This window comes from Papaver somniferum, chromosome 9 (assembly GCF_003573695.1).
Source record: "Papaver somniferum cultivar HN1 chromosome 9, ASM357369v1, whole genome shotgun sequence".
NCBI classification, from domain to species: Eukaryota; Viridiplantae; Streptophyta; class Magnoliopsida; order Ranunculales; family Papaveraceae; genus Papaver; species Papaver somniferum.
In genome coordinates this window covers 97,565,398-97,637,486 of record NC_039366.1, presented here as the reverse complement: position 1 = coordinate 97,637,486, position 72,089 = coordinate 97,565,398, and the positions used below count along the sequence as shown (strand labels likewise).

At 36.5% G+C, this 72,089-nt stretch overlaps 4 protein-coding genes across 5 annotated transcripts; 3 read left to right on the top strand and 1 right to left on the bottom strand.

The window, feature by feature from the left end:
- The first annotated feature begins 35,210 nt into the window (after positions 1-35,210).
- Positions 35,211-39,234, top strand: LOC113310338 (BTB/POZ and MATH domain-containing protein 4-like). Of its 2 annotated transcripts, none has more exons than XM_026558981.1 (4): positions 35,211-35,956; positions 37,033-37,378; positions 37,493-37,763; positions 38,531-39,234. In XM_026558981.1, the coding sequence occupies exons 1-4, from the start codon at positions 35,562-35,564 to the stop codon at positions 38,590-38,592; spliced, it is 1,074 nt and encodes a 357-aa protein (XP_026414766.1). In that variant the 5' UTR covers positions 35,211-35,561; the 3' UTR covers positions 38,593-39,234. The 2 variants fall into 2 exon arrangements, with proteins under 2 accessions (XP_026414766.1, XP_026414765.1); XM_026558980.1 differs by having other exon boundaries at positions 35,213-35,956; positions 38,665-39,234.
- Positions 39,235-40,475: 1,241 nt separating this feature from the next.
- Positions 40,476-46,328, top strand: LOC113308828 (cationic amino acid transporter 2, vacuolar-like). The gene is made up of 14 exons (XM_026557281.1): positions 40,476-40,941; positions 41,600-41,801; positions 41,956-42,040; positions 42,380-42,520; positions 42,610-42,728; positions 42,817-42,913; positions 43,248-43,420; positions 43,532-43,598; positions 43,811-43,969; positions 44,061-44,322; positions 44,645-44,753; positions 44,940-45,052; positions 45,373-45,448; positions 45,753-46,328. The coding sequence occupies exons 1-14, from the start codon at positions 40,770-40,772 to the stop codon at positions 45,907-45,909; spliced, it is 1,932 nt and encodes a 643-aa protein (XP_026413066.1). The 5' UTR covers positions 40,476-40,769; the 3' UTR covers positions 45,910-46,328.
- A 1,122-nt stretch (positions 46,329-47,450) lies between these two features.
- Positions 47,451-51,658, bottom strand: LOC113308552 (replication factor C subunit 3-like). The gene is made up of 11 exons (XM_026557017.1): positions 51,466-51,658; positions 51,274-51,384; positions 51,141-51,173; positions 50,541-50,709; positions 49,854-50,035; positions 49,569-49,705; positions 49,362-49,460; positions 48,853-48,922; positions 48,697-48,771; positions 48,077-48,122; positions 47,451-47,788 (listed from the first exon to the last, which is right to left on the bottom strand). Exons 1-11 carry the CDS (start codon positions 51,547-51,549, stop codon positions 47,730-47,732), a joined length of 1,065 nt encoding a protein of 354 aa, XP_026412802.1. The 5' UTR covers positions 51,550-51,658; the 3' UTR covers positions 47,451-47,729.
- A 5,643-nt stretch (positions 51,659-57,301) lies between these two features.
- LOC113312321 lies at positions 57,302-57,952 on the top strand. Its single transcript, XM_026561086.1, has one exon. It carries the CDS (start codon positions 57,302-57,304, stop codon positions 57,950-57,952), a length of 651 nt encoding a protein of 216 aa, XP_026416871.1.
- Positions 57,953-72,089: the final 14,137 nt, after the last annotated feature.

The window sequence follows — 72,089 nt, the reverse complement described above, 5'->3', positions numbered from 1 at the left end:
GTAGAATTGATTCCTCCGCTTTTGGTTGTTGAAGAAGGGGACGTAGATTCACTTAATGAAAACCAGGATTTTTCTTTCTCCACGGCAACATTCTAGGTATATTTTGTTTTCACTTTAAACGTGATGATTCTCGCTTGCTATTCGATAGGGGTAAACGTGCTGGTAAAGAGATTTTTCAATTGTTTCTTAGACTTGGGTATGATTCAGAATTGCGGTTTACAAATTAGATTTCTCTTTTATGTTTTGTTTCTGTTGAAATTAATAGTGAAAGGAAGGTATTTGTTCAAAGGTCAGAGAGAGACAAACTTTTGTTGGCTAGAGCAGTTGTTATTGAGATGGCTTGTCAGTTTGCGTTTCAAATGGTTAGGATATGGAGAGCTGAAAATTTTCTTTTGCAGCTGATGGGTGGGTTACTACATGAGATTGTTGTACATTCTCTTGAATCATGGACAGTCACTGAGATTCAGCTAGGTACTTGGTTAGACATCGTTACTAGACAGTGTACATTCGTTAGACAGGGTCATTTATCTTGTTTCCAAGAGTCTGCTTCTCTGATGATGCTCACATCTTCGAGCAGTTTGCAAATTCACCTAGGAATTGGTTTCTCATGGAACTATCCATTGCCTGCTTATGTATTCTCTAGTGGTAGAATTATTGTTACGGCAAAGGGTTGTACAGTTGATATTATATTGAAGTTTCAAAACGGGTTACCTAATGCTACCAAGGTCCCTTATGGTGAATTATTGAAGAATAATGAATTCTTGCAGTTTGTGAGCAGATTGAGCACTCATATCTAGCTCTTCGTACATCAAATTTTTCATGGGAGGCTGTTAGTGGAGCATTTTAAATAGAAGTTTAAATTGGTTCCACCTACATCGTGGAGTCTGAAAAATGCTAGCTGGAATGATGGTGGTTTTTTTTTCTATCCTTGTTTTGTTTACACTTGTTCTGTATTTGATCGTGGCAAGAGAATTGAGCTTATTCGGGGAACTACTCATTCTGTAGATAATTCTGAATTTTGTGTTGGTAGTTCTTGTTCATTGATACTCAGTATATGTTATAATTCATGGGATATAGACAATATTGCTTTCCTCTTTGAGTCAACGCTGGACCGTTGCAAGTTGTGTGAGAAAATGTGGCATCCTGGTAAACCTCCTTGGTCTTGGTCGATACTTCAAGTGACAGGTCATCATGTAGCTGGCACTGCGAGGGAATTATTCGATCAACTACATCATAGTAGTATCTATAGTTTATGTGATCCTCTACTCTTACAGTTGGAGATGGTTTACAAACATCTTTGCAGATTTGTGTTGCTGCTCAGCAATATAATGTTGAGTCACAGATTATTTGCAAGAGACTTACCTGTAAGTTTGTGTTTTCCGCTCTTCGTGCCAGCAAGATAGGTGATGGGTCTTTTCCACAGAAGATCAGATCATGCTTCCTTAATCTCTGTTTGTGGACTATAGCAAGTGATGGTGTTTTCACTTGGTTTTTTACTTCGCTGCTAGAAGAACCTAGCTCTAGATTTTGTGGTAGTAATGAATGTTTTTCTGGATAGAAAAAGTCTCTTATTGAGGGGGTGAAAATCACAGATATGGTGCAGCCTTGTTCCAAGGTTGTTGAGCAGCTTATAGAATCAGTTAATCTCGAGCAACACATTAAGTGGCAGTTACATGTTGTAAACTCCTTGATGAATGCATTTAGCTTCGGCTTTATGATTGCATCTAAATTAGTTGGTATGTTATTCTCTTTTGGTCATGAAGTATCTCTATGAAAATTTCATGAGGATCCCACTAGTTTTCGTACCTTTACCAATTTATATTGACAAAAAGGGGGAGAATTAATGTGTAGTTTCATACTACAAATACATATGGTTTACGGATCATTATGTAAGGGGGAGTGGTTTTCATGTTTATACGAAGTATTGACTAAGGTGGAGTGATACATATTGTTAGAGCACTGCTCGGTCGAACTCGCATGCATTGCTATCTCAAGCATGTTTGTCAATGTTAGTGATCAAAACTATAAATCTTGATTTCTAGCCTATTTATAGATGTCTCGGACTAGGACATAGATTGTGTAGTTGAGCTTAGTTTTCACGGCGTTCATCATTTGAAAAAGAAGAACTACTAAGGGGAGATTGTGGAACTTCATCAACAAAAGGTATGTGGAGACTTGAACTCATCTATCACTTGGAAAGTCTATTTCTACTCTATCTCCTATATTGAGACATAAGTCGTATTACGATATAGTTTTCTACATACACATTTGAGATTTCGAGCTGAGTTTAACTCGCTTACATATTTCTCGGAATATGTGTTGGCAAGCTTTCGCTTCGACCAAGTTCATCTTATATCATGTGAAAATTGCCGAGTAACAACTTGCATGGTTTGTGTGATACAATCATTTGGTGTTGTCTTGGAATGTTTCGTAATGATTATTTCACTAACTTGAAAATTGCTTTGATGTTAATAGTGTGTGAAAAAACGACTATTGTGATTCTCGAAGAAAGTTTCAATGATTGAAATAAGAGTTTAGAACACTTAACCATTATTGGATATTTCATGTTGTGTTGCACATATGTAATCCATGTCCGGGAACCATAGTATGCGCACCCGTTTGTGTACCAGTTGGTTTGAGAAATTCGGGAACCTAAGTATGTGTACCCATTTGCGTACTGGCGTACAGGTTCATGTCCGAGAATTTCTGCTGGGATTTGAAGTTTGCGTACCCGTTTGCGTACTGGCGTAACTCAATCTTAGTTCGGGTATTTCAAGTATGCATACCCGTTTGCATACTTGAAGGTTAAAGTTCTAAAATCGGCTTTAAACATGAACATAAACATTTATATAATAAGGAATGCAATCTTTTCAAATTGTGGCTATAATGTTCATGATTGATTCAAGTAAATCAAACCGATTTTTCTTCAGTTATGTTCTTGTATAATTCTATGAGAATATAGCAATTGAACAACTCATTAACTAGTTTCATTTGATCATTTGAACTAGTTACGGTTAAAATGAATAAGGTTGATATGAGAGTAATCATATGGCTAACCTCGGTTAACTATTTGTGAACAAACATGGTGTACACGTTTAGGTACGATTACATAAACCTAAATGAGGGTACATTTCATTTGTGTGTAACAAGCTAAGTTCGATCTAACGGTTGAAAGATATTAGCTTGGTAGAATATGGTTTTTCATCTAACGGTGCATATTGAATGCTTTGTTACCAAGGTAACTTGGATTGCAAACCATGATTTGAAAACTATATAAAGGAAAACTCTAGAAACTGGGAAACCTAATCCCCACACCTTCTGTGTGTTACTAGTTGCATAACTAAAGTGGATTCTCCTTTAACCTTAGGTTTCTATCGAGACCCTGTAGGTTAACGAATTCATAGACTTCATTGCGATTGTGAAGCCAGACCCAACTATTTTCTTTATAGTTGCGTGTTATGATCTTGCCCGGTTCTATCGTATTGAGTACAATTGAAATAATTAATTTCCCCGATAGGCAAGATAAAAGTAATCACGAACATCTTCATCACATCGTTTGTGATTCCACAATATCTTGTTTCGCTAGTCGATTAAGATTATTGTGAGGTGATTGATAATACTAGGTTGTTCTTCGGGAATATAAGTCCGGTTTATCAATTGGTTCATGTTCACCTTGATTTATCAAAAGACGGAACAAAAACTCTTGGGTATTTCTGTGGGAGACAAATTTATTCAATCTATAGACTTTTCTGTGTGTGATATATTTATTTATCAAGTCTTCGACTTTGGGTCGTAGCAACTCTTGGTTGTGGGTGAGATCAACTAAGGGAATCAAGTGCGTAGTATCCTGCTGGGATCAGAGACGTAAGGAACGCAACTGTACCTTGAATTAGTGTGAGATTGATTAGGGTTCAACTACAGTCCAGTCCGAAGTTAAATGATAGTAGGCTAGAATCTGTAGCGGTTTAATACAGTGTGGTGTTCAATCTGGATTAGGTCCCGGGGTTTTTCTGAATTTGCGGTTTCCTCGTTAACAAAATTCCGGTGTCTGTGTTATTTTTTTTTCGTATTATATTTTGTTATATAATTGAAATATCACAGGTTGTGCGTTAAGATCAACCAATTATAAGATCCAACCTTTGGTTGTTGATTTACATTGATTGACACTTGAATATTGGTCTTTGGTACCATTCAAGTAACTCCTCTTATATTCAATCGGGCTCGCAAATTTCTATTTGCTGATTGCGTATTGAATTAAGAGTTAGAGATATTAAACTCTTTTATATACTTTACTCTATATTGAGTCTGACTGACTAGTTGATTCTCTAGAAATTTTAATGGAGTATGTCAGCTCATATTTCCAAATGAATTGTTGGGTGTGGTTGTTAGACCCCCGCATTTTCAATTGGTATCAGAGCAGGCAAACACATTAAAGACCTCATAAGTCTGTGTTTGTAGTGATCTGATATGGACAGAGTTGCTATCTCTATAAACGTACCACCAGTCTTCGATGACTCAAATCACTTGTGGTGGAAAATATCGATGTGTGCCTTTCTTCAAGCGCGTGATTTTGAATCATGGGTTTATGTAGTTAATGGCTATGATGCTCCCGTTTTGGCAGTAGGGAATGCGAAAGTTCCTAAGGATATTGGTGCATATGACGCTGCTGAGGTAATTGATGCAATGAAAAACTATGACGGTTTGAATGCCATCATACATGCCATTACCCCAGATCTTTTGCACCATGTGACTACGTGCACTCGGTCTAAAGATGCTTGGGATATCTTAGAAACCGTATTCGAATGAAATAACAGTGAAAAGGAATCTAGGCTTCAGAACCTTAATTCTGATTGGGAAAACCTTCGTATGGCAGATGAAGATTCATTTGATGAGTTTAATCACAAAGTGTATGAAATTTTAATGCATCCTTTGCATTGAGTAATACTATTACTAAAAATGACATTGTGATGAAAATACTTAGATCACTGCCATCTAGATACGATTCTAAGAAGCATGCCATCGTTGAAGGGAATAACCTTGATGCTCTCTCCAGAAACACGCTGGTTGGAAAGCTAAAGATCTTTGATCATGAGCATACATCCAAAATCGGAAAGGATGTTGTCATCAAAGCACAAAAGAACACTAAATTACTTGAAAAAAGTAAACGTGTTCATGTCTCTGAGGATGATCTTACTGAGGCTGATTCATCAGATGAAGATCTTGACCAGTCAGTCTCTTTGATCACAAGACAGTTTAGAGATCTCTTACTAAAGAGAAGTAAACGGTTTACCAGAGACAAACCTAGATCACCAGTTAAACCTCACAATTGCATTCCTCTTAAAAACAAGGATGCTGACGTGGATGATGACGAGGATATGCCAAAGTGCTTTAAGTGTAAAGGTTTTGGTCATTTTGCAAATGAGTGTCCAAACCGTAGAAAATACACTGGGAACAAAGGTCTTGCTGCAACTCTTGATGAAATGTCTGATCACTACGATTCTAATGAAGACGAAAAATCAAGTGTTGCACTTCTTAGTGAATATATTGATTTGATAATTGTAGCAATACATACATCAATCTCGATATTCTTCCAGAAGAAGACTCAACCAATTTGGAGGAAAAAATTAACCTTTATATTGGAAACTCTCTGTCTAATTTTTCAGGTTGCACTTTGCGTCTAGCAGCTTGCAAATCTTGGGCGTCTGAATCATCTTATCCATTGACATGCTCTTATTGTTCACTCAAAGATCATGAACTTTAGAAGTGTTTCAAGTACAAACACAAGATGAGATATGTCAATAAATTTCAACAACTAGAAAATCTCCTGGCAAACAAACTTAAACTTGTTCAAAAAACCGCTGAGGTATGTAAGATTTTATCCTCTTCAAAGAAGTTGGTTTCCAAGGATAGCTCAAGACCACTAGACAAAATAGTATGGTCTAAACATTTTGATAGAAAGGGATCTATGAATTCCGATCAAAAAGGATGTGATGGACAGATTAATGTTCATCCCAGCACAACTTAAATTGTGTTGGTTAGTACATCTTGTCTCATGTACCTGACTAAAAGAGACAAGATTCTGCACACCTCAGGCTTTTGAAAAAGAAAAATGGTTTTAAATTTGTTTTCTTTTCTTTTTGAGCTTTGCCTGTGTTGCAAAATTTGAAATTCTTTCACATCTAATTGATATTTAAAGGGATTTCCCTGTTTAATCAATAAAAAAGAGGGTTATTCTCGACAATTCGACTCTCTCTAGGGTTGTGAATTGTGCGTTCATGAATCTGTGCGGTTAAAGGTTCTGTAACCCTACATTCCTTTTCTTTCTTTGAAACTCTTTTTATCTTAAGAATGCTTGTTGAGCATAAATTGTGATTTCCTCTCACAAACCCATACACTCATGGAAACTCCAAGCATCATGTCTTATGATAGAAAAGATGTTAATATGATTGTTAAGCCATCAATCATGAAGGAAAAAGAGAAATCTCCGTTACCTCCAACTTTGAAAAGAAAAAGAAGGAATGTGAGGAAGCCAAGAGTTGTTCCTTCAAATTCTCAGAAGTTTTTTGGTGTTCTTGAAGAGTTGAAGGAAACAAGGAAACAGATTCAGCAAATAAAGGCTTTTGTTTTGAGAACTCTCGAAATTCAGAAAGCCCCGGTTCGACATCATCAGCCTAGAAGGTTTGTTGAAATTGAATCCTTTCTCCATGAACCTTATGTTCCTATGACTATTGACGACAAGGAGTTCGGGAACGCAAAATAATTCTTTAGAGGTCCCAATGTCTAGTAAATCTTCTTATGAGAATTTTATTCTTGTGGTTTTAGGAAGAATAACTAGAGTTTGGAATAGCCATTATTGTGGTTACACATAGCTGTGTCCAACGTTTTCATCTTCAATGTTTTTAGATTTATTTATTTAAACTCTAAGTTTTTTGGAAGATGATTTTTGCAATTTTAATCTTTATGATTTGTTATGGGATATGTTGTTTACGTCTGTGAACCTGTGACCGTCCCATACTTGTTCAAAAGTTTTCTCTATTATGTCGGTATGAAAGTATTGATAAAGGATAGAATGAACTTTTGACTTACAAAAGTTAAAGCCTTTTATGTCATTATTTTATGGAAGAAAGGATAAAACTTTTATTTACGAGGATTATGTCTATTGTATGTCATTGTGCAAATAGTGATGGAAGATAGAATGAATCCTTGTATATTCCGCAGTATTGGTCGATCTCCGATCCACATTCTTGTGCATATACTGTGTTGCTCCGTAAGTTCTCTTGTGTCGAGCATGGCCAATTGAATTAATCACTTTCTTATGGTTAATTTAGTTGTGTATTCCAATTGAACTAACCATGGGTTTTCTTGTGGTTATTTCAATTAAATTTTTGGATAAAAATTCATGTTTTCATGTGATTTGGTTCATCCAAAGAAATCATTCTTTTCTTGTAAAAGCAAGGTCGCCTTTGTTGTTCTTTCGGGAATGACATTTTATGGGGGAGAGTTCTTTTTGAACTTGTGCTTAATTGCCAAATCTTTGTGGGGACTGCGGATGTGGAATATTTTAGGGGTTATCTTGTATCTTTATAAACTCCTTGATGAACGCATTTAGCTTCGGCTTTATGATTGCATCTAAATTAGTTGGTATGTTATTCTCTCTTGGTCATGAAGTATCTCTATGAAAATTTCATGAGGATCCCACTAGTATTTCGTACCTTTACCAATTTATATTGACAAATGGGGGAGAATTAATGTGTAGTTTCATACTACAAATACATATGGTTTACAGATCATTATGTTAGGGGGAGTGGTTTTCATGTTGAGTTGAAGCATTGACTAAGGAGGAGTGATACATATTATTAGAGCACTGCTCGGTCAAACTCGCATGCATTGCTATCTCAAGCATGTTTGTCAATGTTAGTGACCAAAACTATAAGTCTTGATTTCTAGCCTATTTATAGATGTCTCGGACTAGGATATAGATTGTGTAGTTGAGCTTAGTTTTCAGGCGTTCATCATTTGAAGACGAAGAACTACTAAGGGGAGCTTGTGAAACTTCATCGACAAAAGGTATGTGGAGACTTGAACTCATCTATCACTTGGAAAGTCTATTTCTACTCTATCTTCTATATTGAAACATAAGTCGTATTACGATATAGTTTTCTATATACACATTTGAGATTTCGAGCTGAGTTTAACTCGCTTACAAATTTCTCGGAATATGTGTTGGCAACCTTTCGCTTCGACCAAGTTCATCTTATATCATGTGAAAATTGCCGAGTAATATCTTGCATGGTTTGTGTGATACAATCATTTGGTGTTGTCTTGGAATGTTTCGTAATGATTATTTAAATAACTTGAAAATTGCTTTGATGCTAATAGTGTGTGAAAAACGACTATTGTCATCCTCTAAGAAAGCTTCAATGATTGAAATAAGAGTTTATAACACTTAACCATTATTGGATATGTCATGTTGTGTAATCTTGCACATATGTAATCCATGTCCAGGAACCATAGTATGCGCACCCGTTTGCGTACCAGTTGGTTTGAGAAATTGGGGAACCTAAGTATGCGTACCCATTTGCGTACTGGCGTACAGGTTCATGTCCGAGAATTTCTGCTGGGATTTAAAGTTTGCGTACCCGTTTGCGTACTGGCATAACTCAATCTTAGTCCGGGTATTTCAAGTATGCGTACCCGTTTGCTTACTTGAAGGTTAAAATTCTAAAATCGGGTTTAAACATGAACATAAACATTTATATAATAAGGAATGCAATCTTTGCAAACCATGGCTATAATGTTCATGATTTATTCAAGTGAATCAAACAGATTTTTCTTCAATTTTGTTCTTGTATAATTCTATGAGAATATAGCAATTGAACAACTCTTTAACTAGTTTCATTTGAGTCATTTGAACTAGTTATGGTTAAGATGAATAAGGTTGATATGAGAGTAATCATATGGATAACCTCGGTTAACTATTTGTGAACCAACATGGTGTACACGTTTAGGTACCGTTACATAAACCTAAATGAGAGTACATTTCATTTGTGTGTAACAAGCTAAGTTCGATCTAACAGTTGAAAGATATTAGCTTGGTTGAATCATGTTTTTCATCTAACGGTGAATATTGAATGCTTTGTTACCAAGGTAACTTGGATTCCAAACCCTGATTTGAAAAATTATATAAAGGAGAACTTTAGTAACTGGGAAACCTAATCCCCACACCTCTTGTGTGTTACTAGTTGCATAAACTAGAGCCGATTATCCTTTAACCTTAGTTTTCTATCGAGACCCTGTAGGTTAACGACTTCAAAGACTTCATTGGGATTGTGAAACCAGACCCAACTATTTTCTTTGTAGTTGGGTATTCTGATCTTGCCTTATTCCATCGTACTGAGTACAATTGAAATAATTGACTCGAGATTAATTTCTCCGATAGGCAAGATAAAAGTAATCACAAACATCTTTGTCTCATCGTTTGTGATTCCACAATATCTTCTTTCGCTAGTCGGTTAAGATTATTGTGAGGTAATTGATAATACTAGGTTGTTCTTCGGGAATATAAGTCCGGGTTATCAATTGGTTCCCGTTCACCTTGATTTATCAAAAGACAGAACAAAAACTCTTGGGTATTTCTGTGGGAGACAGATTTATTCAATCCATAGACTTTTTTGTGTGAGACAGATTTGTTTATCAAGTTTTCGACTTTGGGTCGTAGCAACTCTTGGTTGTGGGTGAGATCAACTAAGGGAATCAAGTGCGTAGTATCCTGCTGGGATCAGAGACGTAAGAAACGAAACTGTATCTTGAATCAGTGTGAGATTGATTAGGGTTCAACTACAGTCCAGTCCGAAGTTAATTGGTAGTAGGCTAGAGTATGTAGCGGTTTAATACAGTGTGGTGTTCAATCTGGACTAGGTCCCGGGGTTTTTCTGCATTTGCGGTTTCCTCGTTAACAAAGTTCCGGTGTATGTGTTATTTATTTTCCGCATTATATTTTGTTATATAATTGAAATATCACAGGTTGTACGTTAAGATCAATCAATTAGAATATCCAACCTTTGATTGTTTATTTACATTGATTGACACTTGAACATTGGTCTTTGGTACCGTTCAAGTAACTCCTCTTATATTCAATCGGGCTCGTAAATTTCTATTTGTTGATTGCGGATTGAATTAAGAGTTAGAGATATTAAGATCTTGGATATACTTTACTTTAGATTGAGTCTGACTGTCTAGTTGATTCTCTAGAAAGTGTATTGGAGTAAGTACTCTCATATTGCCAAAATAATTGTTGGGTGTGGTTGTTAGACCCCCGCATTTTCACATATCACCATAGTATTGTTGTCAAAGTTGTGATACATTTGTATAACAATAATTGAGAGCATTTGTTTTCTCATTGTTATCGTTACGGATCTTCAACAACTATGATGTTGAGTTGAACACGTTTAGAATCATGGAGTACTTGGAAGTGACGAAGTTTTCGAGTCGTGTTGAAGATGCCCAGGAGATCAAGCATTTGGATGAGAAGTGACAAATTTTTATTTATTTTGTAATCCATATGTATTGATAGTTTTGTCACTAAAATTGACAAAGGGGGAGATTGTTAGAGCACTGCACGGTCGAACTCGCATGCATTGCTATCTCAAGCATGTTTTTCAATGTTAGTGATCAAAACTATAAGTCTTGATTTCTAACCTATTTATATATGTCTCGGACTAGGACATAGATTGTGTAGTTGAGCTTAGTTTTCACGACGTTCATCATTTGAATACGAAGAACTACTAAGGGGAGCTTGTGGAACTTCATCGTCAAAAGGTATGTGGAGACTTAAACTCATCTATCACTTGGAAAGTCTATTTCTACTCTATCTCCTACATTGAAACATAAGTCGTATTACGATATAGTTTTCTATATACACATTTGAGATTTTGAGCTGAGTGTAACTCGCTTACATATATCTCGAAATATGTGTTGGAAAGCTTTCGCTTCGGCCAAGTTCATCTTATATTATGTGAAAATTGCCGAGTAACATCTTACATGGTTTGTGTGAGAATGTTTCGTAATGATTATTTCAATAACTTTAAAATTGCTTTGATGCTAATAGTGTGTGAAAAAAACGACTATTGTCATCCTCTAAAAAAGCTTCAATGATTGAAATAAGAGTTTATAACACTTAACCATTATTGGATATGTCATGTTGTGTACTCTTGCACATATGTAATCCATGTCCGGGAACCATAGTATGTGCACCCGTTTGCGTACCGGTTGGTTTGAGAAATCCGGGAACCTAAGTATGCGTACCCGTTTGCGTACTGGCGTACAGGTTCATGTCTGAGAATTTCTACTGGGATTTGAAGTTTGCGTACCCGTTTGCGTACTGGCGTAACTCAATCTTAGTCCGGGTATTTCAAGTATGCGTACCTGTTTGCATACTTGAAGGTTAAAATTCTAAAATCAGTTTTAAACATGAACATAAACATTTGTATAATAAGGAACGCAATGTTTGCAAACCGTGGCTATAATGTTCATGATTGATTTGAGTGAATCAAACCGATTTTTCTTCAATTGTGTTCTTGTATAATTCTATGAGAATATAGCAATTGAACAACTCTTTAACTAGTTTCATTTGAGTCATTTGAACTAGTTATGGTTAAGATGAATAAAGTTGATATGAGAGTAATCATATGGCCAATCTTGGTTAACTATTTGTGAACCAACATGGTGTACACGTTTAGGTACGGTTACATAAACCTAAATGAGGGTACATTTCATTTGTGTGTAACAAGCTAAGTTCGATCTAACGGTTGAAAGATATTAGCTTGGTTGAATCAGGTTTTTCATCTAACGGTGAATAATGAATGCTTTGTTACCAAGGTAACTTGGATTGCAAACCCTGATTTGAAAAACTATATAAAGGAGAAATTTAGCAACTGGGAAACCTAATCCCCACACCTCATGTGTGTTACTAGTTTCATAACTAGAGTCGATTCTCCTTTAACCTTAGGTTTCTATCGAGACCCTGTAGGTTAACGACTTCAAAGACTTCATTGGGATTGTGAATTCAGACCCAACTATTTTCTTTATAGTTGCGTGTTCTGATCTTGCCCGATTCTATCGTATTGAGTACAATTGAAATAATCGACTCGAGATTAATTTCTCCGATAGGCAAGATAAAACTAATCACAAACATCTATGTCTCATCGTTTGTGATTCCACAATATCTTGTTTCGCTAGTCGATTAAGATTATTGTGAGATGATTGATAATACTAGGTTTTTCTTCGGGAATATAAGTCTGGTTTATCAATTGGTTCTTGTTCACCTTGATTTATCAAAAGACGGAACAAAAACTCTTGGGTACTTCTGTGGGAAACAGATCTATTCAATCTATATACTTTTTTGTGTGAGACATATTTGTTTATCAAGTCTTCGACTTTGGGTCGTAGCAACTCTTGGTTGTGGGTGAGATCAACTAAGGGAATCAAGTGCGTAGTATCCTGCTGGGATCAGAGACATAAGGAACGTAATGTACCTTGAATCAGTGTGAGATTGATTAGAGTTCAACTACAGTCAAGTCCAAAGTTAATTGGTAGTAGGCTAGAATTTGTAGCGGCTTAATACAGTGTGGTGTTCAACCTGGACTTGGTCCCGGGGTTTTTTTGCATTTGCGGTTTCCTCGTTAACAAAATTCCGGTGTATGTGTTATTTCTTTTCCGCATTATATTTTGTTATATAATTGAAACATCACAGGTTGTGCGTTAAGATCAATCAATTAGAATATCCAACCTTTGGTTGTTGATTTACATTGATTGACACTTAAACATTGGTCTTTGGTACCGTTCAAGTAACTCCTCTTATATTCAATCGGGCTCACAGATTTCTATTTGCTGATTGTGGATTGAATTAAGAGTTAGAGATATTAAGCTCTTTGATATAATTTACTCTAGATTGAGTCTGACTGACTAGTTGATTCTCTAGAAAGTGTATTGGAGTATGTCCTCAAAGATTTCCAAACGAATTGTTAGGTGTGGTTGTTAGACCCTCGCATTTTCAGTTCCTCCAACCTCTCCTCAGTAGATCTTCGTCTTCAATCGATGAACGTCATGAAGTCTAAAGCTCAACTACACATTTTATCCTAATCCGAGACATAGTTATAAGTATAATAAAAATCAAGATTTATAGTTTTGATCACCTAAACTTGACAAACAAGCTTTAGATAGCAACGATTGCGAGTTTTCCCTTATATAGTCTTCAAATCACAGTTTGATAGCTTTGAAACAAAGCAATCAATATTCACCGTTAAATGAAATCCTGATTTAAGATTCAAGCTAAGTTTGCTTAAAACCAAAGCAATATCTCTCCACTGTTAGGTGGTCTTATCTTGTTACACACAAATGAAATATACCTTCATTTAGATATGGGTAACCGTACCTAAACGTGTATATTAAGTTGGCTCAACAATAGTTAACCGAAGTTAGCCATATGAACACTTTTGTATTAACCACATTCATCTAACACTTCTGGATCAAATGATAATCAAATGAATCTAATTATGTTACTCATAAAGTTGTTCAATTGTTTATATTCTCATAAAAGTATACCAGACCCAATTGAAACAAAATCGGATTGATTCCAGAGAATCAATTCGTGAACATTTAGCCACGGTCTGCAAAGATTGCATTCCTTAATTTATAAATGTATTTTTGCATGAGTATGGAATCATACTTAATCGATTTTTGAACTTAAACCAACTCAGTTTGCAAACGGGTACGCAAACTTAAGTTCGGGACTTTGGTCTTGTCCGACGGTTCGCAAACCGGTATGCAAGCTGTCGTTCCGGACCTAACTCAGGTAGAACCGTTCGCATATTGGTATGCATACTTGGTTCCCGGACTTTAACAGTTAAAGTCGTTCGCATACTGGTATGCAAACTTGGTTTCCGGACCTGAATCATACCACAACATATTGCATACTGGTATGCATACCGTCCTATATCCAGACAATGGTTAATTGTTCTAAACTCCCATTTCAGTCATTGAAACATCCTTAGAAGACAACAATAGCTGTCACACACAAACTATTGGTATAGATTTTAGATAACCAAAATGAATGATTAAATGAAACCCAGTTATATCCGCAAGCACACAGGTCAATAGTAATATAGATAGCAAATGCGGTTCGTTCCCACATGGAGTGTGAAATACTCAACCAACTAATATCAAGAATCAACTAATTAACAAAGATGATTTTTTTGAGAGGTTTCAGAAATTCGGACAAAATTGAAATAATAAATAATTTTAACGAAAAAACAAAATGATAGAAGGTTTTTAGGATTTTCGGTTTCCACCAATTAATTATGCAAACTATACTAATTTTTAAAAATCTATTCCATGCATTTTCAAATATTGTTTCTCCGTCTAGTTTTCTTCGCTTCATGAGTAGTGATTCTAAAGCATTACCTATCTATCCTTGCATACCACGTCTAGGGATTTCACCGAAGCACGAAATATCAATTCAAAAGCATAAATAATCAAGAAAATCACATGAACAATAAAATACCAAGCTATATGAAGAAAAACTACTAATCATTTAAATCATTATTGAGCATATAAATGTAGAGTTTACACAATTAAATTGGTTTCTACCCAAACCCTAACATAACTCTAGCTAGCCATGGCTTTCTCAAAAACCATAAACATATTAAAATCAAACTTTAGCTAAAGATAAACGAAGAATCGAAAACAAAAATCCAAAATCCTTCTCCTGTTTCACTTCCAGCTCTGTGGCCGGGCGCCCCCTAGTATATTTTGAAACAACACATAAATATAGCTCACAAATGAATTCACGTTTTTCTTCTTCGTGGCCAAATCACCTCCCAATAGAAGTCTGCCACATGTAATGAAATATAAATTCACCCAATGATGTTGTGCCGCGTGTCATAATATGACGAGACATTGTAAAGTATCACCGAATCTCCACTTTCCATAGTATATGAATTTCATTTAGAAAGCATGATATTTTCTTGCATGTGCTGGGTCCCACCTTAACTGTATTTGCAAAATGACGTCAGTTGGCTTCAACTATTCCTTCAGATTCTTTATATAAATATAGCAAGAGAACTTATGTAAGGACAAGATATATTAATCTTTCCTTTTTCTTCATTTGCACGTGGTCATGGAGGTGATATTCTTCCATTCTTATGCTAACAATAATAAAGTCACTCTTGACCAATCTTAGGTGGCATTAGTGTGCTGACATCGACTCGCTTCACCATTAAGTCTCACATTTTGATGTTTATTCGCTGGATGATCGAATTCACTTGTACTGTCTGCAAAAGCACTAAAATAGTGTCATTAGTCAAAATATTGAGTCCTAGCTAATATAAATATGGGTATAAAATGTAGCACTTTCGTGCTTATCAACTATTAGCTTATAAGTAATTTTCAAGTGATCGAATGATCAATACAAAATATTTCGAGTCGACATCAAATGACTGTCTCACACAAATCATGTAAGATATTTCAAGGAAATTTTCACATGATCATCTTTTGACTAATTATTTAGTTTCCAACAAAATAAATTGTTCCCAACTAAACTCATCAAGAATAATGATGAACGTAGCTAAAGCAAAAAGCTTCAAACACACATTTCGAGAAAGATATAAGCGAGTTAAAGTCAACTCGAAATATCAAATGTGTATAATGTAAAAGTATATATATCTATACGACTTAGTCTCAATCGGAGATAGAATAAAATAGACTTCTGAATGATAGATAAGTTTTAGTCTCTACATACCTTTTGTTAATGAAGTTCTTCCAACCTTTCCTCAGTAGATCTTCGTCTTCAATCGATGAATGTCGTGAAGTCTAAAGCTCAACTACACATTCTATCCTAATCCGAGACATATCTATAAGTAGACTAGAAATCAAGACTTATAGTTTTGATCACCTAAACTTGACAAAGAAGCTTGAGATAGCAACGCTTGTGAGTTCGACCGAGCAGTGCTCTAACATTTCCAAATTCTGCATTACTTTTTGTTTGTTTGAATGTAATGGATTGAATTTCATGGATGCTTATGATGGAAAATTTGCTTATGGACTGAATTTGGAACTGGGGTACCATTTAATTCTTTTATTTTGGATTTCAAATGTGTTGAAGTTTGTTCAAAGTGGAGACGAGCGAGTTGCCAACAAGATGATTGAGGAAATACAACCGCATGATAAGGCTCTCTGCATTATTGCGAGATCCAACAAATTCAGGAGATTTTGGTTCCAATCTGGTGAACTATCTCCCAATTGAACTAAGTAATCAAATCGAAGGTTAGTTACTTCAAACCTAGCACTCAACTCTCCATCAACACTACATGACCCTGAAATGTACCATATTAACTTTAACTGAATCTCTGATACGAGGTCATATTCCTTCATCACAACACTGACATAAGACGGACATGAACCCATAATTAAAATTCCCATATTAATAAAAACAACATCACTTGGTTGCCATATCAGCTTATTCACAACTTCATCAAGCCGTTGGTCGAAGCACTCATTAAATTCGCCTTTACCAAGTACAATACCACCAATGACTCCATTAGATTTAATCACCATATGTCCACTCCTCTATAATGTGTCATGTCTCGTAATAGAAAACCCAACACTTTGATTATGATGTCGAGTAATAACCAAGGTGAGAGTACCACTCACGGTACAATTTAAGGATGTTTTAGTCTCCTTATCCTCAACCTCAACATGAAGAGTTCCAATGGGAAGAGAACTTGGTGCAAACCCATTTGAAGACCCTTTCTGACCAAAAATACCAATAAGGAGATGAACTCCCACACTCCATAGCCCTGTAAATAGCCACTTGGATTCCCATCTCAAGGAAATCAACAACTTAGATGTTTCATGAATTCCCACTATCCTTGCAAGGGATTCCTGACCAGGTAAACTCCATTCATTACCAGACTTGTTGTGCCTTGTCAACTGGAGTACCAATTTATCCCTAGGAGCACACTCTAGTTGCATCATTTTACCAACCAACATACTAGCCTTATGGCTATCACCATTTATACCAAACAAAAACACATATAAATACACAAATAACGCTTCAAAATAATATCCAACTCCTAGAATTAGCTCATATACATAATTCCTACTTCTTAGTACATCAATTTCTTTAGCACAATTAAACAATCTTCGTCCACAACTATAACTGGTGATACCACCTCTCAATGACATTCTCACTAACAGTTTCTTACAATAACAACTACCACCATCTTTAACAATTAAAAAGGTATTCGAATTCACCAGTAAAAATTCTAAATCATACCTGAAGTCTGTAATCAGCATATAAAGAATATTTGCATTGAGTTTATTCACGAAAATTGACCCATTAAGAACCATCAAACCAAAATTAAGTATATCAAAACTGATTTTAGAACTATTTTTAATGTAATAAAAGTACCTATTAATCAATTCTCGCAACCTTCCTATATCATCCCAGCAACATCCAGGCTACAACAGAAACATTTTGCACTACTCAGAAGTCTCATTAAACAATCAAGAGTTTTGAGTAAACCATATCCCAACTGTAACTTTATAAAACCGTTACTAGCCCAGGAACTCCAGCTACTATCTGGATGAATATGAAAAATTAGTTCACCTGCATTGCGAAACTCACATTTTTTCGTCACCTGAAGTATCGCAACATTGGAACTCTTTATGTTGAGGTTGAGGATAAGGAGACTAAAACATCCATAAAGTGTACTGTGGGTGGTACTCTTACCTTGGTTATTACTCGACATCACTGTCGAATATTGGGTTTGCTATTACGAGACATAAGGCATTATCACTGTTTAAAGCTAATGGAGTCATTGGTGGTATTGTACTTGGTAAAGGCGAATCTGATGAGTGCTTCGACCAAAGGCATGATGAAGTTGTACATAAGCTGATATAAAAACTAAATGATGTTGTTTCTATTAATATGGGAACTTTAATTATGGGTTCATGTCATGTCCGTCATAATGGTAGCAAAGTCCTACCTCAAACCAGTAAAATGGTCTTAAACAAGTCAATTCTAGCTAGTATGACATTGATGTAATTTTAGATAGTGGTAAGAAAGGTTGTCGTTCACTCGGACTATGTTGAGATTGATTTTAGATTTAATAAATGAAAATAGTAAAAATAAAGAAAATATATATACAAAAGTTGGCAAGATGAAGAGATGATCGGGACTCAGGATTCCAACAGACTTCAATTTCATGCAGTTCAAATACTAATTCTAAACAATAATAACTCATAATATAAAGTTCCATTGACTCTAATTCATTGCGTAAAGTAGATTTCGAAAGTAATGGTTGTAAATCTAAAGTATGGGATATCAAAACATTTAAGCATGCATAAGCCATCAATTGAAATGACAACTATTCAATGATAATCATAATTAAATTAAATAATTGTGCAATTAGTCATAAAAAGAATTAATATAATTATCGCATTCGTGAAATTTGGCTTCCTCCGTTGTCCCGGTGATGGGGTTTAACTCAATATCCTCATAACACTCTCAAAAGAATTTTTTTTATTGCTCAAAAAGTGATTTTATTGGTGAAAATATAATCAACAGATATTTGCAACGATTTTTAGCCGTTAGAAACCTACTATTACAATCCCTGACTGTTATAAATAAAACTTTAGCTCTTACCTTTTGCAGAACAACAATCGCATAAAGAAGAAAAGATGACAGTTGATAAACGACTGTCTTTTGGCGTTGTCTGTGTTCTTCTCCTTCTTTTCTGCCGAAGGTAGAAACAGTCACTGCAATGCTCTAAACTATCCCCTATCGCTCCATCCCCCTCTCTGACCGTCCAACACCCTTTAAATACATAGCAGCACCACCAAATCTCTGCCATAATTCGAGATAATCCTCTCTTTATTTCTCTACAATATTTCGGGAATAATTTCCCTATTTAACTTCTTCACGTGTCTGCATGCAATCTACATGCTCCAACTCGTTACAAAAAGATCCCAGATGGAGTAAAACTCGTGCAGTGAGGATAATTACGCGTAATTTCCACAAACAAACCCCACAAAATCTCGAGTATATCTCATTCCCATGTTTTGTTTCAAACCGACGATCCAGCGCAATATCATCGAATGTAGGAGACATACGAAACCTGTTTTCCCTTAACATGCCCATACCAAACCAAATCCACGAAAAGGTTGCGTGAATTATCGTCCAAAATCATCCCTGAAAATATGCAGGTTACCGGAATTTCAAACTCACTGTTTTCCTCCAATATCGAATCCTAACCAAATTTGATCCAAACCAGCGACCATACCAGGCTTGTTTAAGCCTAAGGATTAAACCCAGATAAAATCAACCCTTTAATCTCGTTCAATCTCCTCCAAAATGTTAACCCTAATTTCTGCCCAATATTCCCGTCAAAAACCAGATTCAAATGAGGAAGATGATGGTTGCCCCTTAACAGAGATAGGGGTGCGAATAGATGTGTGGTGTAAATAGCGAAGAAGGTGCCCCTTAGTAATTGAGTGCCCCTTATCCAAAACTGGGTCCATTTAGTAGTTGTCCTCCGGGGGTGCCTTTAGTAGTTTTTCGAGCCCATTCTTCCAAAAAAAATTATTTCCCAAAAATACCTACAAACACATAAAACACCAAAATAAGTACAAAATCGAACACCAACAATATATACAATCGAGATCAAATTAGACACAAAAATGTGTCTATCAGGCATCATATCAGATGGGATGCTTTATTCTGCCTTAAAAAAATAGCAAATAAGATTAATGTCATCCAAAGAGAATTCTGGTGGGGAATTGAACCAAATGCAAAAGGATATTACCCCAAAGCCTGACCAAGTATGTGTAAACCAATGAGTAAGGGAGGTTTAGGATTCAGAGATGCACATAAGCTCAACCTAACCATGATAGCAAAGGTAACCTGTAGACAATTAAAAGAACCAAACTCTTTTTGGGACAAAGCTTTGAAGCCTAGATACTTTAGAAATAAATCACCCTTTAGAGCAAAACCCCCATATGGATTTTCATGGACTTGGAGATGCATCTGCATAGGTTTGAAATTAGTGGCTCAAAATAGCATTTAGGAAGTGGGAAATGGTACAATATCAATATTTGGGAGGATCATTGGATAGAGGGTTTAAACGTTAACCGGATGAATTACAAATTGAGTAATAACTCTAACCTATCTTTAATTAGTAGCAGACTTAATAGATTCGTCTACTAATAAATGAAACACAACTTTGGTATATTCTATCTTCCCAAACTTTATTGCTGAAAAAATATGTAAAATCAATCTTTTCTTAGATAGAGAACACAACCTTAAAAAAGATAATCTAATATGGAAACTTACTAAAACAAGAACTTTCTATGTTAAGTCAATATATAATAAACTAAATGAGCATAGTATGAATTCTTCTAATCTAGGTCTAGATGATGATTTCTGGGAATCTCTGTGGATATTAGGAGTCTCACCTAGAATTAAACTGTTTCTGTGGAAATGTTTATATAATGTTCTATCAAAAATTGCAAAACTGAAAGGCATCATTAAAGACATTAACCCAGATACAATACTACAACAAAGTGTTCACTTGATAACTGAAACCTTATAAGATAAATATCAAGTGCCTAGTTAACATACAAGTGTAATTACTTTACTTATAATATAAAAACAATTATAATGCGAAAATAAAGTAAAGCACACACCAGGATTTTGTAGAAAAACCCCGGGACCTAGTCCAGATTTGAATACTCAATGAATTAAGACGTTACAAAAAAGTAAACCTGCAACTTCGTGTAGACACTACTAAGTAAACTTAAATCCTAGTTACTCAGCTTCAGCAGTATTCTTGTTTTGACAATATCCAGCAGAACCGAAGTTCTCCATAGATATTTGTTTTGATAATATCTAGCAGAACCGAAGTTCTCAATAGATATTTGATATTAGATATCCTAGCAGAACAAGCATTCTCTTTAGGACTTAAATATAATATATCTTCTTGATGGTTCATAACAACTTCTTCTTCAACTCTTCAAAATCTTCAATCTTCGATTTGATCTTCAAAGTAACAATCTGCAAAAACAAACTTAATTCCTAATTGATTTGTCACACAGAACGGAGTCTGTTAACAATGGAAAATCAATGAATCTATCGTACGGATCTAGAAAAAACTTAGATCCGTAGAAACGTTAAATCTTTGGTCTAGTTTGAGTGAGTCTTATATCAGAAGAGAAGGTTCTCAAGAATAAACAAACTAGGTGCAAACAAAGATTCAACAACCGTTAGTCAATCAAATCAATCGAAAACAAAATATAAACTGCAAATATCTAGTTTCCCACCAACGGTACTAATAGAGCTTCTCAATCCCAAAGAAGACTTTAAACTGAGCGGCCGTAAGAGATTTCGCCTAATTAGGTTACTCTCCTCTCCGAATAGGCGGCTACACCAGTAACAACACAACCGAGGAAGTTTGCTGTCACAAAGGATTAGTTTGCTAGAGATGCAAACTTCAAGTATTTATATACTAGGAAGTTTGCACACCAAGGAATTTCCAAAACCGAAAATATACTCAAGATATTCATTAAAGCACAAATTCGGTTTCCATAATTCCTGGAAATGCTCTGTCCAAAAATAATGATCGAAATCTCTTAGAAAATCTTTAATTAGTAAATGCACATTACTAATTCTTATTTTCCTAAAAATAAAATTAAAAACCTTAAATAAAATATTCTTAACTTATTTAATCTTTCAATCCTGGGATTTTCTTCCTTTAGCTATTAAGGAATAACTTTGAACAATAAAAGATAAACATTGTTGTACGTGTTCAAAGTATGTCGACATCTTTACACATTAACCAAATATATTTTCGGTATCTCTAATTTTTCTAGAATAATAGAAAATTCGAAAAGATATTTTTGGATAATTGTTTTGTGTTAAAAACACAAAACGTGCTCGGATTTGATTGGGACCTTTTGTGGACGATTGCACATGTTCATAGGTTCAGTTCCCCCTTGTTGCACATGTCCATAGGATCGGTTCCCATACATATTTATGGTATCTAACTTGTATGTGTTGCACATGTCCATAGGATCGGTTCCCCTTTGCCTAAAAACGTGTTGCACATGTCCATAGGATCGGTTCCCCTTTGATGCACCTCATACAAGGATCGATTCCCCTTTGTGAAAGATTGCACCTCTTACTAGGATCGGTTCCCCTTTACCCAGATTCGGTCATACACAATCACAAACTCGATCATACTATCTCAGGTGATTACTTAAGATCGGTTTCACTAATAAAAGTCAGGCCTTTGTGAATAGTTTTACCAAGAACACAAACAAGTCATGAGCGTTTATACTAAATCATACATATTGGTTGTTCACAAGATATGCAATGAATAACAATCCCAATAACGCATGGTGATTTCCTTTTCGATTCATAAACAAGTTTATGAACTTACTTCCTTAAAACATATGTAAAACATTGTTTCCTAAGATGAAATTCTCACCTTATACCCATATATAATCACAATAGCATTCAACCGATTATGTCGATGTCTTATCTACAAAGTTTAATGGTAAAGCAATAAACCTCGTATTATATTCCTTAATACTATGTCTAACTAGAGTGTAATCATGCTTCGCAGTTTTGTTTTCAATATACACGACTTGAAAGACACAAGATCGATATGGAACAAGTCAAGTCATAGTTACTAACCTCAAGCTGAAGGATGATGTCTTTGTTGTCTTCAATCCATCTTCAGATCTTTGTGAGTAACTGGAGCACAATACTTCTATCATTTCTAGTCTAACCTATCGAAGTTGACTGTGGTTTACATAATAGTGACTCGAGTTTTGGAACTAAATATGACAACCAATCTTGACATACCAACGCTTGGTGGGTTCAACCGAGCAGTGCTCTAACAGTACCTTATGCTCCCTGTATCCCTAGTAAATACCTTAAATGCTATATGAAACAATAATCAATCTTACATATGAAAGGTACGGGCGGGTATGGGGCGGGGACCTTAAATCCCATCCCCACCCCATCCCCGCATCACTAATTTCGGGGATTACCCATACCCCGCGTCGTTCGCCGTTTGTTCGGGTAAAATCCTATCCAATAGGGACGGGTCCCCATGGGGGTGGGTTTGGGTGGGCAAATTTCCATCCCTATATCAGAGCAGGCAAACACGATAAACTTAAATTCATCTTTTTTTGATCCTAAGGACTTCTCCTGCGGGAAATCTCTTTGGGAAACTTGTTATGTGCATCTGTAACTCACACCAGAAATCCTCAAAGATTATTCAAAGTTTGTTTTTTTCAAGACCTCTGGTCTCTCAAAATAATCTCACATCATCTAAGATACTAGAAATCTTAGATGATGGAAAACAATCTAAAGGAAAAAATAAATATTCCTTTAAAAAAAGGTTCGTTGCAGGAAACGTGTGAACAAAATCTCAAGGATATGGAACCTCTTTAGATTGCTTATCAATCTTTTTGAGGACTACTATCGTGATGGATCAATTGACAAAGATATATTATGGCTTTTAAAAACGGTTTTAAATCTCTGGAACGACTAATTTTGATTAAGGAAAAAGTTTGTACGGTAAAAGTTCTGATTCTGTCATTCGTAACGTACATGCGGGTATTGGCAACAACTCGGTCAAAATCGATAAAAATATTTTTACTGGTAGTGTTGCAAGTTCCAGTTGTCAGAAAAATCCTTTCTTTAATCATAATAAAAAGGAGTCAAAAATTTCAATTAACCCTGAGTATCATCATTACTATGATTATACTTCTGGTACATTTCACAAATATCGACCGGAGAAGGTGCATGAGGGTCCCTCTGCCCATCTAACCTCTTGGTAACGAGATTGGCTCCACCCCATTTGTATATAACTTGAAATGGGGCAAGTAAGGGTCTGATTAGTTTTTGTGTCTTTGTATTATGGGTTAGTTTTATTTTTGAAATTTATTTTTCCTTGAAAAAAAAAACTCGTTTAACAGAATTTTTCTGTCCACCTGAGGTTAAATGATGTTACGTAGTTTTATACTACTTTATTCATCACATTGTTAAATTCTCCTCAGTGTGCGAACCTCTTTGCTCGGAATTTGGAATTGGAGTCTATTCCCTTTGAGTTATCGAACCAGTACGGGTCCAATCCCACTACCAGTTTTTTAAGGATTTCAGTACGCGTACCCTTCTTCTTCATCATCTCTTTGTCCACGTTCGTGGACAAGTGCCTTTCTAGGGTTCACGGGTTTACTCCATTCAATCTCGTTTTGGAGGTCAAAAAGGGACAAAGGCTTGTCATCATCTTCAAAGAGCATATCAAGTAAAATTTTCTCCTTCTTATTACTCTCAATTTTAGGGTTCATGGGAAAAATCAATAATGATGACAAGAATTCTAAGAAGATGTCAAAAAATTATATTTCTCCCTTTCTTATGAGTATGAACATACCAAGTGACCAAGATTCTATTAGAATTGGATTCATCAATGATTCTAGTAGTAAGACCTTTGAAAAGATTTCTTCTAGTGGTTTCATTCCAGAAAAGAAATTGGTAGAGAAAAGTGGTCATAAAGAAGATTTGGTATGTTTTGAGAAATATAAACTTGGTAACATCTTTAATGGTCTTGGTGAAGGTTTGATCTTGGTGAAGGTTTTGACACTCTCACAAGAATCTTTTATGCTAACATCCATGATGTTAATCTTGATGAGTTAGAATTCAAGACTATGATAAATAGAAAAAGGATTATTGTTGATAGAGAGTTGATTTCAAAGATTATCAAAATTCCTTTGGGTAACCTTCGCCTTCCTAGGCCAATAGGAGAAAGGCCATCATGTGAAACCATTTCTAATGGTTTTTTCGCAAGAATGTTGATTGGTTTGAAGGGAAATTTCCTACCCATGATCTTAGTCTTGATTTGATGATTTTCGGAAAACTTGGCATTTCTAATCTTTGTACCTCCACAATTGAGAACTCTCGGTGGAGTCGTGAATTGAGTTAGTCTATTTCCTTGAATCGGGTGCTCAAGGTCTTGATATTTGTGGATTTATCATTCTTCAAATGGTCTCGATGACGTCATCCAATAAGAAGTTAGGCTTTCCATGCTTAATTGAGAGAATATGTCGTGCACATTCCATTGTTCCCATTGGCAACTATCAGAACTCCCAAACTTGTTCGTCCTTGTACCTTCAAACGTATGAAGATGAATGCTTGCAAGAGACAAAGATGTGATTCCCTTGACAGTTCTTGTGATCCTACCACCTTGGGTATTCTTCGTCAAATTTGCAAGGGTGTTCCTAAGATCAATTCCAAGGTAAAATGTGTGCAAGAACAATTAGTGTGTTTGCTACAAAGTTTCCCGAAATCAAGGAATAAATGGAAAAGGTTCAAGCCTCTTGGATGGAATCCGATGATGAGGATGATTATTGATTTCTCGAACTCTTATTTTTTTCATCATGTCTAGGAAACTTCTTACGAGAATTTATTCTTATGTTTTAAGAACGATAACTAGAATTTGGAATAGCAAATATTGTGATTACACATAGCTATTTCCGACGATTTACATCTTGCAATGTTTTAGATTTATTTATTTAAATTCTAAGTTATATGGAAGATGATTTTGCAGTATTAATCTTTATTGGTTTTGTATATTGCAAAAATTTTATGGGATATGCGTGTTTATGTTCATGAATTATGATTATCTCATATGTTAAAAGTTAAGTCTATTATGTCTTTATGCAAACATTGATAAAAGATAGAATGAACTTTTGGATATTCCGCAGTATTGATCATTCCCTGATCCACTTCTATGTGAAAGTATTGTATGGCTCCGTAAGTTTTCTTATGTTGAGCGTTTTCGATTAAATTAATCATTAAGGTTCTCTTGTGGTTAATTTATTCGAGTTTTCTGGATACAAATTCATGTTTCATATGATTTGTTAATGTCCAAAGAAATCCTTATTTTCTCGTAAAAGTAAGGTTGCTCTTGTTGTTCTTTCGGGAATGACATTTTATGGGGGAGAGTTCTTATTTAAACTTGTTCTTAATTGCCAAATCTTTGTGGGGAGTGCGAATGTGGAATATTAAAGAAGGTATCTTGTATTTTTATAAACTCCTTGATGAATACACTAAGTTTCGACTATGTGAAATCATCGAAACAAAGTTGATATGTTCTCTTTTAGTCATGAATAATCTCTTTGAGAATTTCATTATGATCCCGTTAGTTTTCGTAGCTTTGTCAATTTATATTGACAAAAGGGCGAGAATTATTTTGTAGTTCACACTACATAAATATGGTTTATGGATCATTTTGTAAGGGGGAGTGGTTTTCATTGTGAGATGAAGTATTGACCAAGGGGGAGTGATACATATCACCGTAGTATTATTGTCAAAATTGTGATACAATTGAACTTTGATGTTGTGTAATATACTATGACACTGTATAACAATAATTGAGAACATTTGTTTTCTTATTATTATGGCTACGGATCTTCAACAACTATGATGCTGAGTTGAACACGTTCAGAATCACTGAAGTACTTGGAGTAACGAAGAATTCAAGGAATGTTGAAGAACCAAGGAAATCAAGCATGATGGATGAGAAGCTACAAAGTTTATTTATTTTGTAATCCATATGTATTGATAGGTTTGTCACTAAAATTTACAAAGGGGAAGATTGTCAGAGCACTGCTCGGTCGAACTCGCAAGCGTTGTTATCTCAAGCTTGTTTGTCAAGTTTAGGTGATAAAAACTATAAGTCTTGATTTCTAGTCTACTTATAGTTATGTCTCAGATTAGGATCGAATGTGTAGTAGAGCTTTAGACTTCACAACGTTCATCGATTGAAGACGAAAATCTATTGAGGAGAACTTGGAGGTGAAAAAGCGGGAGTCTAACAACCACACCCAATATTTCAATTAACAATCTGTATGGACTAGCTCCGAAACACTTACTAGAGAATCAACTAGACAGTCAGACTCAATCTAGATAAAAGTATCTCAAGGAGTTAATATCTCTCTCTTGTTTTGATTCACTCAAGCTAATAGAAATCAACGAGTCTATAATCAAACACAAGGAATAACTTGGACGGTACCAAAGACCAATGTCCAAGGATCAATCAATATCAATCAACAACCAAAGGTCGGGTTTCCAATTGATTGATTCACACGCACAACCTGTATTATTTCAATTATACAAACAAATATAATGCGGAAATAGAAATAACACAGACACCATAATTTTGTTAACGAGGAAACCGCAAATGCAGAAAAATCCCGGGACCTAGTCCAGATTGAATACACATTGTATTAAGCCGCTACAGACACTAGCCTACTCCAAGCTAACTTCGGACTGGACTATAGTTGAACCCAAATCAGTCTCACACTGATCCAAGGTACAGTTGTACTCCCTACGCCTATGTTCCCAGCAGGATACTACGCACTTGATTCACTTAGCTGATCTCACCCACAACTAAGAGTTGTTACGACCCAAAATCGCAGGCTTTAACAATAAACAAATCTTTCTCACACAGACAAGTCTATCAAAGGATCAATCTGTCTCCCATAGAAAAACCCTAAAAGTTTTTGTTCCGTCTTTTGATAATAATCAAGGTGAACATGAACCAATTGATAATCCAGTCTTATATTCCCGAAGAACAGCCTAGATTAATCAATCACCTCACAACAATCTTAATCATATGGTAGCGAAACAAGATGTCGTGGAATCACAAACGATGAGACGAAGGTGTTTGTGATTACTTTGTATATCTTGCCTATCTGAGAACTCTCACGATCTCAAGCCAATCAATATGATTGTACTGTTACGATGGAAGATGCAAGATCAGATCACACAACTACGATAAAAGTAGTATCAGTCTGGCTTCACAATCCCAATGAAGTCTTTAAGTCGTTAACCTGGTTTTAGAAGAAGAAATCCAAAGGTTAAAGGAGAATCGACTCTAGCACGTAAACTAGTATCACACGTAAGGTGTGGGGATTAGTTTTGCACAATACTAGATGTCTCCTTTATATAGCATTTCAAATCAGGGTTTTGCCTTAGTTACAAAGCAATCAATATTCACCGTTAGATGAAAACTTGATTTATATTCAAGCTAATATTTCTCAACCGTTAGATCGAAAACTTAGCTTGTCATGCACAAATGACTGTACGTTTCTAGGTTTGTTAACCGCACCCAAACGTGTACATTGTTGGTTCAACAATAGTCTACCCAAAGAGGTTTAACCATATGAGTGTTTCATACCAACCATGTTCTTCTTCACCATAACTAGTTCAATTGACTCAAATGAACTAGTTAAGAGAGTTGTTCAATTGCAAGGAAATCTTATGTAACTACACAAGACACAATTGAAGTAAAGATGATTTGATTCACTCGAATCGGTTCATGAACTTTAATAGCCACGGTTTGCAAAAGCATTCCTTAGACTTTTAAGATTAAGTTCAGAGATCATCTTTAGATATATAAACTTCTCAAGTTCGCAGACTAGGTTCGCGAACTTAAGACACCGGATAGAGTTTACAAACTCCAGCAGAAATACTCGGGTTCGAGAACTACGCCGGTTCGTGGACTGGGTTCGCGGACTTGGCTCACGCAAGTAGTTTGTCAACTCCAGCAGAAATTCTCGGGTTTGAGAACTTCGGCAGTTCGCGGACTGAGTTCGCGGACTTGGCACTTGCCATACTTCCGGTTCTCTTGATCAATAAAGTTCGAAAACTTCGGTTCAAGGAATCCATTGGTTATGTAATCTAAACTCTCATTCCAATCATTGAAACATTCTTAGAGGACGTTATGTAGTTGTTACACTATTTCTCTTCAAGCAATTTTCAAAGTGATTGAAACATTCATGACTTTCGTCACTAGGTAAAGATAAACTTGGTTGAAGCGAAAAGCTTACCAACACATATTTCAAGATATAGATAGGCGAGGTATACTCAGCTCGAAATACCAAATGTGTATGATCTAGTCTATATATATATCATACGACTTTTGTCTCAAAGAGTAGGAGATAGAATAGATAGACTTTTGAGTGACTGATAAGTTCAAGTCTCCACATACCTTTTTGTATAGAAGTTCCACCGGTTCCTTGAGTATATCTATTACTTATATGATGAATCGCCATGAAGTCCTTGATCTCAATTACAGTTACTATCCTAGTCTGAGACTTAGCTATAAGAGGCTAGAAATCAAGACTTATAGTTTTGATCACTAACATTGACAAACATGCTTGAGATAGAAACGCATGTGAGTTTGACCGAGCAGTGTCCTAACTGGAGGAACTTCATCAACAAAAGGTATGTGGAGACTAAAATTTTTATATGGCTCATAAGTTTATTATATTCTATCTCTTATCGAGACTAAGTCGTATAGATATATAGACTTTTACATTATACACATTTGATATTTCGAGCTGAGTTTAACTCGCTTATATCTTTCTCAAAATATGTGTTAGAAGTTTTGTGCTTTAGCTACATTCATCATTATTCTTGACGAGTTTAGTTGGAAACAATTTATTTGTTGGAAACTAAATAATGAGTCAAAAGATGATCATGTGAAACTTGCCTTGAAACATCTTACGTGATTTGTGTGAGACATTCAGTTGATGTCGACTCGGAGTGTTTCGTATTGATCATTCGATCACTTGAAATTACTTATAAGCTAATAGTTTGTGTGAGACAGCTATAGTCGTCTTCTAAGGAATTGAAATGAGAATTTAGAACAATTAACCATTGTATAGATATATCACAGTATGCATACCAGTATGCAAACTGTTGTGGTATGATTCAGGTCTGGAAACCAAGTCTGCATACCACTATGCGAACGGTTTTAACTATTAAAGTCCGGGAACCAAGTATGCATACTAGTATGTGAACAGTTCTACCCGACTTTGGTCCGTAATGACAATATGCATACCGGTTTGCGAACTGTCGGACAAGACCAAAGTCCGGACTTAAGTTCGCGTACCCATTTGCAAATTGATTTGGTTTGAGTTCTCAAATCGGTTGAGTATGATTCCATACTGATGAACAAATACATTTATAAATTAAAGAATGCAATCTTTGCAAACCGGCTAAATGTTCATGAGTTGATTCTCTTGAATCAATCCGATTTTATTTCAATTGTGTCTTGTATACTTCTATGAGAATATATAAACAATTGAACAACTCTATGAGTAACACAATTAGATTCATTTGATTATCATTTGATCTAGAAGTGTTAGATGAATGCGGTTAATACAAAAGTGTTCATATGACTAACTTCGGTTAACTATTGTTAAGCCAAGTCAATATACATATTTAGGTACGGTTACCCATATCTAAATGAAGGTATATTTCATTTGTTTGTAACAAGCTAAGACCACTAACGGTGGAGAGATATTGCTTTGGTTTTAAGCAGACTTAGCTTGAATCTTAAATCAGGATTTCATCTAACGGTGAATATTGATTCCTTTGTTTCAAAGCTATCAAACCGTGATTTGAAGACTAAGGGAGAACTCGCAAGCGATGTTATCTCAAGCTTTTTTTCAAGCTGATCAAAACTATAAGTCTTGATTTCTAGTCTACTTATAGCTATGTCTCGGATTATGATAGAATGTGTAGTTGAGCTTTAGACTTCACGACGTTCATTGATTGAAGACGAAGATCTACTGAGGAGAGCTTGGAGGAACTTCATCAACAAAAGGTATGTGGAGACGAAAACTTATCTATCACTCAGAAGACTATTCTATTTTATCTCCTATTGAGACCAAATCGTATAACTATATAGGCTTTTACATTATAAAAATTTGATATCTCGAGTTGAGTTTAACTCGCTTATATCTTTCTCGAAATATGTGTTGGAAGCTTTTTGCTTTAGCTACGTTCGTCATTATTCTTGACGAGTTTAGTTGGAAACAATTTATTTGTTGGAAACTAAATAATTAGTCAAAAGATGATCATGTGAAAATTTTCTTGAAACATCTTACATGATTTGTGTGAGACAGTCATTTGATATCGACTCGGAATGTTTCGTATTGATCATTCGCTCACTTGAAAATTACTTATAAGCTAATAGTTTGTGTGAGACAACTATTGTCGTCTTCTAAGGATGTTTCAATGATTGAAATGGGAGTTTAGAACAATTAACCATTGTCTGGATATAACATAGTATGCAAACCAGTATGCAAATTGTTGTGGTATGATTCAGGTCTGGAAACCAAGTCTGCATACCAGTATGTGAACGGTTTTAACTATTAAAGTCCGGGAACCAAGTATGCATACCAGTATGCGAATGGTTCTACCTGAGTTAGGTCCGGAACAACAGTATGCATACCGGTTTGCGAACCTTCGGACAAGATCAAAGTCCGGAACTTAAGTTCGCATACCCGTTTGCAAACTGAGTTGGTTTAAGTTCTAAAATCGGTTAAGTATGATTCCATACTCATGAACCAATACATTTATAAATTAAGGAATGCAATCTTTGCAAATCGTGTCTAAATGTTCATGAATTGATTCTCTTGAATCCATCCGATTTTGTTTCAACTGTGTCCTGTATACTTCTATGAGAATATAAACAATTGAACAACTTTATGAGTAACACAATTAGATTCATTTGATCTAGAAGTGTTAGATGAATGTGGTTAATACAAAAGTGTTCATATGGCTAACTTTGGTTAACCATTATCGAGCCAACTCAATATACACGTTTAGGTATGGTTACCCATATCGAAATGAAGGTATATTTCATTTGTGTGTTACAAGATAAGACCATCTAACGGTGGAGAGATTTTGCTTTGGTTTTAAGCAAACTTAGATTGAATCTTAAATCAGGATTTCATCTAACGGTGAATATTGATTGCTTTGTTTCAAAGCTATCAAACCCTGATTTGAAGACTATATAAGGGAGAACTCTAGCAACTGGAAAACCTAATCCCCACACCTCATGTGTGATACTAGTGGCGTATTATAGTCGATTCTCCTTTAACCTAGGTTTTTCCAAAAACCATTACAGGTTAACGACTTAAAGACTTCATTGGGATTCTGAAGCCAGACCCGACTATTTTCTCTGTAGTTGCGTGTTCTGATCTTACTTGTTCTATCGTATTGAGTACTATCTTATCTAAGATTGGCTCGAGATTCATCTCTGATAGGTAAGATATATAAAGTAATCACAAAGCTCTTCGTCACATTCTTTGTGATTCCACGATAACTTGTTCTACTACCATATAGTTAAGTTATTGTGAGGTGATTGATATTTCTAGGTTGTTCTTCGGGAATATAAGACCGGATTATCAATTGGTTCATGTTCACCTTGATTTATCAAAAGACGGAACAAAAACTTCATAGGTATTTCTGTGGGAGACATATTTATCAATCAAAATAGACTTTTCTGTGGGAGACATATTTGTTTATAAATTCATTGACTTTGGGTCGTAACAACTTTTAGTTGTGGGTGAGATCAGCTAAAGGAATCAAGTGCGTAGAGTCCTGTTGGGATTCAGAGGCGTACGGAATGCGACTTTACCTTAATCGGTATGAGTGCTCAATACATTTCAGTCCGAAGTTAACTTGTAGTAGACTAGTGTCTGTAGCGGGTAAATACAGTGTGGTGTTCAAATATGGACTAGGTCCCGGGGTTTTTCTACATTTGCGGTATCCTCGTTAACAAAACTTCTGGTGTCTGTGTTATTTATTTTCCGCATTATATTTGTCTATATAATTGAAATATCACAGGTTGTGCATAGTTCAATCAATTAGTAAATTCAACCTTTGGTTATTGATTGAAATTGATTGACACTTGAACACTGGTGTTTGGTACCTTTCAAGTTATTTCTCATATCAATCAGGCACACAGATCTCTTTCTGTTCGATTGCAGATTGTATTGAGAAATTGAGATATAACTCTTGGATATATTTCCTTGATTGAGTCTGACTTTATAGTTGATTCTCTTTGAATTATATTGGAGTTAGTCCATACAGATTGCCGAACGAAATATTGGGTGTGGTTGTTAGACCCCCGCTTTTTCAAGAAAAACACCTCACAACAGATTTAACTGCTCTACATCGATCAAATACTTTACTTGTAAAGTTGAAATAAGGGTGAGAAGATTTCTCACTAGCCATTTGGTGACTGATAACATATTTTCCCTTGAAACACATAATACCCAAGTGAAGCACTTTAACAAGCAGATAATGCCCATCACCAGTATAACCTCCTCAACCAAAACCATTTGCAATTGAATCCCTAAACAACGAATTGAATCCATACCCATATTTTAAAACCAACTCATAAACAATTCTCAAATGTTATTCATTAATGAAAACTGACCCATAAACCCACTTTTCACGATCAAATATGGAACGAGTAAAATCAAGATGAAGATAAAAACAATTCTTACAATTCAGATCGAGGTGAGCAATGACATCCTTGGAGAACTCAATTGTCTTTGGTGTTTCAACTTCTTCAAATGGTAAACTCCTATGAGTGAGTGAATCAACATATTCAGCTTCAACAAAAAAATATGGAAGAATCAACTCCAATTCAAGAGAATCAACCTCTTCTTCTTCTTCCAATGGGGTTGACGATTTTCGGTTGAAATCCGCGACCAACTCTGAGTTAATTGATTCTTCTACCAATTCTTCGTGGTCAATTGCATCCTCCATCTTCGTTGTTTCTGCACCCTCAGCAACTTCAACTAAAGTTCCTCCGATGTTGGCACGTAGTTTGGTTTTCTAGTGTGAAGAACTCTAGCTTTCCCTTTGCATGATTGATGAGATCCAACAAATTAGGATATTTTGGTTCCGATTTGGTGAACTATCTCCTAACTAAGTAATCCAATCGAAGGTTAGTTACTTCAAATCTAACTTTGAACTCTTCTCGTGACACCAACGAATCCCTCATGGATCGTGGCTGCTCTAATACCACTTGTAGTGATCTACACTACAAATGAGTAATCAAGCTCAATCTACATGATCTACATTGTAAGATTGGAAGGATAAAACCTCAAATGAGGGGAAAACAAATACAATGATTCGATTCAATAAACTGAAAGAAAAATACAGACTCCTAATAAACTAGAGAAACAACTCTAAGACGTGCCACACACACGAGCTAGCAAAGCCAACAATACCAAGGGCGCCCCTAACACGGTGGGTTCCCTGAACTACTACATGGGACATGAAAAAGTCATATCATAAGTATTTAAGGTCATATAGGTCAGATCTCTCTAAAATTCTACACTAGTATTCGCTATCAGTTTTTTTTAAAAGGAAATTCTCCTTGTTTTTTTTTAGCTTGCTTAAATATCATATTAAAGTATCCTATAACTATTCACGGCATATCCTTGCCTTGGATATGTTTTTGTTAGTTGGATATGGACTTCCATAAAAGCAGGTTAATACCTATTTTTTGGAGTCAAAATTTGTTTTAATAATGATGTTTATCATGTATAAATTCCGTTGAATTATATCGAAAAAAAAAACCATTTAACCAAGCTACCATTAATCCTTTTCTTGGCCCATATGGTATATTATATGATATTTTAGAAAATAATAAACAAGAGATTTAACTAATGTTTTCAGGAATTTGGTTTCTGACAGGAAAAGGATTTCAGGTCTTTCTTGTTAGATTAAGATTTTTTAGATGATTTTAAGAAAAGGGATTTCCACATCCCTGAACATTCCAAGCAAGAACTTTCATGCTTAAAATGTAGTATTAGTCATTCTGCAAATCACCACAAAGGATACATTACATATTATGCAGCCATAATTTGGTTTATGCATCGACTAATTTACCGTTGCAACTAATAAAATAATAAAACGATGTACTCTCTACGTTTCAGGAAAAATAATACTTTCATTTTTCCAATTTGGCTTATTATTAAAAAATGTCGGGGATCATAATTTTTTTCTTACAGTCCAGTACAGTGTTATTTCGTTTTTTTTCGGTCGGTCCTCCCACCATGACAGCGGTGCACTAGTCATCCGCAATCATATACAAAATGGTCAATCGTGCTAGTTTAAAAATGTTTAAACAGCATGAGAGCAGAAAGAAAAAGAAAAAAAATCCCCAAGTTTAGGACCTTCCACTGCGGAACTTGGCTCGAGGTCTTTCATTGTGGTTCCAAACATACCCTAAAATACTAACCAAAAGATTACTGCACCAACCAAACTGTTGGTCGTTAAATCTGCATAAAAGTCTCTTTACTATCCTAACCTACATCTCGTGTTGTCCGAATATCAAACTCTTCGTCTGTTTCAGTTCAAACAGAACAACCTAAAACAAAATCTTAATTTCACCAGATCTTCCCTCTCTCCCAATCTTCAAATTAAACCCTTACATAGTAATTCAAATTTCTCAAATTTCCAATTTCTTTTCCAAAATTAGGTTTCAACCGAAAATCTTCATCAAGATCTTGATAAAATTAAGTTTTTTTGAAATTCGTGGTGAAATTAAGTTTTTTCTTGAAATTCCTCACCCTTTGTTGGCTTGAAATGAGATTTTGGCAAAATTAGGGTACAAAAAATGCCAGAATTATTTTCATCAGAGAAGAATAGTTTGATATCTCCAACAAGTTCTAGGTCAGTGACAGAGACTATTAATGGGTCTCATAAATTTGTGATACAAGGTTATTCATTGGCGAAAGGGATGGGAATTGGTAAACATATAGCTAGTGAGACTTTTACTGTTGGAGGTTATCAATGGGCGATTTATTTTTATCCAGATGGGAAGAATCCTGAAGATAATTCAGCTTATGTTTCTGTGTTCATTGCTTTAGCAAGTGAAGGTACAGATGTTAGAGCGCTATTTGAGTTGACACTGGTGGATCAGAGTGGGAAAGGAAAACATAAAGTTCATAGTCATTTTGATCGTTCGTTAGAGAGTGGACCGTATACCTTGAAATATCGTGGGAGTATGTGGTAAGATTTATTTATACAATTCTTTGATTGTTTGTTATGTTAAAGTTTGAATTTATTTTGATTATTACTGGACATATCAGTAGTGGGCAATTAGTGGTTTTGTGAGACAAACTACTATGTAAACATAGAGCTGTTAATATAGTCGCCACAGTTGTTGAATTAACGAATTTTAGCTCAAATCGTGTTTCGTTGCTACAGAACAATGTAGAACTGTTTCAGCCGATACCCATCTTACAAGTATTACCTGCTGATAAGGGAAAAAGTCTACTTTCAGCTGAATGCTTAAATTGTGTATCATGTACCATAGCCACATAATTAGGCGGTTAACCTTTAATTATGATACATATTAAGATTTGGCTTGGTCTAGAGTTAATCGAGCTGACTCCTGCCATATATCCTTGCCAAGAGGACTCCTGTGTTGGTCTTAGTCTTGCTGAACACTACTTGTACTATTTTGATATCTTTGCAAAATTGCACTTGTATCAGCAACAATCTTACGGATAATAGATAAGGCACTACCTTTTGTTCTTCCCCCAGTTGCATCTAATCTCTTCTGCCTTGTTGTTATTCGATGAAAGCTCGCTATGCCTTTATTTGGATGTTTATGGATTCCATACTGTTTCGTGTTAAAATTTACTTGTAAAAGAACTCTTCTCGCGGAGATACTTGGTGCTCGTGGTAATCATATTTTAGTTTGATATAGAAGACATGTGAGCTATTGGATCTAACAATCAATACCCACCTTGAATATGGATATAGGCTGTAGATTCAATGGTTTGTCAATAACTGATTGCCCTCATCGATTGATGTAGTTTTCGCAGTTGCTAGAGACTGGTATACTACTATGTCAAATCTTGTCATTGCATGTTCTTCCTTGTCTAGTAAAACATATTCTATAGTGCAAATCTTTTTGATCTCTTCCATGAGTTTGGTTTTTTTTTTTAATTTTTTTTTTTTTTGGCAACCTCCTATCTGTTCATAGGAGTTAAACCTACGATTTTTGTTGTTGTTTATTTGCCTGGATGTCCTTTTTTTTTTACCCCTTTTGAGCTTCATTTGATCTTATTTGTCTTCAGGGGTTACAAGAGGTTTTATAGACGAGCGGTGCTTGAAACGTCAGATTTTCTTAAGGACGACTGCTTAAAAATTGATTGCACAGTTGGTGTTGTAGTTTCGCAAACAGATTGCTCAAGATTACACTCCATTCAGGTTCCAGATTCTGATATTGGATCCCACTTTGGTATGCTACTTGAGAATCAGGAAGGTTCAGATATTGTTTTCAACGTAGCTGGAGAAAAGTTTCATGCTCACAAGTTGGTATTGGCTGCGCGATCCCCTGTATTTAGAGATGAATTGATGGATGGTATGGATGAAGACGAATGTGAGGTAGTTGTTAAAGATCTGGAGCCGAAAGTTTTTAAGGTGAGCATCGTTTTAGTCTTTATGCCTTACAGTTAATCGTAAAATCTCCGTCCGATGAATAGTTGGAAAGCTCCATATATCTTATTTACCTAATTTTCATCTCGCATTGGACAGGCTATGCTCCACTTTATATACAAAGATGCTCTGCTTGAAGATGAGGAGTTAGTCGCATCAACAGCATCTTGTGTTTCTGATACATTAGTTGGGAAGTTATTAGCTGCTGCAGATAAGTACGGTTTGGTGAGACTCAGATTGATGTGTGAGTCTTACTTGTGCAAAGATATAGCCATTAATTCAGTTGCAACTACTCTGGCGTTGGCCGACAGTTATCATGCCACGGAGCTAAAAGCTGTCTGTCTGAAATTTGCGGCTGAAAACCTTGCAGGTAGACCATTAAACTCAAGTTAGACTCGATTTTTCATGCCTCTGGTAGCATGTCCTGATGTGTAAATTTGTAGCTATGAGCCTATGTCTTCTAGTTATAAAGTACAAACTTTGACTATAGCTGTCCTATGGCCCCTTTCTTAGTTTCCTGTTTAGAGTGTTCACTTCGGAATCATTATACTTAAAAGGAGGCATGTCAGTTGAAAGTATCAAATACCGTGCCTGATATGCTATAATGATGTGACAATGATAAGGTAGTCTGTTGGTGTTGGACACTAGAAGGACATGCCGGACACTGAGTTAATGAACCCTATTATGCTAACAACCTTATGCATATTTACTTGTCCCAGCAGTTGTGTGCTTTATTTGAAGCTATCATTGTCCTGTTAGATCTTACTGCTGTTGAATATTCATGCAATACGTCAAATAATTATCATATAGATAAACTTGATGATGCTATAGTTTAAACTGTGACATACACAGTATATATAGGTAATTTCCCTCCGAATAAAACTAAAGTAGAATATCTTGGTTGATTTGAAGATTGATTTTGTAACCCCTAAAAATTAGAAAATGAGATGATCAACCACTTCTTTTAGGTAGTGTATTTTCTGTGAATTCTCTTTTACATCATATACGCGTGTGAGGATGTTTGAAACCATATTGTTCAAGTTTGTCCTGAGAATTAAGTTTGAAAGGAACTTATGATATAAAACACTGCTGCTTTTCATTAAGTTTATTATGTTTATGAAGTTTTTCATTCTTCAGGAGCTCCTCCCCAAGTAACTGAAATTCGGGAATCGGGAACGGAGCCTAGGGTTTCGGATTGATTCCGTTTGCTATTTTTCTCCTGTACTTAATATCTCGTTTCTTCATTGCTCCAATGACCACTCTCGATGCAGCTGTCATGCGATCTAATGGGTTCGAGTATCTCAAAGAAAATTGTCCAGCGTTGCAGTCAGAGCTCTTAAAGATAGTAGCTGGGTGTGAGGATGATTGTAGCAGCGGTGGTGGAGGCGGCGGTGGAAAAAGTCGAACTGTGTGGGGTCAGCTTTCCGACAGTGAGGATGGTAATAACGGTAGGAGGGTAAGACAGCGTTCCTGACACGTGAGAGAAGAAAAACTTTTGTACATCGACCGTGTTGCCTTAAAGGAAGAAAGATATTGCTCCATTCTATGGAGGATACTTGTTTGAGTTACCAGATGGATGTATTGTTGTGGTAGTGACTTGGATATTGTTAAATATATGACTTTGTATTTTAGTTCGTAATTTTGTCTTGGTGTTGTAGCAGTGGAGAGAACTTCCTAACTTCTGGAACTGAGAAATATATTCAAAGGCTCGTCTGACAGAAACAAAGGTTACTTCAGAACACGCTAGTCTTCGTCATTTGTCATTGTAAGTCATGATGTAATGGTAACCCATAAGGCCAAGTTAATCATTGAATTGTATTCTGTGCGTTTCTATAGGAAAATCTTTCTTTTTCCCATTTTTTTTTTCTTTTGTTTCACAACATTTTAGTTTTCAGTTTTTGGCATAGCTTTTTTGCATTTTCTGATTGAATTCTGGTACTTGAATTCTGGTACTCTTTGCCCAATTCAAATTATAGAAATCATGTGGTATTTCCCATTTGCTTGGTGAATAAAAACATTGCATTAAGAGAGCTATGGGAACATATGACTAGAGTTGGATTTGTAGTCAGACATGCCTTTATGGGAACTGATCTAAGTTTGGTTGTCTGAACCCATGCTTGTATGGCAGCTGTTGATTGATCGCCCTATACCTTTCATTAAATGCGTGTGCAGACATGCTTTTATGGCAGCTGTTAAGTATGTTTTCTTTCCTTAATCAAACTAAACTCACTCCCAGATTACACTTGTGCGCGGTGGACTGACATTGGACCATTTTTAGTAAGATTGTAGATTAGACAACGCAAACTAGAACCTATTTACCTCTACTTTTGTTCTACGCAAGAATCAAATACCTCAAGAAAGGAAAAAAATTGACTAGCAGTTTCAAGATATTTGTTTTAAGAAACAAAGTTGATAAGATTAGAGGACATTACCCAGACTTATTTTCTTATTTCTATGGTTGAGATGAATACAACTCAACTAGTTTGTCGTTCTTCGGGGTCATTGTCTATCAACGTCGTTCTGTAGCAAATAATGCACATCATTTAGAGAGATCGAGACAGTGAACACTGGTTCGCATTGTGGAGTGGAGTAGGGCCTTAATGATTTTTTAAATTTTAATGGGAGACTAAATGATGTGTGCAGGGAATGTGAAAAACACTATTATTTATCACCCTAGCTAATAGTAAACTTTTGAGTTTAAATTTTCTGTTATCTTCTTAATCATAGCTTAAACATGTTTTGATGAACGATGATCACGTCAGAGTTGACAAAAGGTTGAGTAAATGAAGTGAAAGGAAAAGAGAAAAACAAATAATATAAAATCAAAGATTCCGGCCCATACAATTGAACACATCTGACCTACCAAATTCAGAGAAAAAGTAACGAAAACAGGGTTCCTGTTTAGATTTATTTTCTGTATTTAGGGAGTTTTCCGTGGGTGTTTTCCGTTGAACTAACGTTTAAATCTATCCATTCTAAGGGCTTTTTCGTCAATTAAAATTTATTGATTCACCGTTCGTTATCTGATTCTTCTTCTTCTTATTATTATTTTTTTCTCTAGTTTTTTGCTTGTACGCAAAAAGGAAGGTTCTGTCATTCTCTCATCCTCGTCTTCTTCTTCTTCTTCTTCTTCTTCTTCTTCTTCTTTTTTCTTCTTATTCTTTAGAGAGAAAAAGATTGAATCTGCCCGCTACCCCCTTGAAGAATAAATTATCAATCTTTATATAAGGGGTTTGGGTTAGCGGGTGGGTTCATTGCTTGATTTCTATTTGTTAATTTATATATTGAAGATTGAAGAATAACCAAGGAAGAGGCAGAGGAGGAGGAGGAGGAGGAGGAGAAGAATAAATCTGGGTTTGGGTTGTAATTTTTTTTTATGATGGGTTTCAATGGTGATCCACTAAGTGGTGGTGCTGGCGGGAATTCATTATCATCTGGAATTCGAGGTTTGTTAAGGAGAAAACAAGTTGATTCAAATCGTGTAACAACAGAGAGTGGGCATCCCAAATTGGCTAAGGAATTGTCTATTCTTCAGCTCATGGCAATTGGTATTACCCCTCCTCCATTTTTTTTTAATAATTTTTATTTTTTATTTTTGAGGAGTTGGGTTTTCTCTTTGATGGATTTGAGATTGATTTCTCTGTTCATATTGTTTTTTGCTTTGTTTTTGTGTTTGTTCAAAATTATTACCGTTGGTATTTCTCTTTTTTCTCCTGTCTGTACTTCCCCCTGTAATTTTGTTAAATTCAGGATTCGTTTTTGTCTTTATAACAAGTACTTTGGCTACTGAGTTTGTTTCTTCCTATTTCGAAGGATAATATTGCTTTCGTTTAATATTCTTCATTTATATTTCTAAATACTATGTTTTTGATGATTTTTTAGTCTCCCGTAGTAGGAGTCATATTTGGTTGGTGTAATCCATCTTGTTTTCTTGGATTTTACTATTGTTTTTCACTGCTTTATTTGATCGTCACTGGTTAGATTTGCTGATTAAAAACTTTACATTTCAATCTTTCAAGTTGTGAATCTAAATCGGTTTTCATTCGCATTGTATGTAACTGTCATGCCAAATTAATGCTCAACTTTTAGTCAAAATTTTTGATTGCGTTATAGGATAACAATTTGCACTTTGCAAAAACCCCTATGGGTTTCTCTGCAAACTGGTATTAAACATTTTAAGGCTGAATCTGTGGTTCCTCTAACTAGGTGTTGGATCGACAATTGGGGCTGGAGTATATGTACTTGTTGGAACAGTTGCTAGAGAACATTCTGGGCCTGCACTTACTATTTCCTTCCTAATAGCTGGTATTGCAGCTGCTCTATCGGCCTTTTGTTATGCGGAACTTGCTAGCCGTTGCCCGTCTGCAGGAAGTGCTTATCATTATTCATATATTTGTGTTGGAGAAGGGTAATAAAGTGCTCCAAACAAATATTTTCTTTTCACATCTTTGTTAATATACAGACATGGCATTTTCCCAAGGTCATCTGTTTTCTTTTCGGTTTAGATGCCTTTTTTCTCTCCAAATTTTCCGAAGGATAACTTAAATTTAAACGGATGACAGAGTTGCTTGGCTTATTGGTTGGGCTCTTATACTTGAATATACGATAGGTGGATCTGCGGTTGCTCGAGGCATATCACCAAATCTGGTAAAAATACTAGATATTATATCCCCTTTGTCTGCTCCATTATTTATATTTGCAACAGCTGTAGATATGTTTGTTATATTCTTTTAGTATGTTAAGTAAGATTTTGCTCGAATGCTTGCATTTACTTCCTTATTGTAGATCTATCTTTTCAGTTTTTGAAATCCACTAGTCAGGTTCTCTGCGTGTTAAGTCCTTGGAAAACTAAGGAACTTTAACTTGGAGATTAATGGTTTTTAAATTTTAATGCTTTCAAAAGTATAAGTTTCTGTAATGATTGTGAAGCATTAGACCCGAGAGGATAAATTTGATGTATACCGCATTTTCTCATGTTCCTTACAGGCCTTTCTTTTTGGAGGAGCAGACAGTTTGCCTTTTTTCTTATCCCGCATGCTTATTCCTGGAACTGATATTGTGGTTGACCCATGTGCTGCCATTCTAGTTCTTGTAGTAACTGGGCTTCTATGTGTGGGAATCAAAGAGGTACCTGTATACCTTTTTAATGCATATCTCCTCCAGTTTAAATTTTTATTCTATTTGCAACTTAACTTGCAAAACATCACTTCTTGCAGAGCTCATTTGTTCAAGCTATTGTCACAACAGCAAATTTATTTGTCATGGTTTTTATCATAATTGTTGGTGGTTATTTGGGTTTTAAGACTGGATGGACTGGCTACGAACTCCGTAGTGGGTAATGAGAGTTCAATCTTGTAATTCACGCCGTTCCTTACTTCATCTTTTTGGTTTCTTTATATTTATCATTTGATTTGATTTGACAGGTTTTTACCCTTTGGAGTGAATGGGATGCTTGCTGGTTCTGCAACTGTCTTCTTTGCGTACATCGGATTTGATTCAGTAGCCAGCACAGCTGAGGAGGTATACATGACTTTTTACTGGTATCCTTGAATGGGCTTTAGATCATCTATGATTTGCCCACTGGGCTCACATAATAAAGTTTTGAGCCTCCATGCTTCCATCTCGTGTAGTTTGGTTTAGAGGGAAGCTCCCCTCTCGATCGAGATAGGGATTGGGCCAAATTTTTTGAAATTTTGGGGATCCGCTGCCACGTAACTATATAAACCATCGGTGGATTAACGCTTACAGCCAAAAAGAAATAACCAACTAAACTCTTCGTTAATTTAGTAGTCAATACACCTTTTTATGGATTACATTATTGTTTTGACTTATAAGCTTAAAACCTTCGTCGCAGGTGAAGAATCCTCAGCGTGACCTGCCACTGGGTGTAGGGGCGTCGCTGTCAATCTGTTGTTCCCTGTACATGCTGGTGTCAGTTGTCATTGTTGGCCTGGTGCCTTATTATGCAATGGATCCGGATACCCCGATCTCCTCTGCTTTTGCTAGTCATGGAATGCAATGGGCAGTGTAAGTAATAAGTTTGCATCTACAATATACACTTTTCTGCCATCTCTGGAGAATTAAGGGGTCTCAGGAGAACTTGTTTGGATTGATGACAATGTTCTCTCCATCTTTTAGGTATATAATTACAGCTGGAGCAGTTACTGCACTCTGTTCAACTTTGATGGGTTCAATTCTTCCTCAGGTAATTGATTGTTGATATAGCAAAACTGTTTCTAGAGACATCCTGAATTGAGCTCTTTGACAGATTTTACAGAATCCTACTATAAAAATGACTCTTCCTTAAGTTTGGGTCTCTAAGATTAGCTTGGGTTTTCTTTCGTAGATATGACTGTTCTCCACTATTTTTCTTTTGCCAACTCTTGACTAGTCTACATTCTTATTTTCATTTCTCAGCCACGAATCCTTATGGCGATGTCAAGAGATGGATTACTGCCACCTTTCTTTGCAGATGTAAATAGACGCACTCAAGTTCCAGTCAAGAGTACAATATTGACAGGGGTCTGTGCTGCAATGTTGGCATTCTTTATGGACGTTTCACAGTTGGCAGGGATGGTAAGTCAACTAGGTTGATTGTGGATCTACTTCGGTAATATTTGGTTAAGAAATGGAACTCTATTCTGATTCTCACCCTTCGTTTTTGCAGGTTAGTGTGGGTACACTTCTTGCATTCACCATTGTTGCAATTTCAATACTGATTCTCAGATACGTCCCTCCAGATACGGTGCCACTTTCACAATCATTTTTGGGGTCAATAGGTCCAATACCATCATATAGTATCAGTCAGGAGAATGATGGGGGAAACCAGATAAATCCTGTTGCCACGTCCAGTGCTTATAGCAATAACTCACTTGCCAAAGAAGAAGCTTCTGTAGACTATCCTCTCATTGTTAAACAACTAAATCAAGGTAAAGATAAATTAGGGCACCTGTATACCTGTAATGTGCCAGAGTGAATGGTTGGGTAATGGGGAGAGAAGTAGTCTGCATGATCCATCACATGACGGGGTTCTTTTGGAGAAGATGCAGCTAGTATATCTCTGTCATCCGTACTTAGTGTGCACGGCCACTTACTACTTACTACTCGCATTTTTAATAGTTGGTGTTTCTTATGTTGAATCTCTTAATAGATATCTTACTATCTGTATAGGTATAGCTATTTTCTCCCTAGTTCAGCTTTAGATGTCTGTTCAGTAAGTTACTTACCGATGCTTTCTGTTGGTGGCGGCAGAAAAAGCAAGTGAGCAAGAAAGACGCAGAATCGCAGCTTGGAGCATAACTGCAGTGTGTGTAGGACTGCTTTCTCTTACCTCCGGATCGTCAGCTGCGTACCTGCCTATGTGAGTTGGGTTTTAACTTTTTTGTGTGTTTGGGTTATCATATTCTATCATTCATTGTTTTAGTCGGAGTCTCTCGATTTTCAGCGAATCGAATTGTTCGTCCAGAGCAAGATTATGTATACCTCTTTGACATTTAGCAATTTGCTTTTTTGAAGTTTGAATGACACTTTTATTATTTTTTACCAGTGTTGCTCGTTACTCAGTTTGTGGAACTGGTGGCATACTTCTTTTATGTGGGCTGATTGCACTCTCCTGTATTGACCAAGATGATGCAAGACACACCTTTGGACACACAGGAGGTATATTTCATTACAATATCGTTAGTTACTTCAAGTTAGGAATGCCAGTTTGTTGGCGGATGGCCAATCTTGACTGCTTGTCCTTTTCCTTCCTTTCTTTTGGCGTTTCTTCTATATTGAATAAGTAAGACCAACTGTCAAGCATTTGCATGAGGTTTGGTACACGGTTGAATGTAGTATAAATGAGTGAACTGGTTGGTCCTAGGTAACTTACTAATTAAAAAACTAAAATTAATTTTATAATTTGGTGGCAACTTTTATCTGTTTATACAACTTTTTTGTTTTTTTTATGCACAGTTTGCAACTTTCATCTCTTGCAGGTTTTATTTGCCCTTTCGTCCCGCTTCTTCCTATTGCCTGCATTCTCATAAATGTCTACCTGATGATTAACCTTGGGTCAGTCTACGCATTCTATTCACTACTCTATGCTTTATCTGTTTCTATTTTCTTCAATGTTTACAATCTCGTGGAAAACATTATTCACCCACTTGGCAAAAACATTCTTCTCTGCCTAAAAAGGTCAAACCCGCAATCTTCAACCGCATTATACTCAAAAAAATTGACGATAGAGTGGGTGAATGCAGTATCATGATCGCTTGATGTTGTACCCAACGTTTCTTTGTACCTATCCCCTAGAAATTATAAATGGCTTGAGCACTTCAACAATCTAAAATGTATATACTGTGTTTAACTTTTCCAGAGCTGGAACATGGATTCGTGTTTCTATGTGGATGGTAGTTGGGGTATTTGTTTATGTATTCTATGGGCGAAAGCACAGCTTACTGCTTGATGCAGTATACGTATCCACAGAGCGCGCAGATGAGATATACCAGAACTCAGTAGAATATGTAGCTTAGAAGAGAGGATGCAACCCAACTAGGGTAGAGATGAGAAGTGCCAAAGCTCTACAGAATATTTCGCCTGTTGAACTCAAAATCCGGTTCCAACACATGCACAACCTTCTCCACAGCGTACACGAATGGGTTGGATTTGTATTCTTAATAGTTCCTTCTCATATAATGTCTTATTATATCAGCATGGAGCAAAATTGTATTGTTGTTAGTTCTTCATAGAATGTATTAGAACAATAGCAGGGATCAAAGCTGAAATCAGTTTTTATCCATTTGCATGTACAGTTATAATCTGTTGGTATCACACTATCAAAAGGAAACAAAAGAAACAGTGGTTCTGCGGTTTTCACACCAAAGTTGAACTCAAAAAATTGTGAGAAATGATTGTAAATATCTGTATCAATTGGAAATGCCTTCAAGATAAACTTTCGTCTGTCTACATTTTCTAGTTGATCTCGGACTTTATTCTTCAGGTTTCCGATAGTTCTTTTCTTTCATTTCATCTCCTACAATTGGTTACTTGGCAATGTTGCCACATGAAGCAGCAAAGAATCTCTATACCCCTACTGTCTTTTGTCTTCGAGTGTTGGAACGTACTCCTAGATCTTTCAATGAAACAAGACCGCTCTCGTATGGAATCCCTTGAAAAATTGATAGCCTCCTGTCGTTATTCACATCTTTTTGAAAATTCCAGTTTGGTGATCATAGCAACAGAGATTCCAATCATTCACCCAAAAAAGAACTTCGTTTTTCTCTGTTGTATCAAATGGCTGATAGTAATCATGCTTGTTCCAACATAGCTTTGTTAATGATGACCACTCTGTAGAGAATCTTTTATTCCAACTCCAATACGAAGATTTCTTGAACTTTTCAAAACAAGGTGGTGGTGGGAGCAACCCAAAGTCTTCAAATTCCAAATCGAATGTCACAATCTTCCGATTTACATCGTCCATAAAATGCAATGCTCCATTTGCCTGGACACCCTGTAACCATAATTTGTTGGTGATTTCTCCGATGTCTCTCCACCCGCTGTTATTATTATTCCCAAGAGTGTACACCTGAACACATCCAGCCGCACTGCTTTCAGGAAAATCGTGTTTTTCAGCAGGATAGCAAATTCTGACGACCCTGTACTCGTTGGTTAAAGATAGGTAACCAAATCCACTGACTATGTAACCACTGTTTCTACCGTTAAATATTGGGAGATCAACGTATTCTGTAGATGTAGGGTTGCATATGTAAACTGGATCACTCAAACCATGATGGGGTACAGAAAAACTAACCAATCCGTTGCAAGAACCGATGGCCACGCACATAGTGTTGCCTTATCATATCCTCGTTAAGCTTTTCCATCAACTTCACACAGCAGAATCTCTTTAAAATATTACACTTTGGTTTCTCCTCTTGATATTATATTTGTCTCAGAGAGATATCATGTACATATAACTCATTCGTCATTCCTAAATCTACTCCTAAAGGGTTTCGCATTATAATTAAGTAATTATTGAACATACTCCTAATCTCACTCGCAAACTACGAAATCTTTCTTAAAAACTACCGAATTTAGCTGGAGCCATGGGCATCCATAGATCATCTTGAAGCAAACCAAAAGACAGCCGAATGAAAAAGATAAACAGGTGAAAGTTACACTAATTTCTAGATTCAGAATAAACATTAAGAAGCAAGGGCAATGTATTCATCTGCTCTGGTATGTTTAAAGAACAATAAGTTGACAGAATTTTCATAGCTGCAGCAGTTGCTATTTGGCTCTCAGTATGCTTCCAATATCAGAACTTGAAGTAGGCCCGATGATTCATTTAAGATCTTTAACCAAATGTGGAGATGAGAAACGCCTTGTAAATGCTCATGAATTTGGCCACAAAAGCTATACACCAGAGAATATAAAACCACCATTAGAAAAATCACCGAGACTTTTAGAAGCTTCAGAAGTTACACCAATTCAAAGGCCATAGTAAACAGCTATGTGGAAATTGGAATAAATTAAAATTTAAACAGATTCCTCGTATTTCAAGACAACACAGGTACATGAACAATAATATAGAATCCTGAAATAACGACATAATCCATGACAAAACTGAAAGATTACTCCTGCAGACAGAAAGGTAAGAACTCTAGCCACAGTGACAAAATTACAAAAAATCTAATGAAGTACCTTCCATGTGAAATATGGCTTTCTGCCCAAGACGCATCCTATGCTCCTGGAGGTGAAACAAGAATCAATGGATTACAAGCTTAATAACTCAATAAGAGTAATGTGCAATACTTGTTTAGCAACTGTATGGAATCAGGATGGTGATAGGTTTAACTGGTATACATGCTAGATTCCCGAAACAATTATTAGATGTATCAAAGTCAAATGATAGCCTTTTTATCCTCATAAACATTTTATCAACGCAGTATGCAGAATTAGCAAAAGAAAAATGCACAAGGATCAGAAATATCAGTGCATGTGTTGAAAAGGGAATCGTATGTATATTTTCTGGAAAAGCGGTTCATTGTGAAAACACATTATGTGTGAAGGATTTAGATCTTGGCTAAAAACACATTGGAAAACGCGATATTGGCTACATTATAGTCAACAGGATAAAAAGAAGTGAATATCCAGGCAAGGAAAGATGAATATGTTACGTATATTATCTAAGTTTTTCGTACCCCTATGATATTTCTTGTACCCTCTAAATTTGAGCATATCAATTTTAGTATTATACTAAGAGAGTGTACAACATATCAATTTTCGTATTATACTAAGAGAGTCTACAAAAAAGCACTTACATAATATGCAGCCCAATAGCAGACCTCGTGCTTCAATTCAGCATCCAACTTCTTTAACAGCTCAAATAACAGCCTCTGCAATGCAAAATACTAGAGTATTTCATACACTAAACAGTCAATAAATTCAGATATAAAGCTAAAGCAAGTAAGTTTTACCTTCAGAATAAGAACGGGAGGAATGCAATTAATTAGTAGCTCATACAACTTCCCTCGAACCACAAACAACCTGTTTAACACATCGGAAGACTGGTTACAATTTCAAATAAAGCAAGCAGAGAGAGAAAAATAGTTAACTAAAGCGATTTTCATCCATTACAATGGCTTCAAGTGATTCGAAACAACATATGTGTCGTTGTTTGTCAAGTTTGTTCTTTCGACAAGGGTTGATCATATCTGTTTCTGTTCTGGTGACGCCCTAAGTTTATTAACTCCAGCCTGTGCTTATTTCAGGCCCAGGCACTTGTCAATATTAAGCGGAATAGCTAAGTCCGGATTAGACCAACTCCAAACCAGAATCTTAAGAAACAAAACTAACAACATAAAAGCAAGAAAAATTATCAAGCCAAAAAATTATGAAACTCAAACAGATGTGACTTTGGCAACTGAACATAGACACGTTTAACTAATTAAAAAAGAAAAAAAAAAAGGAAATTGAAGTATCACACCTTTTAGGGCTCTGCTCCTGCAAAATGTCAGATGCTATTTCAGTTATATATTGTTCCCAATCCATTGGTGGGATAGCTTGATTACTTGTAAAAGGATACCTAAAGTTGAAATAGCAGAACACCAAGATCAGCTTACATGTAAAGTATTGAAACAGTATTAAACTGCCTAATTGGTAAAGATCGACAATATGGGCTAAGAAACGTAACTGTTGAACTCGACATGTCTCAAATAACAATATGGCCCTTCTTAAACTCCGATTTGATTGAGCAGCAATACGACCCGTAAATCCAGGCGGAATTTGCAGTCCTTCCTTTTTGCCAATGAATTCTAACACCGAAACAATCTAGAATAACAACGTGGTTAAGTACAGAAGCTTGGTGTTTATATGAATGAATCCATCCGTATCAGACAATGAACACAAGCCTATCCAAAAAGTTCTAGAATTCAATAAATGGTACAAAACCACAAGACAAGATAACACTTCAACCAACCTGCTCTTCAGTTGGTGCATTTATTCGAACATTCAAACATCGAGAACGAACTGCTTCAGTAACTTTTGATGAACTATTACAGCAGAGAATTAACCGACACGATGCACTATACTTCTCCATAGTTCTCCGTAGTGAATGCTGGGCTTCTCTTGAGAGTTTGTCAACCTCATTTAGCACTAAGACTGCCCTTACATGAAAACATAAATCAAGTATATAAAAATTGGAACATCTGTTTCTTTTTTATTATTCTGTCATAACAAGAATTCCTTCATGCTCAACCACATAAGATGCAATTTGATGATATTAGAAGCTCAAAATAAATATTATGAACACCAAAGGTGGAAATCCAAGAAATTATCAGATCTTCCAGCATACACTACAGAGCTAAATGTAATTATGGATAATATGAATATGTCTTTATGAGCCATGTATCTGGACACAACAAATTTCCTCCAAAACTATGCCAAATAAACATATAAAGTATATCCAATTGGCTGGACTGCTAATAAAGGCATATCAGGTGCGACGTAAATAAGGTGACCATGCCAAAAGCCGTTCTTGTTTGAATCATAAGACACCGTACACTATTAAGAAGTGGGACTACTAGTTTACCAAATATGCTATACCTACATATATATATATATATATATATATAACAAATAAAACCATTGTAATCACTCAATATACCTTTATACCCCTTCTTCCCTTTTGTGTCAATTGGTCTATTCTTGGCCATCTCCTTAATAATCTCTTGCACGACATAACGATCCTGGAAGTTTGCATCACTGGGGTTCATTTCCACATGATGGGTACCAGACAATGTTGTGAGTTCTACATCAATTGTTCTGGACCCAGCCTGCAAAGATATGGTTAATTAGTTATTGAACTCAACAGACGTGAATTTGTACGTTTCAGATCAAACATTCCAATTACCAACAGTAAAAGTGACGATGCTACATTGGCGATCTTTGCGCATCAGCTGTGATGTTCACATTATCAATTCACAATCAGTGGACAAGAAGGGTGCACTATTGGACTTATGTCTAAGTGACATTTGAGTTTTAGAGTATATTTAACCTTTAGTGGCTTGGCACTGCTAGACACATTCAAATTTCTAAAGGGGGAATCCCATTCAATGACCTGTTTATTTTCCTCCCACAATGGACACATTTTAATTGGACGATTTGGGTTCCCACCGACGCGGGTAATTTTGAGATACTGTATTTTGGCATGTAAAACTTCAAAAAAAAAGTAACAAAAACACTAAGAGTTAAACAGGAAACTTACATCAACTTTCCATGTCTTGGTCTCTACCTTCACCTGCAATCCCACACCACAATAAGCAAAATCAACAGTAAGCCCACGAATTTCTAGACTTCAAAGAAAAAATCAAGCTCAGACAAAGGAATAAAAAACGGACCTTTTCTGCACCAGGACCAAACATCTGTCTGAGTACGGCCAAGATTAGGGTTTTCTTACCATTACCAGAAGGTCCATAGAACAACAAATGGGGACAATCCTGCTCAGTAACCTAGTCACCAGAAAAAGTTGAATGAGAAATTTCAATATTAAATAAGAAAAATTTTAAACTCGATAGAAAATAAAATTTTACCAGTTTCTTGAGATTTTCAGCTACATCTGCATGAACAATCATTTTATCTAGGGTTTTCGGTCTGTATTTGTCGACCCACAACATCTTTGCTAGTGATCGATAGAGAAGAGTTAAGTAAAAGTAAAGTGGCGGGAAGAGAAGAAGAAGAATACAGGGTTTTGCGGACTTCAGATAAAAACCTAATTTTAGCAATTATCAGAGAAACGAATGAATAAAAAGGGAATTTCAATTTTTGAGGTAAAAATAAAATAAAAACTTTATTATAATGGACGGCTAAGATTAACTTAATCTCAATAAACCCAACAACCCTCATTATTTCCCGCCTTTTTTGCAATCTACTAGTGTAAATCGGGCCGATTCACCTTTCTAGGTTTTTTTCTACTTAATTTCCCAATTGAGTTCCAAATTTCCAAATCAAAGATTGTTCGATTCTCTAATTTATTTTAGATTTAAGTTTTCTCTTCTTTTTGTGCAAGTTATGATGATTTTGAGAAATGGGAAAAGTGTAAATGAAGTGAAAAACAACAAGGAAAGAGCAATTGTGAGAAAAAGAAAATCAATTGATGATGAAGAAGAAGAGCAGAACAAGAAGAAAAGAGGAAAAGCGAAGAAAACCAGAAAAATTGATTAAGACAAGAAGAAACAAGCAGTAGTGAGAAAAAGCAAAAAGATTGATGATGGCAGAGAAGACGAAGAAAAGCAGAATACGAAGAAAAAAGCATATCTGCCGGAGGAATTAATAATTGAAAATATTATGACGAGACTACCAGCTCAGAAACTAGCCCAGTGCAGATGAGTCAATAAGTTAGGGTACAATACAATTTTTAATGATAAACGATTTGCTGAGCTTCACTTTGTTCAAAATAAGAATTATCCATACCTAGAGTTTAGTCGCCTTAATGTACTGGAAGAAAACCATTATACCTATTACTTTTTTAGCTTAGAAATGGAGGAGCAGGATAATGATCGTCTTCTGTATTGTAAATCATTAACATACCTGGGTATGTCAAGCACAATGAATTAGTAGGTTATTGCAATGGTTTAGCTTGTATTAGACAAGTGAGTCACTCTGATGATAAATGAGGTGTAGTAACTGTGATTAATCCGACTAGGGGTGAATCGCTTGGCCTTTACTATTCAACTCCTAGTAGGAGATGTTCAATTTTATGTCATGGTTTCGGTTTTGATTCATCCTCAGGTAAAATACAAGGTTGCAATTATCTATACTGCTGCAACTGCAGCCGCCCATTGTGGGGGTCAGTATGATGAGGAGTTTCTTTACGTTGTTGGTACATGGGGATCTAATTGGTGGAGTAAAATAGTTGTTACTAAAACAAGTGAAATGTTTCCACTATCAGGATGTCCTCTTTTTCCTTTCAAAACAACTACAAGGATAGATTCGAGATCGGCCACCCTTTGTGGAGGTCATATTTTCTGGAGGGTAGCAAATGTAGCTGATACAAGAGTATCTTGAGAGTTACGTAAAGATTGTCTTCACGATTAGAGAGCCGTATTCAGGATAGGAGAGTGTCTAGAAAGGCACTAGAATTTGGTCAACAATTACTTGACTAACAAGTGTTTGAGGTTTCCTAACTTAGTTAGGATTCCTAGTTTAGACGAGTTCTAGAAACTCATAGTTATTTACTTTTCCAAGAAATTAAACTTATATATATAGGAGGAGAATTCTAGTTTAAAAGGGGGAAGGAGAATCTCTGAGAGAACAACCAATTCTAGGTTTGTAAAAGAGTATTTTCTTTCACAGTTAATAGAAGAAGAAGTTAGCAGTAACAAATCATGTTCTTTGTTATTATTCTGTTCTTGTGATTCTTTCAATCTTTGTTCAAAACAGTACTAACTCTAGGTACCACTGATCAATTTCGTATCAAGTGGTATCGGAGCCACGTTCTGACTTCTAGGGTTAGTTGTGGTGCATGATCTTAACACGTGAACAGTATACGCGATCAGGGGAAACAACTGCTGTTCTACCAGATACCAGGAAACCTAGAGGAAGTACTAAAGTTAAGATGGGAAGCGAAGATGAAAAGAATCCTAAGCTATCAAACGAAGATAAAATTGCAAAGCTTGAGCTTCAGATACAAACTTTGACAGACACCTTCGCAGAGTTCATCAAAGCAAGTGCTAAACTAAGCAGGGGAAAAAGGGTACAAATGAAGGTGAAAAAAAAGTTTCTTAGAAGAAGAAGAAGACGAAGTCTTAAACAAAAACCCATATGGAGGTTTGAAAGTTGAGTTTAAGCTCGAGATATCTGACTATGATGGGGTCATGGAAGCTGAGAAACTTGATGGTTGGTTAAACAAGTTGGAAACTTACTTCACAGTACATCAACTTTTTGAGTCACAAAATATTTGTTTTGCAAGTCTGAAGTTATCTAACCATGCCTCAACGTGGTGGAAAGCTTACAGAAAAAGGAATGATACAGAAAACATGACCTGGACACGGTTTAAGAGTCTCATGAGGAAGCACTTTTATCCTGTAGGATATTTAGATGAAAGATGGTTCAAGTGGCAGCATCTCCGACAACGATATCAGCAAAGTGTCCAAGTGTATACCACGGAATTCTACAATCAAGCTCTGGCGTTGGATGCGGATATTACTAGTGATGAGACATTCTGAAAGTATAATGGAGGACTTGTTGATTACATACGGAGAGAATTAAAGCTATCCAGTGTACAAGACATTGAAGAGGCCATTACTAAAGTTGTGGCTATAGAGCAAAAGACTAGAGGCGCGACGGGATCAGACGACAAAAGAATAGTTATGAAAGGAGAAGATATAATCCAAAGAAAGGGTGAGACAAGTAAAAACAAGTCTCGGTTAGCTGAACGAGAAGAAAGAGTCCGTGAACATTGCAATGAGAAAGGTCATATAAAAGATACTTGTTGGATTCTATATCCACATCTTAAACCAGAGAAGTTGCGTGATTTTGAAAATCAAATAAGTTTTAAGAAAAATACCTTAATGACAGAAGCTAATGAAGTAGAGACAATCTTTGAAATAGATCAGCCATATCCAAAGCTCATGCTAATGACAAGGATGACAGACACGGAACAAGATCTCCATGAAGAATTATTCTATGTCAAGATTCAGGTTAAACAAAGTATTGTCGAAGCCATCATCGATTCTGGCAGTCAAAAGAACTTAATTTCAGAGAAATTAGTAGAACAGATGGGATTGAACACGACTCTCCATCCGAAACCCTACCCATTGGGGTGGATACAGAAGGATACTGAGTTTCAGGTAACAATGCAGTGTCGTTTTAAGTTTGCTATCACTGATAAGTTTGTCGATGAAGTTGTTTGTGATGTTGTGCCATTAGACGTAGCTCAAGTTATTTTTGACAATCCATATTTGTGGGAACGAGATGTTGTACTACATCACAGAGAGCGTGTTTATTTGTTCAAGAAATATGGGAAAGAATTCAGAATTCTAGCTAGTAAAAAGCATTTGCCCATGAAGCTGGTCACTACAAACCAGATCAAAAGATTAATCAATACTTGTGGAACATTCACTTTATTATTGATCAGTCCTGTTGTTTCAGATGAAAGGAAGGTAGTACTACATACAGTATTATCTACCAGACAAGAGAGCGAAGTAAGTTCATATAAGAAGAAGTTTATGGACCTATTTCAAGACGAAGTTACCATACCACCTAAAAGGAGCGTAGAACATGAAGTTTCACTAGTTGGAGACGTTTCTTTACCAAATTTAGGATTGTATAGGACTTCGATAATTGAATCAAAAGAGATCAAGAATGAAATACATGAATTGCTTGAACAAAAAGTAATCGTACCCAGCTGCTCTCCCTGTGGCTCTCCAGTTCTACTCGTACCAAAGAAGATGGAGGATGGAGAATGTGTGTAGATTACCGGGACCTAAATAAGATCACCACAAAAAACAGATATACGTTACTGAGGATTGAGGATCTTCTTGATCAACTAGGAGGAGCCATATACTTCACTAAACTGGATTTGAAGTCTGGATATCATCAGGTACGGATCAAAGAAGAAGACACGTGGATAACAACATTTAAGGCGCGACAAGGGTTATTTGAATGGCTCGTTAGGCCCTTTGGACTGTGTAACGCGCCGACTACTTTTATGCGGCTCATGAATGAGGTATTACGAGCTTTTATTGATGATTTTGTCATAGAATATCTAGATGATATCTTAATTTTCAGCAAAACATGGGATGAGCATGTGGTGCATATATCCAAGGTATTGACTGTGTTGAGGGAGAATTCCTTGAAATTAAATGAGAAGAAATGTGAGTTTGCTAGACAAAAATTAGTTTTTCTTGGTTTTGTGATTGGAAGAGGAGAGATCAAGGTCGATCCAGGGAAAGTTGTTGTTATTTCCGCATGGCCAGCACCAAGGAATATTACTGAGGTGCGAAGTTTTCTGGGGGCTTGACAGTATTTAAGAAAGTTCATACGACATTTTTCTCAAATAGCAGCTCCATTACATGGTTTAACTAAGATCAATGTTGTTTTCAAGTGGGAGCCTAAACATGAATCCACTTTTCAGTTGTTGAAGAATTTTTTTCCAGAAGCACCAGTTTTAACATTACCTAATCTACAAAGACCTTTTGAGGTAGAGACTGATACTTCGAACTATGCTTTAGGGGCAGTATTGCTACAAGATGGAAAACCAGTTGCATATCATTCCGAAATGTTCAACGGAGCCGTTCAGAACTATCCTACGTATGACAAAGAATTGTATGCTATGCATCAGGCTATGAAACATTGGAGACCATATTTGTTGGGAAAACAAGTCGTTGTGCATACTGACCATAAACCTTTTCAATATCTGCAGACTCAAACTAAGTTGCAGCAAGTTCGTCATATGAAATGGGCCTCTTACTTGGGGCAGTTCGGTATTCACGTCAAGTACAAACAAGGGGTAACTAATAGGCTAGCATACATGTTGTATAGACCACCCCCTAATAAGGCTTTACTTGTAGCATTACAGACTCCGCCATTATTGCCAAGTGACTACGTCCAAGGCTATGAAAAAGATGAAGATTTTCGAGAAGCATATCAGAAACTAAGTCAAGGGAATTCAAATGAGTACCGCTTAATGGATGGTTTAGTGTACAAGGGTACGGCCTTGTGTATACCTCAAGGTGAAGATAGAATACACTGGATAAAAGAAGCACATACTTCTCGTATTGCTGGTCACTTTGGTATGGAGAAGACATTGCTTAACTTGAAACGGTATATGTACTGGCCGAAAATGCATCTTGATGTCTCTAAGTATATTCGAGGATGTGTTTTATGCAATACTTCAAAACCTGCAAATAAGAAGAGAGGACTGTATATGCCATTACCAGTTCCTACTCGACCATGGGAAAGCATTTCCATGGATTTTCTAGGAGGTCTACTAGTGACTGATTACATCTTTGTTGTTGTTGATAGATTAAGCAAGATGATCAACTTAATTCCTTGCTAGAAGACCGTGACAGGGGAAGGTGCATCCAAATTATTTTTTCACCATGTTTGAAACATTTTGGATTACCCACTTCTATAATCTCTGATAGAGATAGTCGATTTTTAGGTCAATTTTGGACAAAGCTATGGAATCTGATGGACACAAGACTCAAGCATAGTACTGCTTTTCATCCTCAGATAGACGGACAAACAGAGGTAGTAAATAGAACTTTAGTTAATCTCTTACGAGGGTATCATTCTAAACATCCTAAAACTTGGGATGATAGTTTACCTTATATCTAGTTCTCTTTTAATAGATCTTTTCATGGGTCTACCCTGAAGTCTTTGTTTGAAGTGTGTCTAGGTTATTTACCTCATAGTCCATTTGATATGGGTTTTTCTACCTCACAAGGTGTAGCATCAGCAGAAAAAGAAGGCAATAGAACTCAAAAGTTTATCGAAAGAATAAACAAGATACACACTTTGGTAGAAGCTCAGTTGCAGAAGTCACAAGCTAAATACAAGGCTAAACATGATAAACATCGTGTTCCTTGTAATTTTTCTACAAGAGATTTAGTTTGGTTACGTATAGGGAAGGAACGGCTTAAAGGTGAAGGAAAGAAGCTGAAACCCATACGATACGGACCCTTCAAGATACTGAAGCAATTTGGAGATAATGCTTTTCAGCTAGATTTACCACCTTGCATGCAGATATATTTTGTTATCAATGCAGAGTACTTGAAACTATTGGAACCCCCATTACTTAATGAAGAAGAAGATGATCAAGAGTTAAAGTTGCCACCAGTGGAAGATTTATGGATGGATCGAGAAGAAATTCTCAAACAAGATTGTATTGTTGAGACAAAAATAACACCTACCAGGAGAGGTAATCGTGTTATGTTTCGTGTGGGACGAAAAGGACAAGTACCAAGCAAAGCTAAGTGGTTCAACAAGGAACAAGGAGAGACTGAATTCCCTCATATTCAGTTCAAAGCTTACAGGAGTTCCATCTTCCTAAAAATGGGGAGCCATGATACATGAGTATCTTGAGAGTTACGTGAAGATTGTCTTCACGACTAGAAAGTCGTATTCAGGCTAGGAGAGTGTCTAGAAAGGCACTAGAATTTGGTCGACAATTACTTGACTAACAAGTGTTTGAGGTTTCCTAACTTAGTTAGGATTCCTAGTTTAGATGAGTTTTAGAAACTCATAGTTATTTACTTTTCCAAGAAGTTAAACTCATATATATAGGAGGAGAATTCTAGTTTAAAAGGGGGGAGGAGAATCTCTGAGAGAAGAACCAATTCTAGGTTTGTAAAAGAGTATTTTCTTTCACAGTTAATAGAATAAGAAGTTAACAGTAACGAATCGTGTTCTTTGTTATTATTCTGTTCTTGTGATTCTTTCAATATTTGTTCAAAACAATACTGACTCTATGTACCATTGATCGATTTCGTATCAGTAGCTGAAAATTATAAGATTGAAATGTTGCTCTCATTCGAGATCCACACCGAGAATATTGAGTTCATTTGACTGCCAACTGAATGTCCTCTGACCCTGGTGTGGAAAAATGTGAATGAGAATCATCATCATCTTCTGGAGTTTAAAGGATATCTATGTGTTGCATGTTCTGAGAAGATAATTGTGAGCAGCAGTAATCACTGTTATCATTGTGGTCATCGTTGTAAGGAGCAGAGGAGTTTTTGTTGTTGTTGTTTTAAAGTTCATTTCTATATTTTCAAGGACAAGGTCAAGCAAGTATGGGTCAGGGGGGAGACTTTTGATGTTCAAATCAAGGGGGAAAGATTCACTAACATCTCTCTTTTGTGCTTCCACTTTTACTGCTATTGCTCCTACTATCCCACCTGCACGTATAGCAAGTTTCTTTGATCAGTTGTTACTGTATTGGTTTGATGGGATATCTCTTATATTCTACAATTTGCAAACGAAACATCTCAAGGTGGCAAAAGGCTCCCAGTCCTGTAATAAGACAAATCGTTATGGTAATAATAGTTTTGGCGTGACCTTTGATTATCAGCTGCACACCCAAGTGGAGAACATTATATCTATGAAAACCTTCATTTCTGGAGGGCAAATTAGAAAGTTCGATTGCTGGGATGATATAAAACAGGCTTTGGGAAGTAAGAAACTACCTTCAACATGGGTGCGTACGTAAAGAGAATCAGTAAAATATTATGCACTTTTTTAGACTTTTAGTGAAGTTTTGCTTAGGTATCACGCTTCAGTAACGGGTCAGTTCATTATACACATTACAATTTGTTTATTAAAATTTAAGATTTTTGCTTAGAATGAATAGCTGATGCAGTCACTAATATGCTTAAATAAAAAGGTTATGAATCTATTCACGTTGATTAGTTATTTGGATGAAAGTGATCACAATGTTTTATGTTCTGCCTAAATCTTTATATCCAGACTGATAACAACATTTCTTTGGGGTCACAATGTATTATGTAATTAGTTATGAGTTAATTGAATGTACTCCAGGATAACTGAACCCTGTTGAATTAAAACCATCAAAAATGTTGATTTGGCTCTATATTTTCAAATAGGCCGATGGTTTGGGGAGGTTGTATGCCAGAACCTTCCAACTCCCTAATGAGTCCTGGTAGGAAGCTCTGTCCAGCAATTCCTACCAGGATCCTTCCAGAAACTCCCTCCCAACAAGTAGAATGCTCGTGTCTGGAAAGCCCCTAGTAGTAACTGAATTTCCAGTACCTATTATTCTAACAGTAGTCTCTAGTGTGTATATTTTGGTATTTTAATTTTGAGAGCTCTGAATCTTTCTATCAGTGCTTTGCCAGGCAAGTATTATGATGTTAATTTTTTATATCCCGCATACTCAAAATTGAATCAACATAAACGCTCCCTAGATTATCTTGATTCCTGCACCTACTTCCGCTCACCCTCATGTTCTGGCTTCTTAGCCATATGAGAGCTTCCCATTTATCCAATAAGATCACGTGACATTGAATATAAGGAATGAGGTGCTCACTTTCAATTGTAGATGCTTTTCTCAGCGGTATATGATTCCAAATTTTAATTGGGTTTTTACTTCTAAAGAATACTCGTAAGGAGTACAACGTTATAGTTATATGTGATTAGATGTGGAAGTTATACTGGTAGTGATCATGCCTAGGGAAATTGCGCACTAACCTGAAGCCGGGCAACTCTTTAAATATGATGTTTGTCCATTTAATGATATTTGAATGTTTCATTATCTTGCTACAGGTTATAAAGGCTGATGATGATGGTCTATAAGTTTTGAATGTTGTCTATCATCAAGAGTTGGCTGAGGTGGCGGGTTAAACCATGCAAGAAGTGGTGGGCGTGAAAACACATTTGGGCTTGATATGGTGACAGTGATGCACATGTGGGTAAGTACTAACTGGATCATATTACGTATGCAGCATGTGCAAACCATTTGGATCTCACATTTATAGTTAGATATTGAGGTTGTGTTAAAGCTGGTGCAGCAGTGCAAGAAATAGTTTTATTATTGGAGGTCCACTTTTATCTCCAATTGTTCAGTAGGGATGAGGTGCACTTTTATCTCCAATGTTTCATTAGGGGATGAGGTTCACTTTTATCTCCTCCCTTTTGTTCCGCGTCATCTTGCTGCTTCTTTTATACTTCAGTTTACTTGTTCAAAAGTTGCCTGAGATTTTTATTTAATTTTTCTTTTAACAAGGCATTATCCTGTGATTCCGTATATTCTGGTTGATCTTATGCTTATTAGTTCATAGGTCTGACTTATATCAATGTGTTCATCAGGGAGATAATATTACAATTTCTCAAGTTGCTCCTAAGTTCTGACAGTATGGTGAGGCAAAAGGCCTCAACTCATTGGGATTTCTCTATTTTTCCGCTACCAGTGCAAAAGTAAAAACTCAAAACAAGAAACAAAAGAAAGTCTAAAAACTAAGTACCCAGCTGCTTAGAGTTGAGGTCCTGAGGAGGAGGATTTTGATGATTCCACCAGTTGTGGGTGAATTGCGAGTTTGTGAGCCGCTGAGCTGCCATTGTCTGATGAAATTGATTGCAGGTAATTGAAGTAGTTTTGGTGCTGCTTTATGTCCTCTCTCCTGGCTATCCATGGGATCTTGTGCTGCTTGTTCTCAAGAATACTGATTAACAGGCTGTAATCACCTTCAATTAACATATTTTTTGTACTGCTAAGACAAGCCCCATAAGCTCTTAACCAAATTTATATTTGTCTGCCTTTAACCAAATTTATTTGCCCTACAACTTTTACTACCCCAAATTTATTTGCCTTACTTTTAAAGGCTTTGGGATCTCAAAAAGTACAATAATTTTTGTTTTCGGTATCCAAACTCAAAATCCCAAGGACTTTATAGCTTGTTTGGATGCACATGAAGAAGTTATTTTTTGACTTTTGAAAGTCAAAAAGTCAGAAATTAGTTTAGGTATAGAATTTTAGAAGAACGTGCGATTGGGGGATATAAAAAAATGGGGGATATAGGAAAAAGACAAAAACGGGATCCAAATATCGAATCAGGGTCACCCCTTATCTAAGTATTTTATGTAATTCCTAATCTATCCCTCACTAATCAGGATTAGTGATTAATAATAATTAGTAAAATTTTAAGATTTTTGATAAATGATTAGTGTGTGTTATTATTTGTATTTGTGTGTTATTATTCCACCAGGTTCCTAAGAACCTCTACCCCAAAAGGGTCTCTTACCAAACTGGAAGGACGTGGATCAATTTCGAACAATGTCGAAACTTGATCCCAGATACTACTTTAGTCAACATATCAGCTGGATTGTCTTTGGTATCGATCTTCACAAGTAGAATGTCTTCTTCTTCAAGAATTTCTCTCACAAAGTGAAATCGTACGTCTATTTTTTTGGTTCTAGCATGATGCACTTGATTCTTAGCCAAATAAATTGCACTTAGACTATCACAATGCACATGCAGTTGGTCTTGCACAACTCCTAAGTCATCTACTAAACCTTGTAACCATATAGCCTCCTTAAATGCTTCTGTCACTTCCATATACTCCGCTTCCGTAGTTGAAAGCGCCACAGTAGACTGCAAGATTGATCTCCAACTAACTGGTGCTCCTTCTACGGTAAATACATACCCTGTAGTTGAACGTCTCTTGTCCAAATCACCAACATAGTCAGAATCCACATACCCAACACACAACTGATTGTGACTTCTATCTTTCACAAACTCCAAGCCAACATCAACCGTACCATAAAGATACCTCAAAATCCATTTCACAGCTTGCCGATGTCCCTTACCAGGACAATGCATATAACGACTGACCATACTAACTGCATGTGAAATGTCCGGCCGTGTACATACCATCATATACATCAAGCTACCAATAGCCTTATCATATGGGACTTGGACCATATACCTTCGCTCTTCTTCGGTAATGGGAGACATACGAGCATTCAACTTAAAATGAGCAACAAGGGGAGTACTTACAAATTTAGTTCCTTCGTAGACACCAAACTTCTGTAACACTTTCTTCAAATATGTCTTTTGAGACAAACAAGCCTTATCCTTCTCTCTGTCACGTTGAATCTCCATACCAAGAATCTTCTTAGCCTCTCCCAGATCTTTCATCTCAAACTCAGATGACAACTTGCACTTCAAATTATCAATCTCTTTCTTGTTATTCGATGCAATCAGCATATCATCGACATACAAGAGCAAATATATGAAAGACCCATCACGTAGCTTCTTGAAGTATACACAATGGTCATAGTGACTTCTTGTGTATGTTTGGCCTATTATAAACTGGTCAAATCGCTTGTACCATTGTCTTGGAGACTGCTTCAGCTCATACAACGATCTCTTCAGTTTACATACACAATCTTCTTTTCCAGCAACCTTGAACCCACTCGGCTGAGTCATATAGATCTCCTCTTCTAGATCACCATGTAAGAACGCCGTCTTAACATCTAGCTGAACTAGGTCTAAATCATATTGTGCTACCAAGGCCAACAAAATACGGATTGATGAGTGTTTTACCACCGGAAAGAACACCTCATTGTAGTCAATCCCTTCTCTTTGGGCATAACCTTTTGCAACTAACCTTGCCTTGTAGCGTACTTGATTCACCAAAGATCCTCCTTTCTTAGCATATACCCACTTGCACCCTATGACCTTCTTACCATTCGGAAGCTTCGTAAGAATCCATGTGCCATTCTTGTAAAGAGACTCCATCTCGTCCTGCATTGCTCCTTCCCATTCTTTACACTCTGCACTGCGTACCGCTTCTAAATAGGAAGTAGGAGTACCATCTTCAACAACTGGTAATGCATAAGCAACAAAATCATTCATCCAACCAGGTTTCCTGGTTGATCTTCTCGGTTTGCTGGTTGTTATGGTCTCCATGACCGTAGCTTCTGTATCTTCTACTGACTCTTGTTCCTCTTCCTCAACAATGTCACTATCATTTGGAACTTCAGTAATTACCTCTCTTGCAGACCCAATGTCTTCAGAAGTATTCTGAACAGATACAAACTTAACTGGAATGGGTGGAGTTGCATCAATCTCCACCTGCTGCAAAAGCTCACTAGTACTGGTGCTTCTGTCCTCCACCTGCCGAGAACCCCAAGACTTTACCATAGACATCTCATCGAACGTGACATCTCTACTCATGACTACCTTATTTTCAACTGGATTCCAAATCTTGAACCCTTTCACTCCACTCTTCCTACCCACAAAGATTCCTTTCACGGCACGACTATCAAGCTTATTTTCACTAACATGATACCACGCAGGACAACCAAAGATATGAATTGAGTCATAGTCATAAGCTGGTTTACCAAACCATTTCTCCATGGGAGTTTTACCTTCTAATGCAGCTGATGGCAACCTATTAATGAGGAAGCACGCATACGTAACTGCTTTAGCCCAAAATGCTTTACCTAATCCAGCATTAGATAACATACATCATACCTTCTCCAGCAAAGTACGATTCATGCGTTCAGCTACCCCATTCTTTTGCGGTGTCTTCTTAACTGTGAAGTGTCTTTTTATTCCCTCATCCTGACATACTTGCAAGAACGAATCACTCTTGTACTCTCCACCATTGTCCGAACGTAGTACTTTGATCTTTCTGCCAGTTTGAGTCTCAGTTGCCTTTTTCCACCTCACAAAGATTTCTAAGACTTCATCCTTATGCCTCATGGTGTACACCCATACGCGCCTAGAATAATCATCCATGAACGACACAAACCAATGTTTCCCTCCCAATGATGCATTCTTGGAAGGACCCCAAACATTTGAGTGAACATAGTCAAGAACTCCACTAGTATTATGGATAGTTGTGCCAAAGTTTGTTCTTGTTTTCTTGCCCTTAACACAATGTTCACAAAATGCTAACTTGCAGGCAATAGCACCTTTCAACAAGTCTTGTTGAATCAACCTATGCGACGACTTCTCACCTGGATGTGCAAGTCTCATCTGCCATAGCTTTGTCTTCTCGGTAGCTGCACTCTCGATGTGTTCAGAAATAGACACATCCCCTGTTGTTGTACTCCCAATCAAGTAGCACAAGTTATGATGACGTGTGCCCTTCATGATTACCATAGATCCAGAGATTACCTTTAGAACACCATTTTCAGCGACTATCTTATAGCCCTTAGCTTCCAAAGTTCCGAGTGAAATCAGATTCTTTTTTATGGCAGGTACAAATCTTACCTCCTTCAGCTCTCTAACCATACCATCATGCATCTTGATACGAACACTACCAATCCCAATCACCCTGCAGGTATGATTGTTTCCCATACATACTTCTCCATCAAGCTCTTCAAAACTTGAGAACCAGTCCCGATATGGACATATATGATACGTTGCTCCAGTATCTAATACCCATGTACCATCTGTAATAGTACAAGCTGATGGTGTCACAGTCAGCGAGAAATCAGAAGCATCATCTGATTCATCATTACCTTTAGCAATGTTCACCTCAGTATTACTATTATCTCATTCTCTTGCCTTACACTTGATACAATCCTTAGCCCAATGACCAAAGTCATGGCACCAAGCACACTCATCTTTCTGCAGTCGTGTTCTACTCTTAGAACGTCCTCTACCTTTACCATAAACACCAGTCTTCTTTCTCCTGTCTGTTGAACGACCTCTTGCAAGAAGCAAGTCATTGTTAGCTTCACTTGCAAGGTCTTCACGATCCATCTTCCTGAACTCCTCACTACGCAATGCTGTAGTGGCCTCTGCGTATGTCATCTTGTCCTTGCCGTGCATTAATGCTTTAATCACGGGTTCATACTTTTCAGGAAGAGAGTTTATCAGACACAAAGCTTGTTCCTCGTCGTTGATCTTCTCATCGTAGTTAACCAACTCGGCAAGAAGTTTATTATATGAATCTAGGTGCTCGGTTAGGGTTGCACCTCTCTTCATGTTATAGCGATACAAATTCCCTTTAAGATGTATCCTTCTCTAGCTTTTCCCAGAGATCCTTAGCTGAAGTCTCGTGAAAAGTATTCCTTCACAATGTATTCCTTCTCTAGCTTTTCCCAGAGATCCTTAGCTGAAGTCTCGTGCTGATAATTAACTCTTACTGCAGTTGCTAAACACCCTCGTATCGAAGCAAGACATAATTTATTTATCTTGTTCCATTGCTTTTCAGACATCTCCACTGGCTGACCTTCTAGAGCTTCTTCTAGGTCAAGATGAACAAGAGCATCCATTACGTCCGTTCTCCATAAACCAAAGTTATTGGTTCCTGTAAACTTTTCTACCTTGAGTTGTGATCTATGTGAATGAAGTATCTCTTCTTTTGTATCTTTATCTTTATTTGTGGACTCCGAATGTTCTCCTAAAGGATTTTTCGGATCAACTGTGTCGTCCCCGTCAACCATTGTTCACAAACAACCAAATATAGATAAAAACACAACCTTTGATATTAGTATTACCTCAAGCAATCTTCAAAAAAATACCTTCACTTCAACTACAATCCGAGTACCCGTATCCAAGAGCGTCTACTTGCTCTGATACCAATTGTTGCGCCAAAGCCTGCGGAAGCGTTAGGTTTCACTGCTACAACGGTACCTCGGTATTGCCAAGAACACAATCACACACACAATAAGAACAAGTATTTAACGAGGTTGAATCCTCGGGAAGGAATAACAATTTTATATATCACCGTATAGGTTGGAATATACAAAGCTCAAGCAGAGAAGAAGAGAACTCTTACTAGTTCTGGTGTGTTTTCTCTAGTTCTCTCTATGGCTATTTATACACATCAATAGGAGTTGACACATTCCTTAACAAGGATTACTTTCCTACAAGTATAGGGTTTCCTAACTTAGCTCTAAGAGACAAACCTCTTAAGCTGCTATACTTAGGACACAAGTACTTGGTTTCCTTAACCAACTAGATTTCCTAATCTAGACCTTGACCTTGACCTTGATTTCCTAACAGGAAGATTGTAGGCTAAGATTTTTGGATTAACGAGAAAATGGAGAATGCGCTGATTGCAAAAGCAAGTTCACAGCCCACTTTGATTTCGATCTTGATACTATTGGTGAACACAGTTGTACATTCAATTTTTCCCAGATTTGTAATTTAGAATGTCAGCTGTAGAAATTGAGTGAGAGAGAGCTTTGACATGTTGTTGGTCATTTTTTGTTCGCTTTCAGATGATCATCAAAGGGCTTACAGTTGATAACTGAAGGAATATTTACATAGATGACATTACAAACACGACAAGGAAAGTTAGTGATACAATTCAATACTGGGGTTACTGTGAATTTATCCTGTGATAATAGCCTTCAGTCTTTTGTTCATGTTTCATTAACAACTCAGTCAGGTACACTTCAAACCAAAGATGTTTTTGAAGAACATAATGGCGAAACACATTACTCCAAGCTGTAAATCAATCTTTTTTGACATTCAAAGGAAGTCACCAGAACATTTGTCCCAAGCCTGTGCGATTATTTAATTAACCCTCCTTTAACAACTCTCTCTATAATCTACAAGTAGAATGCACGTGCGTTGCACGTCGATAAATAAGCAATGGGTGTTTGACATTTCCTTTGCAACCAATCATATCCGACAGATAAATAAAAGGTTCTTACGACATGCATCAAGATAGCGGACTGACAATGCAATGAACTGCTTGCCATCCACGCCGGACACCTCTTTGCTGTCAACTTTGATCCACCTGAAGCCCGAACAAAATTATGCAAAGAATGGTACAACCTAATATCTCATACGTTGGATTCACTTTTCTTAAAGTGTTGCATCTTCAGCATGTACACATACATAATTTTCTATAACTACACATCAATATAAGTTGTATGGTTACTTTGGTTAGACGTGGAGTTAACCCCTAACATCAATATAATAACAAAGTCTAGTTCTTCTTATGATTAGTTCGATGCACTTACACAGTATGATCACACATGCAAAAAAAGAGAGTTAAATACCTGAAATAGTGTCAGTGACTAACATATTCAACCTTTTTTTTTGCGCCCAAGTTGCATCTCAAAACGTGTTGTCTCATCAAGTTTCTTACAGGGTCACAAATTGGCATGGGTGAATCCACTTGCGGTCCTTACCAAGCGGCTTGGTGCAACTGTCACCGTACATCGCTCCAAGTCTGTTGAAAATCAGAAAATATACCGTCAAAAACTAAGAAAAAATTGTGATCAAAGAAAATACAGAAGAAGCATTAAAAAAATAATCAAAAATTGTGATCAAAGAAAAATACTGAAGAAGGCATAAAAAAAATCAAAAATAACGATGGCACATAGACAAACAACATCAAACAACTGTGATGACAATGTACTAATATAGTTCAGGAAAATGACTAATTGCCAATGCCAATCAAAACATTTGTGAAAACGTCACTAAATTCCTTAAACTAAGTTTGTAGTTGCAGGAAATCCTACAACACACCCCTTGTATTATCATGACTATGATTTTAGATCTAAACTTATTTGATATGAAAATAAAGATAAAGATAATGAAAATAGAAAATAAGACACAAGATTTACGTGGTTCGATCAATTTGATCTACATCCACGGGGTTAGGGGTCTTCACTATGATTGTTTGTAATTACATCTTGATTACATGGAGACTCCATTAATGAGTATTTGGAGCTCTAAGTTGGTAGAGGAAGAAGAAGGAAATAATAATAATACAAATTCTAAACTTGTCCTCTCTCTCTCTGACTTTCCCTTTATATAGGTGTTTACATAGTGGATGAAAGCTTATATGTAGTGGAGTACAGCTCATATTATCTCGCACCCAAACTACATTCTCGCAAGCTTCGCTACCTTCTCGCAAACTCTCTCTATAACTTCGCAGGCTCTATCTATAATATCGCAAACTCTTACCGTTGTGCGATATTTGGATCCTACATCTTGCCTCTTTTTCCTTGAATATTGCTTGAAGAGCGATCTTTAAGGAAAAATCCACTTTGTTGTAGTCGTTGGAGAGAGATACGTATTGTTGGAGTAGTCTTTGATCTTTGTTGATGAAGGAACGAGCGAAAGAATACTGGATTTGAAAAGTACGTACTTGCCTCTATTCTTTTGTGAAGTTCCGGAATGCTGCGAAGTATGAAGTATCCTTGAAGAAGTATAAGAAGCATGAAGTATCCTTGATGAAGTATAAGAAATATTCGATTCTCGAAATGTAAGAAGTATCCGTCCTTGAATGAGAATAATAAGTATTGCCTCTATTCATGCGAAATTATTACTCCCTGTTTCTAGCGCCAAAAATGTAGTTGCAGAAAATCCTACAACACACCCCTTGTATTATCATGACTATGATTTATAGATCTAAACTTATTTGATATGAAAATAAAGATAAAAATAATGAAAATAGAAAATAAGACACAAGATTTACGTGGTTCGATCAATTTGATCTACATCCACGGGGTTAGGGATCTTCACTATGATTGTTTGTAATTACATCTTGATTACATGGAGACTCCATTAATGAGTATTTGGAGCTCTAAGTTGGTAGAGGAAGAAGAAGGAAATAATAATAATACAAATTCTAAACTTGTCCTCTCTCTCTCTGACTTTCCCTTTATATAGGTGTTTACATAGTGGAGTACAACTCATATTATCTCGCACCCAAACTACATTCTCGCAAGCTTCGCTACCTTCTCGCAAACTCTCTCTATAACTTCGCAGGCTCTATCTATAATATCGCAAACTCTTTCCGTTGTGCGATATTTGGATCCTACAAGTTGCCATGTACAAACCTTATTATTGCAAATAAGATGAAAATGAAATTAAAAATTTGGACGTTGCTAGACAATCTCTGTTTAACTAATTTCATGGACCAAATTAGATGAACATGCTACATTTATATTGAAATTGGTATAGTTATTTGTTGGAAATAATAAACCAAGACTATAATTGGAAGTCGAGTTATCTCGAGCAACAAGTTGTTTGGTTCTAGAAGAGTTCTTTATTTAGAGTTTGGTTTATGTTAGGAAAGTGTTTTGAGTAGTCGTCAAGTTTGTTAAACTATAAATAGGTTGTTGAGCCATGAGAATTTGTACACCAAATTGATTATCAATGTAGTCGTTTTTGCTTCCGTGTTGTGCTCTCCTCTCTCTTGCTCGATCCTACATATGGTATCAGAGCAAGGTGAGAGGAAGAGGGAGGAGAGGAGATAGAGTTCGAGAAAATTCAAAAGTTTTTCGGTGGTAGAAGAAGACGAGTTAAAGAGAATTCATGGTACGTAGTTTTTGTTTCAAGTTATGGTGTTTTTAGGGTTTCTAGTTTAAAAAAAAAATCGTTTAAAAAAAGGTGAAGTTGTTGCTTAAAGATCCGGTGATATTGTTCGCTGTGAAGAAGGCCTAAGCCCGTTGTCTTATGTGGGTCTTACGCAAGGGTTGAGATTTTGTAAAAAAAAAAAGGAAAAGAAGTTGGGAATGTTGTTGCGTCTATGTATGGGTTTAATGTGTTGGTGGTTTGAGAAAGAACAAGAATAGAGTCCGATGCTTGGTGATAGTGTTGTGACGTTGAGCAGAGAATATTTGATGGTTAGGCATCAATGTAGTAACAGAGATGTCAAGATGGATGTTGTGTTGGTCGTGTCTTCACCAAGTGTTCACGTGGGTTGTGAAGGTCTTGAAGGAAAAAAAATATCATGAAGCTTGTGGATTTGTTGGAATTTTTAGTTAAAATTATTATGTGAGTGAAAATTAGTTTTCAAGATTTAAACTCCAAAAGATGTGTTTGGGTTATGGCTTTTCACCATAAGACTCCTAGTCATGAATAGGTGTTATGGAGAGTCACCATTGGCCATGGTGAGTCACCTATGGGTGAAAAGACATCTTGTAGAGTCACCATTGACTCTATATAAACCCATCTCTTGTTTTAGTTTTACATGGGTTTTCACAAGTTTTTGAAAAGTAGAAAACAAGTTTTGAGGTCAAGAGTCAGAGTCAGTTAAGAGCACAGTAATTGTCAACATTCGCTGGCCTAATAGTATTGTAGTGCTACTTATTATAAGGCGCGATCGTTGTATCTTGGAAGGCGACATCCGTAGAACCGTGAGCACCATATGCGGGGATGAATTGTCTTTGAGGAAAGAGGAGTACCTCGCCTCGATCAACCAATCTGATAAGTTTTTCTAACTCTCTTTCTTATTATTATTGTTTTTGTCGCATGAGCAGGATTTCCGAGAAACCGAAACCGCATATTATTTCCAACAGGATTTGATGCCAGTAAGAAAGAATACAAAATGGATGGATATTGTTGCTGATGAAGATTGTTGTTGTCATGTTTTGTGGTTTGTCTGCGAAAGTAGATGAAGAAGAGAACTGAGATGACTTAGTTGCGTCGTTAGGGTTAAGGTTATCACACGAATTTGAAGACAAGAAGGAATATGTGGAGTCTGCTGCCGTAATTGGGTGATGTTTGTAGTAAGCTGCAGCGCTTGATTGGTGATGGTGATTTATGTTGATCAACTGTGGATAGCTCACAGTGGAAACGAGTTTGGTTGGTTGGTAATTGATCATCGGTGATGGAACTATGACAGTGATGTTGGTTCAATAAAGTTGCTGGTGTTTGGTGGTTCTCGGTGATGAAAGATGAAGCTGCAATGGGCAGAAAGATGGCAGTCACCATGGTAGTGTTGCTGCTGCCAATGAGAAGACGACGAAACTATGTTGCTTCCATTTGTAGTTGACTGGGAGAGATAATGATGTTGTTATACGAGGAGACGTTGTTGATACTAGAATTGGCAGTGATGATGATTGAAGTCGAGAGGTATTGGTTGTTAACAATGAATTAAAGTTGTTGCTGCCATTATTGGCAGTGGTGACGAGAAGAGGGCTTGACTGAGAAAGGAGTAAATAGAACAGGGAGGAGAAACTAATCTTGATGATGTTTTACAGAAGGAGATGTTTCTGAATTGTGGTTGGTGTGGAAACCGTGTGTTTTTCCGTTCATTCAGAAGCTAATAAGAAGACGAAACTGTGGATAATGGGAAGTGATAGAATGTTATGGCATATCCTGCTGCAGGGAGTGACGTTATATAAAAAATTAAAAAAAAAATCAGTTGAAAACTGATCTGTTGCTGATTGGATAATGATGACGGAATTCCGGTAGGATCATGAAATTGGGTGAGTGGTTGATTCAAAGGGTTAAGTCATGGATTCGAAATAGACGCAATAGGATCAAAGTTGGTACTGCAGTCAGGAAGGACTGGTACAGTTTGACGGAGGATCAAAGTTGGTATTGCAGTCAGGAGGACTGGTACAGTTTGATTAAGTTGATCGAATTCAGAAACTTAGAATGACAATGAATGTTGGGTGGATATGTTTGAGCTTAAGGGAGGATGTTGAAGTTTAAGCTCAAACATGTTGGTGACAGAAGTGTGGTTGAAGAGTTTGTGGCGGAAATTTGGAAAACCTACAAAGTGTGGCAGACTTTGGAAGAACAGTTGGAGCTTGTGGCAAAAGCGTGACTGTAACAAAGAAGAAGAAAACAACAACAAGGTTGTGAAGAGAAGCATCAATATGTATTCAATCGAGTTCTTGGCTTCATTTCTTATTCTTTGTGTTAGTTGTTTTGCTCTTTGATTGCAACATGAGTTGTGGAAGTGAAGCAACATATGTACTTGAGAAGAGAAGAAAGGTTTGTGAACTGTGAAAAGATCAGTTGTAACAGACATCACCA

Coding starts and splice junctions, on each gene's coding strand:
- LOC113310338 (XM_026558980.1), top strand. CDS start 35,562: ATGCCAGAATTATTTTCATCAGAGAAGAATAGTTTGATATCTCCAACA. Junction 35,957..37,032: donor AAATATCGTGGGAGTATGTG/GTAAGATTTATT, acceptor ATTTGTCTTCAG/GGGTTACAAGAGGTTTTATA. Junction 37,379..37,492: donor TGGAGCCGAAAGTTTTTAAG/GTGAGCATCGTT, acceptor CGCATTGGACAG/GCTATGCTCCACTTTATATA.
- LOC113308552 (XM_026557017.1), bottom strand. CDS start 51,549: ATGTTGTGGGTCGACAAATACAGACCGAAAACCCTAGATAAAATGATT. Junction 51,385..51,465: donor CTGAAAATCTCAAGAAACTG/GTAAAATTTTAT, acceptor TCTGGTGACTAG/GTTACTGAGCAGGATTGTCC. Junction 51,174..51,273: donor TTGGTCCTGGTGCAGAAAAG/GTCCGTTTTTTA, acceptor GTGGGATTGCAG/GTGAAGGTAGAGACCAAGAC.
- LOC113312321 (XM_026561086.1), top strand. CDS start 57,302: ATGGGTTTTTCTACCTCACAAGGTGTAGCATCAGCAGAAAAAGAAGGC.
- LOC113308828 (XM_026557281.1), top strand. CDS start 40,770: ATGATGGGTTTCAATGGTGATCCACTAAGTGGTGGTGCTGGCGGGAAT. Junction 43,421..43,531: donor CATGGAATGCAATGGGCAGT/GTAAGTAATAAG, acceptor TCCATCTTTTAG/GTATATAATTACAGCTGGAG. Junction 45,053..45,372: donor CACCTTTGGACACACAGGAG/GTATATTTCATT, acceptor CATCTCTTGCAG/GTTTTATTTGCCCTTTCGTC.